Genomic DNA, 72,089 nt, shown 5'->3' on the forward strand with positions numbered 1-72,089 from the left:
GGTCCTCGCGTTTACCTCTGCCCCTTCAGACAAGACAAATATCCAGGAGTGAAGTTTCCGCCTTGTTTGTTGGGCTGAGCTTGCGCTGGCCCTATTGAATTATCATGTGGCGGGTGTGCCGCCCCAGTAAACATTTCTGTTGGCCTCTATTGAGCCGTATACCGTGAACTGGACGCGGCAGCGCTTTTGAGACCTTAGTACGGTCACGTACTCTAATAAAACGCCATACAAGAATTCTTTTCGGAACCCGTCCTCGCGTTTAGCTCTACCCATTCAAAGAAGAAAAATATCCAGGACTGACTTTTCCGCCATATTTGTGGCGCTGAGCTTGCCGTGGCGCTTTCGAGTTATCATGTGCTGGGTGTACCGCCCCTATTCGAAGTCTGCTCCCTCATAGAATATAAAGGAAATTAAATGAATGAAGGGAAAAGCCCGTTCCTACTGATGCAATAACAGGCTTAAATCAATCAAAGATAAATGAAATGGGGTCAATAACCGAAAGCGCAAATTTTACATATAAAAATTACCGACGATTACGTTACTTCCTAATGCGAAATTTGAGCGCAGCAAAATAGCCACCGCACAGGGCGAACGGCAGCGGCAATTTCGGCTCGGGCGGTGCACATATACAGATCCGCCGCCACCGATCTGGCTCTCTGATTGCCACCGCACAGGGGTTGCATTGGAGGAGGAGCGAAGAAAGGAATTAAGTTCGAGCCGGCGCTTTGACAACCGGAGACTCGCAGGAAGAGGGGGGAGGGGGGCGGCGTGTACACCCAGCGGCAAACGATGGGGGCAGAAGCGCGCGCAGCAAGCGGACAACACGATAAAGGGAGGAGGGAAGAGATAGCAGCGACTGACTGATGCCGCTGACGCCGATAGTGAGTCAACCCCAGCTGCGGAGTTGGTTTCAGGGACAACGCCGCCGATGCCGACACAAACAATATGATACCCTCGCTTCCGCAGCGCTAAGAACCAGGTCTAGCCGTGGGAAGGTGGTCACGCATTCGTCGACGTGCCGGGGCCTACGTGAAATAACCGGCGCGTCGGCAACTGAAGAGCACCCTATCCGCCACACAAGAACAGGGGGGGGGGACCCTTTCCTCCTCTTTCTGCATGGCGCGACGGTGTTCTATGCAGTCACGTTATCTTGACTCTCTAGCGGCGTCACCGGCATCCAGCGGTATCAGTCGGTCGCTGCTAGCGCTGGGGGGATGAAAGGGGGGCGGAGCTGGTTACGAGGCCGACGACAACGCCGACGACGACGCGAAACCCAGGAACGGACGCCAAAGAGCTGCGCTCTAAAAATCCAATTGGAAAAAGAAAGTTTGGGCACGGTAACCGCTAATATCCGAAGGCGTGATCAGTGAGGGCACAAGGTCCTCGCGTAGAGCGTTTATTGATTCCTCATGTGAAAAGTGAATGATGAAGATCGGAATCCTGAGTGGCCTTGTAGGTAAGGAGGTAAGATCACGAGGATAGGGAAAATTCCGGCCATGTCCTTTGATTGGCTGGTTCAATTCAAGTAGCCGGTGTGTTAAATATCTGACAATATACTGGAGAGCACTGATTAGAAGTGGTGCCAATGACTGCCCGGTCAACACTAGTCGCCGGGCAGCCATCATCACCAAGACCCAGAAAACATACTACAATGGCCCACTTAAGAGCCTCCATCCGAGTTATGTAGAGGTATTTGAGAGTAGAGAAAAACAAATATTGTAGCGAAGAGTTTTTAGAAGAGACGCTAGTGGGTTCAGCGCTACTGGCTCTAAACGCTAGTGGGTCGAGCGCTCCTGCTCAGCAACGGCTCTCGTGCTTGGAAGCTCTGACTGCCCTGCCCGTCGACGTTGCGCTGCTCCCGAGCTCTGCCAAATAAACACCTTTAGAATTGGTGGAGGTGCGGGGTAACCTCAGACGATCATCCTGGAACTCCGGTCCCGTACCATACCATCTACCATGCCCCAAGACGCCTCCCAGCAAACGCCTCCTCCTGCGCCCACTGCGTGTCCCGGGGTGCCTCGTCATCGCGACCCTCCTATCTACACTGGAGCGGATGACACTGACGTGGACGAATGGCTCACGGCGTACGACAGAGTAGGCGACCATAACAAGTGGGATGAAGCAGCCAAATTGAGCCATGTTCTGTTCTACCTCGCTGGAGTGGCCAGCCTGTGGTATAACAACCACCAAGCAGAGTTCCAGACATGGTCGGAATTTAAGACTTCCCTCGCCGATGTGTTTGGGCGCCCTGCTGTTCGCAAGCTGCGTGCCGAGCAAGGTTTGCGAGAACGAGCTCAAGAGCCAGGCGAAACGTTCACCAGCTATATCGAAGATGTCCTGGATCTATGCAGGAAAGTCGATTCGACCATGGCGGAGTCTGATCGCATCCGAAACATACTCAAGGGCATGGAAGACGACGCCTTTAACATGTTGCTGGCCAAAAGTCCACGCTCTGTGGCTGAAATTGTCACACTGTGCCAGAGCTATGAAGAACTCCGCAGGCAGCGGTCACTGACCCGTCGATCTCTACCACGTGACGAACACCTCGCTGGTTTGTCTGCCATGTCCAACCAGGCAGCGTTGCTCGCAGAAATGAAGGCGTTCGTCCGCGAGGAAGTTGCCCGGCAACTCTCGTTGATGGATTTTGCACAGCCGCATTCGGTACAGACGCCTACGCCAAGTTTTGCGCCTCCGCTTCGCCGCGTCATAGCGCAAGAACTGCACGAGGTTTTGCCTGAGCACCACCAGCGTGTTCCTGCGGCTACGCCTCACAGCTACGCCGAAGTCATGGCCAGGCCCCAACAGATGCCGACGGCTGTGCCACTCAGCTACGCGGAAGTCGTCACCCAGCCTCAACAACTCCATCAACGGTGACCTCTCACGTACGCCGAAGTCCTCGCTATGCCCCGACAACAGCCGGCTATGCAATCACTTCACCAGGCGCCACGTCCAACGCGTCCTTCCACATGGATGGGACCTCCCGCAACGACTCGGTGGCGTACAGCGGACAATTGACCAATATGTTTTGCGTGCGGCTATGCAGGCCACGTCGCACGCTACTGTAGTCGCGTGCAGTCGCGTAGCGCTACACCTTATGGGCCAAGTTCTATGGCGAGTTCTCCGCGCCCTTATTACGATGACGAACCTCGGGCTGCGTCACCACCATTCCGCCGGTCCGCTAACATCCGCCGCTCAACTTCTCCACGCCGACGCTCCCCATCACCGATGCGGCCTCGTCCCGAAGCTCGGGATGAGGAAAACTAATCGTCGCAGTCCATGAGGCAAGGGCTGCGACGCCGTCGAAACGCGGAAGTCCTCAACGTAGCCCGACCAATGTGATAGACGTGTTAGTTGACGGTGTGCGCACATCTGCCCTCGTGGATACCGGAGCCGCTGTATCAGTTATGGACGCAAAGCTTTGTCGCTTCCTTCGAAAGGTTACGACGCCCATTGGTGGATTCGCCCTCCGCACAGCAGGCGCACAGCGTATTCACCCGATTGCGGCGTGCACCGCTCGTGTTCTCATCGAGGACGTTGTATACGCCGTCGAATTTATTGTGATTTCCTCGTGCTCCCACGAAGTTATCCTGGGGTGGGACTTTCTCGCCTGCCACGATGCCGTCATTCATTGCGCACGGGCCGAACTAGAACTGTGGCCGATAGCAGATATGACGCTTGCCGATAATGCTCCTTTTGCGAACAAACTACTCGTCAGGCACGACACAAACGTTCCTGCCAACTCGTCAGTGATTGTGTCAATGCAGTGCAGCAGCCTCTCTGACGCCATCGCACTACTTTCTCCGTCGGGCCGCTTTTACACTCGAAAACGTCTGCTGCTGCCTTTTGCGACTGTGAACGTCAAACAGGGCTCCACAGCTATTTTTGTATGTAACCCCTTCTCATACCCTGTGATGCTGCTTCAAGGCGAATGTCTTGGCCACGTAGAAGTGCTCGACGCCGTACAAATTACGGATGTTCCCGAAGACACGTCCTGCGCCAGTTACAACACGCTCGGTTCTCTGTCGACGTCCGACCCTTTGCCCACAGGTGTGTTCGATTCATCTATTGCCGATGGCCTCACCCCACCTCAGCGTTCGCAGCTTCTGCGCATCTTAGAAGAATTTCGTTCTTCTTTTGATGTCGAGCAACCTTCCTTGGGCCGGGCGTCTGCTGTCACGCACCATATTGACACTGGCTCCCAACCACCATTGCGGCAACGACCATATCGCGTCTCTGCGACGGAACGTCGTGTGATTAATGAGCAAGTGGACGATATGTTTCGCCGCGAAGTGATCCGACCCTCGAACAGTCCATGGGCATCCCCTGTCGTCCTTGTTACGAAAAAAGACGGCTCGATACGGTTCTGTGTAGACTATCGCCGCCTCAACAAGATCACTCGCAAAGATGTATACCCGCTGCCGCGAATTGATGACGCGATCGATAGCCTACAAGGAGCAGAATTCTTTTCATCTCTAGATTTACGCTCCGGCTATTGGCAATTGACGTCGATAGGCCGAAGACAGCCTTTGTCACACCCGACGGCCTATACGAATTTAACGTCATGCCGTTTGGACTTTGTAATGCGCCAGCAACTTTTGAACGCATGATGGACACAGTCCTCCGCGGTTTGAAGTGGCACACGTGCTTGTGTTATCTCGACGACGTTGTTGTTTTTGCCTCTGACTTCACCACGCACCTTCAACGTCTACGGCATGTTTTGACTTGCTTAGCGAACGCTGGCCTTCAACTGAACCTAAAGAAGTGCCGCTTTGCAGCGCGGCAGCTTATGATACTAGGCTATGTCGTCTCGAAGGATGGAATCCTCCCCGATCCAGCCAAACTTCGTGCCGTAGCTGAATTTCCTAAACCGACGTCCGTCAAAGAATTGCGCAGTTTTGTAGGTTTGTGTTCCTACTTCCGGCGCTTCATTCGCAATTTCGCCGCCGTCATATCACCCCTGACGAAGCTCCTTGGCAGCAACGGACCTCTCCATTCGTGGTCGTCCGAGTGCGACGAGGCGTTCACTAAGCTCCGTCGTTTGCTGACGTCTCCTCCCATTTTGCGCCACTACGATCCAACGGCACCTATTGAGGTACACACAGATGCCAGCGGTGTTGGCCTCGGCGCTGTCTTAGCACAGCGCAAAGAAGGGTTTCCTGAATATGTTGTGGCATACGCAAGCCGTATGCTTACTAAAGCCGAGACCAATTACACCGTCACGGAAAAAGAATGCCTGGCGATCATCTGGGCGCTTACCAAGTTCCGGCCCTATTTGTATGGTCGCCAATTTGATGTCGTCACGGACCACCATGCACTATGCTGGCTGTCGTCATTGAAGGATCCCTCAGGCCGTCTCGCCCGCTGGGCGCTTCGCTTACAGGATTACGATATCCGCGTACTGTACCGCAACGGACGCCAGCATGCTGATGCTGACGCCCTCTCACGTTCTCCCTTGCCAGACGACAATGCCTGTTGCGCAATATCCCAGCTTGACGTTTCTTCCGTCGACATTGGGACCATCGCTTCTGAGCAGCGCAAGGACCCCTGGATTGCCTCCATCATAGACTGCCTTGCTGATCCGTCATCGCAGCCAACCACTCGTGCATTGCGCCGTCAAGCTCGCCATTTCGCCATTCGCGACGACCTGCTTCATCGACGCAATTACACCTCTGACGGCCGCCAGTGGTTATTAGTTGTACCTCGAAGCCTGCGTTCTGAAATCTGCGCATCGTTCCACTCTGATCCACAGTGTGCGCATTCGGGACTTTTCAAAACCTACCAGCGCCTCCGACGACGCTACTACTGGCGAGGAATGTACAACTACATTCAAAAGTTTGTTCGTTCATGCCCCGACTGCCAGCGCCGAAAATCTTCACCCCACCTCTCGCCAGCTGGCCTGCAGCCTCTACCCTGCCCTACCCAACCGTTCGGGCGCGTTGGCATCGATTTGTATGGACCACTTCCCCTGACGTCGGCTGGTAACCGCTGGGCCATTGTGGCAGTAGATCACCTGACACGATACGCCGAAACCGCCGCTCTCCCCGCAGCTACAGCGCGCGATGTTGCATCATTCCTGCTTCGCCGATTCATTCTGCGGCATGGTCCACCTCAAGAATTGCTCAGCGATCGCGGACGCGTCTTCCTGTCGGAAGTAGTTGAAGCGATTCTCAAAGAGTGCCACGTTGTTCATCGCACAACTACGGCGTACCACCCTCAAACGAATGGCCTCACAGAACGCTTCAATCGTACGCTCGGCGACATGCTTTCAATGTACGTTGCCTCCGACCACGCGAACTGGGACGCCATTCTGCCATTCGTCACCTACGCGTATAATACCGCTACGCAGAGCACCACTGGATTTTCACCCTATTTCTTGCTGTATGGTCGACACCCTTCGCACACCATCGACACCATTCTTCCGTACCGGCCGGATGCATCCGAGTACGTCCCTATTTCTGACACGGTCCGATATGCAGAAGACTGCCGTGACCTCGCACGGGCCTTTACTTCCGATGTTCAAGAGCGCCAGAGGAGCACTCGCGGTGACGCCACTGCCACGGTCACCTTCGATCCGGGAGCGGTCGTGTGGCTCTCAGTCCCTTTAACTGCCCCTGGCCTCTCATCAAAACTGGTCCCTAAGTATGAAGGCCCTTATCGTGTTCTCGAACGCGCATCTCCTGTAAACTATGTCATCGAACCAGTTGAGCCATCTGAAGACATGCGCCGCCGGGGACGCGACCTTGTCCATGTCGACCGTTTAAAGCCTTACTACGACCCGCTCATCGTGACGAACTGTTAGGTCGCCGGACGGCTCCCTTCTCGCTCCCGGGGGGTGGTTGTAGCGAAGAGTTTTTAGAAGAGACGCTAGTGGGTTCAGCGCTACTGGCTCTAAACGCTAGTGGGTCGAGCGCTCCTGCTCAGCAACGGCTCTCGTGCTTGGAAGCTCTGACTGCCCTGCCCGTCGACGTTGCGCTGCTCCCGAGCTCTGCCAAATAAACACCTTTAGAATATGTATATGTAACACGCTAAACAAGTTTCGATCCGTCGTGCAGATGCCTGCTCCTGTGCCAAAGCACATCCGCTGCAAATATGAGGAATGTGAGAAGCAGGACAAAGAGCAGGATTGTTGTTAATGGAGAGTGCCAAAATGAAAAGAAAAAAACCGGAGATGAGTGATGTAATAAATAAACGGGAGAAGAAAAGAAGTGAAGGAACGAATTATGAAAAATGACGTGAACAGTATGAATGGCAAGATTTGAAATCGCACCCGGCGCGCACGTAGGTCCGTACAGTGCTGGCATGCATACCGCACCCACAACCGCACCGGCGGCACACCAGTAAAGAACGCAACCCTGTGGCTTGGCGTATTGAATGAGCCAGCGGACACGGTCAGACCACCGAGATCACTCGGATGCAGACCGCTGCATTTGGCACTCTTCTTGGCACTCTCTTCTTCGTCTTCGAACCTACTGGGATCGTCTCGTCCGCTGTTCGACGGGGCCGCCGCGGTCGTCAGGGGGGCTTCTCGGCGTCTTTAACGCCGCTCAAAGACGGTTCCGGTTGCCAGGACCTCCCCTGGCGCCTTCGTCCGCCGTCGGTGCACTCCGTCGTCACACCTACTAGGATCGTCGCCGCCGCTGTCCGACGTGGCCGCCGCGGTCATCAGGGGCGCTTCCCGGAGTCTTTAACGCCTCTCAAAGACGGTTCCGGTTGCCAGGACCTCCCCTGGCGCCTTCGTGCGCCGTCGGTGCACTCCGTCGTCGCACCTACTAGGATCGTCGCCGCCGCTGTTCGACGGGGCCACCGCGGTCGTCAGGGGCGCTTCCCGGCGTCTTTAACGCCGCTCAAAGATGGTTCCGGTTGCCAGGACCGCCCCTGGCGCCTTCGTGCGCCGCCGGTGCACTCCGTCGTCGCACCTACTAGGATCGTCACCGCCGCTGTTCGACGGGGCCGCCGCGGGCGTCAGGGGCGCTTCCCGGCGTCTTTAACGCCGCTCAAACACGGTTCCGGTTGCCAGGATCGCCCCTGGCGCCTTCGTGCGCCGTCGGTGCACTCCGTCATCGCACCTACTAGGATCGTCGCCGCCGCTGTTCGACGGGGCCACCGCGGTCGTCAGGGGCGCTTCCCGGCGTCTTTAACGCCGATCAAAGACGTTTCCGGTTGCCAGGACCTCCCCTGGCGCCTTCGTGCGCCGTCGGTGCACTCCGTCGTCGCACCTACTAGGATCGTCGCCGCCGCTGTTCGACGGGGCCGTCGCGGTCGTCAGGGGCGCTTCCCGGCGTCTTTAACGCCGCTCAAAGACGGTTCCGGTTGCCAGGACCACCTCTGGCGCCTTCGTACGCCGTCGGTGCACTCCGTCGTCGCACCTACTAGGAATGTCGCCGCCGCTGTTCGACGGGACCGCCGCGGTCGTCAGGGGCGCTTCCCGGCGTCTTTAACGCCGCTCAAAGACGGTTCCGGTTGCCAGGATCGCCCCTGGCGCCTTCGTGCGCCGTTGGTGCACTTCGTCATCGCACCTACTAGGATCGTCGCCGCCGCTGTTCGACGGGGCCGCCGCGGTCGTCAGGGGCGCTTCCCGGCGTCGTTAACGCCGCTCAAAGACGTTTCCGGTTGCCAGGACCTCCCCTGGCGCCTTCGTGCGCCGTCGGTGCACTCCGTCGTCGCACCTACTAGGATCGTCGCCGCCGCTGTTCGACGGGGCCGCCGCGGTCGTCAGGGGCGCTTCCCGGCGTCTTTAACGCCGCTCAAAGACGGTTCCGGTTGCCAGGACCACCTCTGGCGCCTTCGTACGCCGTCGGTGCACTCCGTCGTCGCACCTACTAGGAATGTCGCCGCCGCTGTTCGACGGGGCCGCCGCGGTCGTCAGGGGCGCTTCCCGGCGTCTTTGACGCCGCTGAAAGACGGTTCCGGTTGCCAGGATCGCCCCTGGCGCCTTCGTGCGCCGTCGGTGCACTCCGTCATCGCACCTACTAGGATCGTCGCCGCCGCTATTCGACGGGGCCGCCGCGGTCGTCAGGGGCGCTTCCCGGCGTCGTTAACGCCGCTCAAAGACGGTTCCGGTTGCCAGGACCTCCCCTGGCGCCTTCGTGCGCCGTCGGTGCACTCCGTCGTCGCACCTACTAGGATCGACGCCACCGCTGTTCGACGGGGCCACCGCGGTCTTCAGGGGCCCTTCCCGGGTGCCTGAGTTTATTAAAGGCCGACTTAAACGCTACCCCGAACATGTTTTTTCTGGAACTTTCCGTACAAAAATTCCTAATTGCTTGCGTCTTGGCTTCTTCTACTAGTCTCCTATAGGTCACTCTTGCTCTCACAAATACCATTCGTAATTCATTTCGAATTCTCGGGTCTCTGACTTTTTGATATCTTCTGCGCATTGCGCCAACGCGGTTGCGTTCAATAGTTAATTGGGGCGACTACCATGCATTCGCCTTATGCGGCCCTCTTTTCGGCACTTGCAGGTTTTTATTGTAATGTTTGTCGTATAATAGATAAAACTTCCTTATGATATGGCCGAGTGCCTGGCCGGTATGCACCGTCACCCGTTGCACCATTTCGAATCAAGGCTCGTTTATGAGCCAACCTGTTAATTGTTGACGGCCCGCGAATGTTAGCTTTTTTCTGAGCATCATGGGCGTTCCCTCGAACGAAAATTCTATGTGGCGATGTTCCGAAAGTGTCTCCTCATCTGGCCCTTGCCACCTGTAACCCCTGTTGGCCGTGTTAGCACTGGCGAATGTGATGTCAATCCAACTTTCCGTATAATGATTTTCATACGTCGCAGCTGACTCGGGATCATTTAGCATATACAAATTGTGTTAACATACCATCTGCTTCACTGCCGCACCCCTGTTATCGCAGCCGCCACGACCCTAGTTAACATGTTTTGCATTAAAATCGCCCGCAATGATGACATTGTCGTCCTGAGTTCGTGCTAGACAATCGGACACGGTATCCAAAAATGGAGCGATGTCCACGTGCGGAGGCGCATACACTCCTTTCAATAGAATTGCTAGAGAGGGCGTTGACAGTCTCACAGCGACGACATTGGTGCTGACGGTGATAGGAAAACAATCAAAACCCGACCCGTCCCCGAATATGACTACGCGGGGACTGCCGGGTGAGGCAAATCTGTGAAATTGCTCCAGAATACCGGGAATCACATTTGCCCTGAGATAGGGATCGCAAGCTATGGCGAATGCAATTCCCTTCTTCTGCATAACACGCACCAGCACCAACGTCCCCGCCTTCGCATGGTCCAAATTGGCCTGAATGAATTTTAAGTTATTGTTTGTGATCATTTAATAGCCACCCCCTTCTCCAATCATATTTTTTGCAATTAAGGTTAGTTAATCTATTGGCCCCCGTCAATTGCCCTCTCCCACGCATCCCACCAGTCTTCAATCTGCGTCTCTTCGCACGCGACCGCGCCTCCTGCGCGCACCCCACCGTTGGACCCGCCTCCTGTGCAGAGGGTCCGCAGCGCCCCGACCCCAAGGGGGAAACGCTGCGGGCCCCGCCCCAATTAAGTGCCATAATCAGTGCGTGCTTTTAGTCTTGCTACTCGCTCCACTCGCGTTGGGCAGCGAATATCTCCCGTCGGGTGTCCCGCAGATTCTCTCCCAACCCCTCTACACTCCGCACAGGCCACCTCCGCATCGCCCATGCGCACGTTACAATTTTGTGCCAAGTGGTTCCCGGCCCTTTTGTGCCAAGTGGTACGGCCCGCTTTTGCCCTTTAACAGGGCAAAAGCGGCACGTACGCCCATACGACGCGCAAAACGTACATAAAGAGACATATAAGTCTTCCACTGCACGCGCTGCGGTCCACCCGAACCAGCCTATCCTTTCTCATTATTTTTTGAAAATCTGCAGGTCGCACTCCAATGACATGAGTCATGTTGCCTCCTCGCTCCTGGAATGATGCTAGTAGTTTGCTATGTGAGGTTTACAACTCTAATCCCGGATTGCGTGCGTTAATCGCTTCGATTAGGTTTGTTGAAAAACCTCAGGGTCCACGCCTGTAAGCTTGACGTGAGGTTTCCTTTTTTCTGGAATTCTCATAGTCATTGCAGTGCGCGTGATCCGGCTCGCATTCACCGCTCTCTGTAAGTGATCAAGGGTTGTTTTTTTCTTTAGCAATTACAGTGACACCTAGACGAGCCTCACGAAGTTAATTCGCCTAAGCCTGTACTACGAGGGTCCACATTTTCTTTGAGAAGTCGCATTATGTCTTCGGCAGGGGAATTAGTGGGCTCACCGGTGTCAAGAAGGCAACGTGTCCCTGCATCCATTGTCGTGTCGTCTCCGGACTGGTGGTCGTCCCAGTGGTATCTGGAATCCCCGAAGCTTGTCTGGGCCTCGGCGCTCGCGCCGACGTCAGCGGGCAGCCGGCACGATCGGACGCCGCCGCGGCATAGGAGCGTCCAGGCCCCGATATACCCGCAACTGCCGCTTGTATCCGGAAGTCCATGGCCTCCTGTCTGGCTTGCGCGAGCTGCCGTCGAAGTTCCTGCATCTCACCTTTTCGCCTCGCCGCCGCCGCTTGAAAATCTGCACAGTTCTTCACGATAGCATTTAACTCGGTGATAATTTGCGCCCGAACCAAATTGGTGATTTTCTTCTTGTCGTCAAAGAGGACTTCTTCTACGGGCCTCTGCCGCGTGGCAATCTCTTCCCACTTCTCCGTTAACTTGGATTCTGAGTAAGTGAGTGAAATACCTTTATTTCGGTGCAGAGAAGACGCAGGGAAGACCCTGCGCCACCCGGCTAGTCCCACGTAGGGACCGTCAAGCCGAGCTTGACGACTCGATTGCGGGCACTCTGGACGGCCAGGGTTTGGTCGTTAAGTTCGGGGCTGCCCAAGAGCGCAGCCCACCTATCCTCGCTGAAGGAGGAGCCGATGGCTTCACACTCCCACAACACATGGTCCAATGTTGCCTTCAGTCCACAGGCAGGGCAGTCCGCACTGGGATATCTTTCAGGGTATATGGCATGAAGAACCGCGAGGTTAGGGTACGAACGCGCTTGTAGAAGTCGAAGGGTAACCACCCGCGCTCTGCATAAGTCGGGGTGTGGGGGGGGGGGGGATACCTGTCTTGACAGATAGAAGTGTGTGGTGATTTCATTAAACGTAAGCAAGGGTTCCCCGCGGGGCTGGGGTACTGCTGAGGCGGCGCGGTCAGTGAGTCCTCGCGCGGCCTCGTGTGCGCCCTCGTTAGGGTTAGAGCGAGAACCCTCAATCGACCCGAAGTGCGCGGGAAACCAAATGAGAGAATGCGGAGAGATACTTTTGGCGCTTTGGAGAATGCGGAGGGCCTGGGGGGGAGACCATACCGGTTTGGTAGGCCTTAATGGCTGCCTTTGAATCACTATATATTGCCTCTCTGCGACCATCGAGCACAGGCAGCGCGATTGCAACCTGTTCGGCTACCACGGGCCTCGAAGTGCGTACCGTAGCGCAGCAAGTGAGCCTTGAAGTGGAGTCTACGATGGAGACGGCGAATGCCTCTTGTTGAACATATGCCGCGGCATCGACGAAGCTTGCTTCAATGTGGTTATTGCGGACATGCTCGAGCAGAGCCGTACCCCTGGCCCGACGTCTGCCGACGTCGTTTGCGGTGTGCATATTGCGGGGAAGGGGCGCGATGTGCAGGTGAGACCTGATGTCGCTGGGAATCCGCACGGCGTCGGGGCGCTGGTCGACAGGATTGAGGCCCATCTCGCCGAGTAACTTGTGGCCCCTCGGGGTGCCGGATAGCCTGAGCAGCTGTGAGTGCTCTTGTGCCTCGATAATTTCTTCGAGCGTGTTGTGGACTCCGAGCTTCAACAGGTTTTCGGTTTGGGTGCTTGCAGGTAACCCGAGGGCGAGCTTAAAGACCTTTCTGATGAGTGAATTGAGCTTGTTCCTCTCTGCAACATACCAATTATGCATGGCGGCCGAGTATGAAAGGTGGCAGAGAACAAAAGCATGTATAATGCGGATGAGGTTGTCTTCCTTGATTCCCCGGTGCCTGTTCGAGATCCTCCGAATGAGGCCGAGAGCACTCTCCGACTTGGCGGTGATCTTTCTGAGTGCGGTTCCATTCGCACCGTTAGACTCGATAAACATCCCCAATATTCGGAGCGAGTCGACTCTGGGCACCGGAGACCCGTCACCAGTGAAAAGCCGTAATTCGCTTTCGGACGCCGGTTTCCAATCACGATGGCCGCCGCCTCTGGGTCTTTTCTTCTAGAGAAGTAGCTCAGATTTCGATGGAGAACATCTGAGCCCAGTGGGGCGGAGGAAGCGCTCGGTCGCATCGATGGCGCTCTGCATGGCGGCTTCAACTTGGCCGTCGCTCCCGCCGACGCACCAGATGGTGATGTCATCTGCGTAGATGGTATGGTTGATTCCTTGAATCTTCGTGAGCTCCTTAGAAAGTCCGATCATTGCGATGTTAAATAATGTTGGCGAGATGACTGAGCCCTGAGGCGTGCCGCGTGAACCGAGGGTGATCTCTTGCGAAAGGCATCCTTCGATCTTGAGCTTGGCAGTTCTCTGGCTAAGGAAGGATTGGACGACGTCGTAGGTACTCCTCCCGAGCCCGAGGCCGGCTATAGACTGGAGAATGAACTCGTGTGAGATATTGTCGAACGCCTCCTGCAGGTGTAATCCAAGAATGGCTCTGGTATCACCCGTGCTCCTGTCGATGATCTGATGCTTTATCAGCTTCATGGCGTCCTGTGTCGAGAGGCCGGCTCTGAAACCAATCATATTGTGGGTATACATGTTAGATTCTGCTTCCAAGTTGATCTGGTTTGCAGTTGAATGATCGGCAATTGGAGCCACGGTAGTGCGTTCCTCTCTTAATTCAATGCCTGCTTTCGCGCCCCTCTGCACTGTAACCCCCTGTCTGACCATATTGATCAATTCATCTCCATCTTGTGAGAATATACCATTCCCTGATCCTGGCGAGCTTCCTACGCTCGGCGGCCTGTTTTCGTGGGGCGATCCCCCGCGTGTCTGTCTCAGCCGCGACATGGGCTCATACCCGCCCAGGGACAGCCATATTGGCTTCCCCGCCTATGGCCTGGAAATGCTAACGTAAAATAAAGACAAATGAACGCTTCCTAGTCCCCTCCCGCGCGTCGAATAGGTTCCCTGGGTGTTCTAAATTAACCCTCAATTAGCGAGTACGTCGTAAAACGAAAATTACTCCCGATATTTCCGAAATAGTTGAGCCCGGTGCAGCCGGCCGGCCAACCACTTGCACGCGCGCTCGTGCAAGTCCGCACGAGCCGCCGCGTCACGTGCCCCGTTCACACCGCGTCACTCGCCCCGTTCACAAGCGTCTGATTTTTCTGAGGACGGGGATGCAGTGATTGAGCGGTTTTGTCAGATGAACGATAAAATGCCAGAGAACTTGGAAACGCAGCCTCCGGCTGGCGGGGAGGAAGAAGCGGCCCTGTCCTCAGTATCTGATACCACCGCAGTAGCCGCGGCGCATCCCGCGGACTGAGGTGTGGAAAGTGCTGCCGCGTCCAGTTCGCCGTATATGGCTAACTAGAGGCAACCAGAAGTAAAGTTTACTGGGGTGGTACTACCGCCACATGATAATTGAATAGCGCCAGTGCAAGCTCAGGCCAACGAACACAGTGGAAACTTCAGTGCTGGATATTAACGCGATAGCGTTAAGGAGCTCGTGTCGCAGAAAAGCCGGTGTCGTCGGCGTCGGGTGTCGGCGTCGGTGTCGGCGTTTTGCGGCGTTGACCGTGAGCGATAAATCACGGCAGGCACTCCGTAAATAAAAAGCAACTTCCAAGATGGGCTGGGTGGGAATCGAACCAGGGTCTCCGGAGTGTGAGACGGAGACGCTACCACTCAGCCACGATTTCGATGCTTCCAGAAGGTACAAACGCGCCTCTAGTGAATGCGGTGTTGCCTTCGAAACGAGCCGTGGAAAGTTATACTGTGGTGTATATCGGTAATTATGAACATGTAACTTACAGAAGTCGCAATTACACGAGTAGCGAAGTGCGTTTCGCTGCATTTCTTCTCAGCTTTCCGCACACGGAGAGCCATCTTGCGGCAAACACAGAAGACCCCCTCCTCTCCATGTACGGCGCTGCCCCGACAGATGGCGCGCCACGCGCGCATTGCAGCTGTCGCGGCTCGGACTCTCTCCCCTGACAACGCTTCGCCTTGCTCCCTCTGTAGAATCAAGCGTCCTTCCTTTCTTTAGATCACTATCTCTCTATCTCTCTGCCCGTGCCGATCACGGCGTTTGGCTGGCGTGCATCATTTCCCCCTCCGGGATACCGAGTTCTTTGGTTCGCTCCGCTTGCTCAGGCGCACGTTTCGTTGCTGCGCCGAACGCCGCGTTGCTCGACCATATGGCTCGACGCTCACCGCGTCTGATGCGGGGCGCCTCGTAAGTTATGGCTGCCCTGTAGCCCATTGTCTTACACCCATTGGCGGGTCGACGGGAACGCTATCGCGTTCCACTCTTGAAGGCGAAGCTTAAGCGTCCTCCAATTTTTTTTTCTTGTTTGGAGTGGCAGAGGTAAACGCGAGGACGGTTTACAAAAAGAATCCTTGTATGGAGTTTTATTGAGTTCGTGACCCGACTAAGGCGTCAAAAGCATCGCCACGTCTAGTTCACCTTATGTGGCTCACTAGATGTCAACAGAAATAAAGTTTACTGGGGCGGTACACGCGCCACATGATAACTCGGCAGCGCTAGGGCAAGCTCAGCCGTGGACAGGGACAGGGAGCCGCGAAGGAGGCCGCGGCGGAGGCGATGCGTCGCATCGAGCGGTGGACGGTCGACTGCAAGCTCGCGCTCAACGGCGATAACACCTTCTGTGTCCTCTTCTCCTTCGGGAAGGGGGGCATGGAAAAGAGCCACCCGACCATCCGGTTGCAGGGCAGTGCGAGGGGGCTGCCGTTTCGCACGTCCGTGAGGCTCCTGGGCGTGGTGGTGGACAGGCGCCTGTCCTTCTTCGAGCACGCCGAGCACCTGCAGCGGAAGGCGGAGACGCTTGCCATCAAGTCTCTGTCCTTCATGCGCATGCATACCGCCGTGGACGCCACCCTGCGGCGCCGCCTGTACCGACAGGTGCTCCTGCCGGCGGTAGCGTATGCGTCCCCCATATGGTGGTCGTCGTCGCCCGACTGCCGGCTCAAGGCCCGCATGACCACGGTGCAGCGCACCATGCTACTAGCGATCACGGGGGCGTATCGCACGACACGGACGGCCGCGCTGCACGTGCTCGCCAACCAGCCGCCCATCGGGCTGGAGCTCGACAGGCTGAACGCGGAATTCGCCCTGTTCCGCATGCGACGCGCGGTCACGTTCGGGGCGCCCTGCCGGGACGCGCGGCACTTTTTCGAGAGCTGCGCGTTGACGGCCGATGCAGTAGCGCTGATACGGGAGTCTGGCGGTGCTCTCGCAACGGGCGATTACCCGCGCCTTCTCAGGAACCGGACGGCATGCTCGTTACTAGCGGAGATGGTCGGGATCGTAAGTGATCGCATGCCCGACCACGGCGGGGTCGGGGTGGCGCCGGACGCCTGGTAGGCCGCGCGACGCGCCGGGGCTCGCGGACGCCTGCGCGTCTTTCGTGACGGATCGCCCTCTCGTCTCTCATATTTCGCCATCTCTCGGGTTGTTTCGCGCGCGTGCGAGCGGCCGTCTGCCGGGGGACCGGTCGTGACACTGTCTTCTGGACGAGCCGGCCCCTGGCCGAGTAGGGCGGGGCTTTTGCCTCTGCCGGCTCTGCCGAGACAACGAGCGGCGGTCCTTGTGCCGGGGAGGGCACTTCGGGCACGGCGGCCCTTTTTGCGAGCCGTCGGGTAGTGCCGGGTGTGTCGCAGCGTGCGCGGGACGGCTGCGTGGCGTCTGTTGTGGCCGGACCCGCTTCGGGATTGGCTGCGCGCCCCTCGGCGTGCCGGGCGTATCTTGGAGCGCTAAAGCCCCTTAAACTTCGTAAAGTAGTGCCACGCTTTGAAGAATGCCGCCTCCTCCTCCAGCGCTCTGGCCGAAGCCGACACCGCGTCGCTATTGGCCTAATGGCATCACGTGGCCCCTTGCGCCGGCTTTGTTTGTTTACAGTCGCGCTTCAGTACCATCTTTGCTCGAGAAGCGGCGCTTGTTGGCGGCATTCTTTCCGTTCATATTCTGTGTTGTTTTGATCTGGTGAGCGCCTTGAAGGATGTTTTGTGGCAACTGCGACGTCGCTTCACGTCATTTTCTGTTACCATGACCTGCTGCGCGTTTGGATGCCAATATAGTTTTAGCAAAGGCAAGAATATGTTCGCGATAACGTCCGGTAAGCGCAACGGGTTAAGAAGAAAGACATGGCTTCACCGAATCGGGAGGGAGAACTTCCGACCAACTTCCTCCGCGCGACTATGTGATGTAAGTTGTGACTCTCTCAGAGTATTGTATGTGCCAGGCTTGCGTATTGTGCTGCGGGCAATAACGTAGTAGATATTGCACAGTTCACTGTGCATGTTGTCATTTGTACGCACGCTTTAACATGATTTTTACGCAACGTCTGCTTTGCTTATATGCGCACTACGTGGTCGTGTTAGTCATATTTGGTGCGCTTGATCGTTTTGAACGCCAACCGGCTTGAGTTCGCGGGCACGCGAGGTTGCGTGCGATAACGTGATTACGAAATTTGTAAGATTCAGCGCAGTCCTTTTGATGAAATTTCAGTCTCGATCATGAAAGCGCCTCAGGAGAGCAACTCTCTGCCTTTTGTGGTTACTTACTAGCCTTCTTTAGACAGACTAGCTTTGTTTGCCACATTTGTTCGTGTTCCTCGTTGGCGGTCGCCCGGTGGATTTGCGATACAGAGGCACCGATGAAAAGCGTGCGTGCTTTCCCGAAACAGTGTTACGCGGTGCGTTCGTCGTCGAGCGACCGCATCATAGGTAATTGAGACGTATGTGCTAATTCGCGTGAGCTTTAAAGTGTGCGAAGCTGAAGATGCGGCGGTGCAGCACTCGCAAAGAAAACGTGCGGTCGCCCGCCCGTTCCCTGGCTGATTTAGTCGTCGTTCGTGCTTAGTTGTTTGCTCGTTCGTTCGCACGCTCGTTTAGTCGTTTGCTCGCTCGTTAGTTCGCGCGCTCATATAGTCGTTCGCTTGCTCGTCTATTCTACTATTAGTTTCTACAGTCACCATGCCTTATTGAGACGCGCTTGCTGTAGGACTCTTAGGCTGGTGCGTTTATTTACGCTATGAGACAATAAATGGTGCACAGGGACTTGTGACTGCAAAGGCAAATCTGTAATGCATCTATGTGAAAATAAACTGTTAACTTGCAACTCGAATGCCGTTTCATATCATTTTAACCTATGGATAAAACCATTTCACTTGCCGCAATTTCGGCGGCGTCATGGCGGGGGGATTCTTTGCGCGATCATGACTTCACTAATAAAGTCATATCTCGCAAATGTTACTTCGAAGGGAGTTCAACCGTCCTCAATGCATGCACCTCAGTGCAACTCGGTTCGCGACAAGTACGTCACTTAGTAAACGGACGAACCAACGCACGATGAAGTGTTATTCGTGATAAGTCATTAACCTCAAAAAATTACTGAAGGCCACAGTAGTCTTGTTTGACCCGCCGTGGTTGCTCAGTGGCTATGGTGTTGGGCTGCTGAGCACGAAGTCGCGGGATCGAATCCCGGCCACGGGGGCCGCATTTCGATGGGGGCGAAATGCGAAAACACCCGTGTGCTTAGATTTAGGTGCACGTTAAAGAACCCCAGGTGGTCAAAATTTCCGGAGTCCTCCACTACGGCGTGCCTCATAATCAGAAAGTGGTTTTGGCACGTAAAACCCCAAATATTATTATTAGTCTTGTTTGAGAATGGGTCAAGCATTGTTATCGCGCTCCCGCTTCGCGCACGAATGCTAAAAACTCATTTTATTTTCTTGTGTACGCACAGTCCCGACTCGATGATCGGCTGCGGTATTTCTGTCGGCGTTGAGACACGAGAAACATAATAGCACCAGCGCCCACCTCTGAGGCTTTGCGCGCGGTTAGATTGGCAAGCACGCACGTTGGCGGCACTGTACTTGTAATACACTTTCGAGCCTCCAGAGCAGTGATCTCCGGCAGCCTTTGTACGTCATAGCTGATACGCGCCGCGAATTCACATGGTATGGGCGGCGCGGATTCTTTAGGCTGAGGGCTTGCTGGAAGCCAAGAGGTTGTCATTCGATGGTAAACGTGTTATTTACAACCATTCGCAACAATATCTTGCGACACGCCCTTGACAAATGTTGCGTACCTAACTGTAGGGCACGCGATACATTCGCAATCGTCAACGCACAGCGTTAACACTCCTTCAGATACTTTTTTTAAGAAATAGTTATCACAAATGAAACAAAAGCTGCCGTTACCGAATTTGTATAAGCATCCGACTAAAGATTCTATGCTGTACACGAAGTTACGCGGAGCTGGAAAGCCAACGTGAACGCCTAAAGAGCACTACCTTGCTATGCGTGCATTCACTCTGCGAAAGGTCGTCTGCTGCGCTCGAGCAAGTAGGCGGTGCCATGGTCGAGGAGGGAGCGTGAAAGAGAGGAGAAACGAGGAGGAGTGAAGGCGGAGGAGGAGAGTGGCACTACTTTACGAAGTTTCAGGGGCTTTATGGAGCGCTGGTGGCTGCGGACCGGCCCGTCGTCCTGACGAATGGGAGCGCGAGGAGGCGTTCCTGGTGACCGGACGGCGTGTTTCTATTTAGGCCCAAGCCCAGCGCTCGACCGCTGCGCCACTATGCGGTGCTCGCACGAACCACCGTTTTAGGTACTTTTTCACCGAAGCGGCGCGGCACGCGCCCTAGATCTCACTAGGTACGTCCCTAGGCACTAGGGAGATGCGGTACGCCTGGGGCGCACACGCCCAGCACTCTGCTCAGCCCAAGCCCGCTTTGCCTGCATTCGCAAAGTTTGGGCGCGTGTAGGTAAGCTTTTTGTTGTTTTTTTTCTGCATCTCACGCGATAGTTTGTTTAATATGCGTAATGTGTGGCGCCTGTGCCTTGCTACTGTTTCGCCTGGAAGAGAGGCAGTGATGTGAAGAAGGACGCTTCATTGCAGCGATTATATGGCTGGTGCGAGAAACGCTCCATATACCACACGATTATCCCAGCTTTTGTAGATCGAAGTGCTTCGCGCACCATATACACCTCGTTATCACGTCCCTTTATCCCCTTATCCATACTGAAAAATTTCGTCGTGTGTTACTCCTAGCGCACGCACGCACGCAACATTTATTTCGGAGTAGCCTAGGCGGCGTGTATTGAAAAACCCATACGCCTTTAGCGACGCGATCACTTGTATCAAGTACAAGTGCTCCACATGTAGAACGTATTGTTTTGTAATAAACTGGTAGACACTCGTGCCGCCCCTTTTCAAGGTTCCAACATAAATGTTATTCTTTTTTTGGAACAGTATCAAACGTGGCTTCATACCAATGGAAGCTATCCCCGATGAACTTTTAGCGACTATACTTTTCTGCGATTTAAAACGCGACAATGTATATTGCATTATTCGTCATTCATTTTTGTCACCCTGTTGCACTCCTGTATTCTCGTTTCACATGGTGAATTCGCGTGTGCAAAATCATATACGCGAGAAACCTATGTGAGCCGCGCAATTTTCCGAAACTCGGTGCGAATCCGCATTTGTGGTAATTGCAAATGCTCAAGCAGCAGCCAAAAATTAAGTAATTAGTATGCTCAATGTATGAGGGGCAGTGCTGCAGTTGAACAAAAACATTGTACTCGTTTTCCACTGCCAATTAAACAGTGAACCGCATTTGTATGAAGAGGCCGTACCATTACTTTTATTTGATGTTTTAATGGAGGCCGTGTAGCTACATTTCTGGAAGTGCAAATTACAAAAAAAAAGAGAAAACGCTGAACCTTTAAAAAAGCACACAACATTGCAAAGGCTCAAATTTTCAACTGAATAGCCTCATATGCCTCTTAACCACACTGATGTGCTCGGTGGCATTTCCAGCCACATAGATGGGAAAGGGTGCAGTACCTGAGCGGAATTTCAAGGTGTTGCTTGCTTGAATGAATTTTTTTTATAAGTCCTCATGGGCCTCCTGAAGCTCCGATCCTACAGTGTACACTGACAATTTGTAGAAAAAAAAAGTTTGTTGTGTTAATCATTGTAGCAGCTCCACTGGACTTTGCTATTGTCTACTGCAAGGTTGTCCCATTTCAAGGCTTTCTTTTTTTGCAGGTCGTCGAAACACTGTCATGAGAATGCATTCAAAGAACAGGATACAGAGCGTGGATGTGACCAAGCACAGAGTTGTTCTGAAGGCGATTTTATTATTGGCAGCCAACTTCCGTTGCTTATCATGTGGTGAAGTGCATATTTCCCACTCAAAGTGCTGTACAGGTGCCATATGGGGGATCAAGTGAAGTGACCCACTGTTTTGAGTTTCTCCCCTGCCAATAATGTACTTGTAGCACACAGAGAAAGACACGCTATCTTTTGTACAAAAAGGTGCCTGCAATAGTGTGGCTCTGGCCTGCTGCTCCACCCATTCCTTTTACTTATTGGCAAAGTGCAACTCATTGCTTTAGTTGTTATAGCTACTGGGAGAGTTCATATTGAAGACAATGAGTAGGGTCGGAGAGTCAGTGGCAGGAGAGGCCCTCATAGCATTTCATATCAAGAAATTGGGAAATGTATGTCAGCAACACATCACTTTCATTGTACAACACGGGAATTGCTCTCCAGCATGCTGTAGTATAAGGAACGTATTAATACCCATGTGCACCTCCACTTTTATATATATAAAAAAAATTCTGATGTTTAAAGCAAAACCACCGTATGATTAAGAGGCATGCCATAGTGGATGGCTTCCAATTACTTTTGAAGATTTAGTTCTTTTTTAACATTCATTACAATGCAGGCAGCAGATGGATGTTTTTGCATTTTGACTCCATCAAAATGCAGCCACTGTGGCTGCAATTTAATCCCGCTGTCTCATGCTAAGCAACAGTTCTGCCTTAGCCACACATGATGGGTGTTATAAAAAAAAATAAAAACCTGTACTGTGAAAAAAATTCAGTTGGTAGTGGCACTTTGTTTGGATAAACTTTATTTTGTGTACGGTTAGGCACGCATGTACATGCACTCTTCTCGCTGTCTATTTTTTACATCTCTTCTTCATACAATGGTAAAGAAGGCAAATAACAGTAAAGATATTCACACATCATTCAACACACAGGCTTCTCAGCCACAAGCACCGCCTGCACGATGTGTTTGTGCACCATACATTACACAGAACATTTCGATTAACTGCAGTCTCAAGTGCCCAATGTTAAAGGTCTAACACGGCTTCAAGTGTGTATTGGGCACTGTTTTGTCAGGCACCCAATATATTTTCTTCTTTGAAGAGAATATTTAGTAACATCTGGGTGCTTGCTATGCGCACCTTTCTGGTAGTTTTAGAATCGCACTCAACAAAACTCCTGCGATATCCATCCAAATTAGTATAACGAAAGGTGCATAGTACTAAATGTACTGTCGGGAACAAATAGAGACTACTTAACAATACCACGTGTTAAAACAATTTTATGTGGATAATAAATGCATATTTTCTCAGATAAGGGGATTCAAGTAATATTAGTCTCAGTAAATTACAGCTGTACATCTTCAAATTCTAAATGAACATGTCAACAAAATTTTATGCAAATTTGTCTTTACTTTGGAATCATGTGATTGCCAAACTGCACCTAGCTCGTGCAGGAAGAATATTTGACAGAAGCTTCATAAGCGGCACCAGTTTAAAGATATTCCAGATGCAGTGACATCCTGCTCTCTATTCTACGCGCCTAACTATGTTTGGTCAGTGTGTGAAAGCTTTGCGTGCAACGTTTAATTCTAGTGCACATTTCTTGAAGGTGCTGCCAATTGACGTACTTACTAAGAAATACTTTCCCGACTGGCTAGCTTTGACTTTCATTACTACATGGCCTCTAAAAGTAATAGGTAAAAATCTAATGAGCAAGCTGTTTGCATGTTCATAAGCAATTTCAATATATGCACCTGATGTCCACCACAGCAAATAATGGATTACTGGAATAAATGCACAAATATATACAACTCTTTTTTTTTACATTTACTTGACTGAAACACATGGTATCTGTATGTGTTACTGCAGTGTTGCAGTATATGTATACTACCTGATGTCCTGAGAGAGCCAGATGGTCTGGCATCCATTTCCAAGTTACAACACAGACGTATCTGTGCACTCCAGTGCAGTTTGCACTCCTTGAGAAGCTTTTGTTTCCACCGGATATAAAACCGCTAAGAGTAAGAGGTTTCTGGCTTGGTAACAAGTGAAATAAGACCTAGGTGCCTCCATAATGCCAAACAGCTTAAGTGCTGACTAGTAAAAGAAGCCTGTGGATTGAAATATATAAATCCCTTGCCGTCACAAAAAGTGCATGTTTTCTTGTTAAGTAATTTATTTAATGTACCTTAGACTCTTCAAGGAAGCATTGTGTAAGGGGGGGTTACATGACCAATAACACAATACTACATAACTTCCGTCACAAGCTTGAGGTGAATTTTTTGCAGTAGCGCTGTATTATGGATTAGTCCGATTAGTCCATAATTTGTTCATTTTGTGATGTGTTGCACTTTCTTCTTCACTTGCAGTCAAATGCTCTTTTAGTGCTTTTTTGCAAACCTGCTATGGTCTCAGTAGAGACTGGCAGTATTGTAAATAAATAAAATAAATAAATAAATATTTTGTTGTGTTGCATATTTTTGTTCACTTGCATTGGAACCTTGTTTTGTATTTTGCAATTTGCTTTGTTGCATTACATTTTGATGTTACTAGTTTGCTTGTACTTTCATTGTAATAACTAAACCCCCCTTACTCAATGCCCTTTGGGCCTGTAAGGTATTTTAAATAAATACATAATCATTCTCGGAAATAAAAGTCTTGAAGCAATCTCATGCCAATAATTAAAAAGTGAGCAGTTCCGATCATTTCAAGTTAATCAAGTGCAACACATAGTGCAAAGAGAGTTAAGGCACCGAAACTGCAATTTCTATCATGAAGAAATCTTTAAATTATTAAATAAAAAATGTCAATGTGTTGTATATGTGTATACAGTAGGTCCAGTATGGGCTACATTTTACAGTGCTGTTGTTAAATATGTGCTTGCTGTAAATGATACTTGATCTCTGAAACACCCCACGCAGCACTTGTATCAAACAGTAATGAGGACAGCCATTCTTTTATGAAAAAGATGCATTTTTATTGCACAACCAGAAATTACATTCAACGATGTATATATGCATCTCAGTATGTCTATTCTTAAACAGTAATTACTCTACTTCTTGGGTGACATGGTAAAAACTGCAATACACAATGCAACCAAAAGAAAAAGGCTTAGTCTTCCACACCAAAAACAAAATTGCTCAACACCAGTGATAAGCTACCACTAATAGTATTATAGTTGAAAGGCTCACACTAGCACGTTGCTCAGAGAGGAGAAAAAAATAGACTAATGTAAGTGCATGTTGAAGATTTCACCTTTTACATTTTTTAAATTTGTCAGACTTGGCTGCAAAATTCGTTCAGGTTCACAGTAGTACCAACTGTAATTACTAATTGAACCAAGGTGATCAGTGATTTGCAAGTCTGTAACCTTATATCTTAATAATTTATAATGCATGTACTGCTGCCTTGCTTGTGCTCTCAACTATGTGCACAGGCAGCATTTTCAGCCAACTACATACCCAGCCACTCGCCGAACAAGCTGACTGGACAGGTGGTCTAGCCTGCAAGATAAAAATGTGACACGTTTCACAGGTCAGCCAAGAAACCAACTAGCCCACCTTGCACCTGAAAATTGATTTGCTTAGGCACTGAAACGAAATGGCTTCATTTTCCCATTTTTCCCCTCGAAGAATTATCTACACAGTCTAAGGGTACTTTTGTCCTCGTCACGGTCATTAGAACGGCTTTCATTGTCTTGACAATTGTCACTGCTCACAACCTCCCCATGCTAAGTGATACACTCCGAGAAAAGTGGCCCTCGTAATTACTAGTTTTATGGTACATGAGTATCCACAAAAAGCTTGAGGGGCCCGGAAACACTTTCTATGAAAACTGAAATATGCATTGCAGCGAGCGCATTGCCCTTCCCAAAGGCTTGCCAGAAATAATTTTTCAGATTGGCCGAATATTTTCGGAGATACGAAAAGGATTCTGCATAGTTGTCACCTTTTTGGTTATTATTATCATCATCATCATCAGCCTGGTTACGCCCACTGCAGGGCAAAGGCCTCTTCCATATTCCTCCAACAACCCCGGTCATGTACTAATCGTGGAAACTGCAAACTTCTTAATCTCATCCGCCCACCTAACTTTCTGCCGCCCCCTGCTACGCTTCCCTTGCCTTGGAATCCAGTCCGTAACCCTTAATGACCATCGGTTATCTTCCCTCCTCATTACATGTCCTGCCCATGCCCATTTCTTTTTCTTGATTTCAACTAGGATGTCATTAACTGGCGTTTGTTCCCTCACCCAATCTGCTCTTTTCTTATCCCTTAACGTTACACCTATCATTCTTCTTTCCATAGCTCATTGCGTCGTCCTCAATTTGAGTAGAACCCTTTTCGTAAGCCTCCAGGTTTCTGCCCCATAGGTGAGTACTGGTAAGACACAGGTAAGACTTTTCTCTTGAGGGATAATGGCAACCTGCTGTTCATGATCTGAGAATGCCTGCCAAACGCACCCCAGCCCATTCTTATTCTTCCGATTATTTCAGTCTCATGATCCGGATCCGCAGTCACTACCTGCCCTAAGTAGATGTATTCCCTTACCACTTCCAGTGCCTCACTACCTATCGTAAACTGCTGTTCTCTTCCGAGACTGTTAAACATTACTTTAGTTTTCTGCAGATTAATTTTTAGACCCACTCTTCTGCTTTGCCTCTCCAGGTCATTGAGCATGCATTGCAATTGGTCCCCTGAGTTACTAAGCAAGGCAATATCATCAGTGAATCGCAAGTTACTAAGGTATTCTCCATTAACTTTTATCCCCAATTCTTCCCAATCCAGGTCTCTGAATACCTCCTGTAAACATGCTGTGAATAGCATTGGAGAGATCGTATCTCCGTCTGACGCCTTTCTTTATTGGGATTTTGTTGCTTTCTTTGTGGAGGACTACGGTGGCTGTGGAGCCGCTATAGATATCTTCCAGTGTTTTTACATACGGCTCATCTACACCCTGGTTCCGTAATGCCTCTATGACTGCTGAGGTTTCGACAGATTCAAACGCTTTCTCGTAATCAATGAAAGCTATATATAAGAGTTGGTTATATTCCGCACATTTCTCTATCACCTGTTTGATAGTGTGAATATGATCTATTGTTGAGTAGCCTTTACGGAATCTTACCTGGTCCTTTGCTTGACAGAAGTCTAAGGTGTGCCTGATTCTATTTGCGATTACCTTAGTAAATAGTTTATAGGCAACGGACAGTAAGCTGATCGGTCTATAATTTTTAAAGTCTTTGGCTTCCCCTTTCTTATGGATTAGGATTATGTTAGCGCTTTTCCAAGATTCCGGTACACTCGACGTCATGAGGCCTTGCGTATACAGGGTGGCCAGTTTCTCTAGAACAATCTGCCCACCATCCTTCAACAAATCTGTTGTTACCTGATCCTCCCCAGCTGCCTTCCCCCTTTGCATATCTCCCAAGGCTTTCTTTACTTCTTCCGGCGTTAACTGTGGGATTTTGAATTCCTCTAGACTATTTTCTCTTCCATTATTGTCGTGGGTGCCACTGGTACTGTATAAATCTCTATAGAACTCCTCAGCCACTTGAACTATCTCATCCATGTTAGTAATGATATTGCCGGCTTTGTCTCTGAACGCATACGTCTGATTCTTGCCAATTCCTAGTTTCTTCTTCACTGTTTTTAGGCTTCCTCTGTTTCTGAGAGCATGTTCAATTCTATCCATATTATACTTCCTTATGTCAGCCGTCTTACACTTGTTGATTAACTTCGAAAGTTCTGCCAGTTCTATTCTAGATGTAGGGTTAGAGGCTTTCATACATTGGCGTTTCTTGATCAGATCTTTCGTCTCCTGCGATAGTTTACTAGTATCCTGCCTAACGGAGTTACCACCAACTTCCATTGCACACTCCTTAATGATGCCCACAAGATTGTCGTTCGTTGCTTCAACACTAAGGTCCTCTTCCCGAGTTAAAGCCGAATACCTGTTCTGTAGCTTGTTCTGGAATTCCTCTATTTTCCCTCTTACCGCTAACTCATTGATCGGCTTCTTATGTACCAGTTTCTTCCGTTCTCTTCTTAGGTCTAGGCTAATTCGAGTTCTTACCATCCTGTGGTCACTGCAGCGCACCTTGCCGAGCACGTCCACATCTTGTATGATGCCAGGGTTAGCGCAGAGTATGAAGTCAATTTCATTTCTAGTCTCGCCATTCGGGCTCCTCCACGTCCACTTTCGGCTATCCCTCTTGCGAAAGAAGGTATTCATTATCCTCGTGTTATTCTGTTCCGCAAACTCTACTAATAACTCTCCCCTGATATTCCTAGTGCCTATGCCATATTCCCCTACTGCCTTGTCTCCAGCCTGCTTCTTGCCTACCTTGGCATTAAAGTCGCCCATTAGTATGGTGTATTTAGTTTTCACTCTACCCATCGCCGATTCCATGTCTTCATAGAAGCTTTCGACTTCCTGGTCATCATGACTGGATGTAGGGGCATAGACCTGTACAATCTTCATTTTGTACCTCTTATTAAGTTTCACAACAAGACCTGCCACCCTCTCGTTAATGCTATAGAATTCCTGTATGTTACCAGCTATATTCTTATTAATTCTCTTCTCCGGTTCTGAATTGCCCTTGAGAGTTTTTTTGGTGTTTCACAATATCTGTCAGTGTTTATTGCTGTCTCAACAGGCAGAAAGTTGACCAACAGTACCCTTTTCTAGTCCCAAAACACAGTTGCCATGACTTTATCGGCAGACTGTGTTAGAATTTTTGTGGCTGGGGCAAAGAGGGATGCCGCAACTTGTGGGACTGTTTTGTCTCAGGTGTAAAGTGGAATGCCATGGTACCCATCTTGGACACACCTTCCGATATTGCAACGTTTCCATTAAAATCCTGTGGATGGTGCTTCGGGAAGCCCCGGGAACCAAAATGCAGAGAGTACCCAGAGTGACCCTCCGATCTTCATGCATGACCTCAATCTTCGCAACTGTCTCTTCGGAAACGGACGCCCTACCGCTCCTTTCTTTGTCGTGAATTTCAGTACAGCCGGTTGTAAACTCTCTACACCACTTGCAAACGTTCTTGACATCCATGCACAAGTGGTCATACACTTCCATCAATTACCTATGAATTTCAACCTGCTTAACGCTTTTTGCATTAAAAAATTTAATAACTGCGCAAACTTCACACTTGGCAGTAGTGTTCAACGGGAGCTTCATTTTCAATGGCTGCCAAACCAAGACTGAGCATCCGAGCAAAGCGCACACGGGCTTATTTGAGAGTGGAGGAAGCGCCACTCACAACAGTGTGGTGAACACCGTATTAACAGTTTCTCTATGTCCCCCAAAAATAGGAGAACTTTCATTTGGAATTTTCCTCGTATGTAGAATAACAAAATAGAAATTACACTCATATTGTATTCCAAGCTCGCTGTTTTTCTGTTAGTAAGGAAAAGCGACTAATATCACACCTTTTTTGCCTCTTTTAAGCCACGAAATGACATGAGCTTGGGTTTTCAGTAGGGGGTGTGCAAATATAAAAATGTTTGAATATGATTACTTACAATCAAACATCAAATGATATGCACATGCATTTATTAGCAAGTTGGTTTAACATGTTGGAACACTGCAATTACATTGTCATTGGTACAAAAATAAACTAGTAAGGTATACTAAAAGATTGTTATCTCTTGAAAATTGAATAATTTCCGCTGGTTGTCTGTTCTCACCAACCTGTGCCCTGTTATACTGCATGAATGTCCTGGAAACTCAGGGGCATTTGACCCTGTACCAGCCGAAACTCATCGAATTTGCTGACAAGCAATAAGCTCAGGATTGCAACCTGCAAAAGAGTGCACCCTCGCTGTTTACAAATCTGTGTCCTTTGCCAGAGAGAGGTTAGCTTCGCTGCACAGCTTAGAAGTCCAGCGGCTAAGCATGTTTTACAAATGAAATTTTGCCAGCTGCACAAAATCGCGAAATTCAGCACAAAATCACGCACTTGCTTACCTTGGTTAAAACCAAACATTATAAAGCGTATTTACTCCTGCACCGAAAGAAATATATTCAATTTATTTCAAATATTCCTATCCAATAGAATATTCAAAAATTATAGAGTACCTATTGTCGAGTCGAGTATGATTAAAAATATTCAATATTTTTGAATATTCGCACACCCCTAGTTTTCAGGGCTCCTGTATCAATATTTCACCTACCATATGTTAAGGTAGCAAGCACACAAGAGAGCGCAAAGCAAGCTGGTGAAGGCTGGTCTGGGAAACTACTACTGGCACTGCTCTGTAAAATGCTTCGTTTATATGACCGGTGCACCAGCCAGTGGGAAATCGCAACGACACCGCTGTTGTAGAGGAGTCGTGTGTGTGATCAGTTAATGACAGTTACAAAAGAGGTCCAGAATATTTTTTTTGTTAACATATTTGTATTATACAGAAAAACCTATCCACACATTGTAACCGAGACTACTTTCCCCACATACGTCTTTGTTTCACACAGAAAAAATCTTGAATAAGATGAAGTGCAAAAATGTCACATCCATGTTTCAGAATGTTCTAACTTAAAAAGCGAGTGGTATAGAGAATACAGTTTTGTACACATTGAAAAGTCATCTATACAACCTCTCTCACAGAATTAAGGTAAGTTGAGTTTAATCATAGCACGGCATGAACAAAAATGCTAACTTTCCACTTTCACATACACGAAAAAATTGGTGGCTTATTTGGCATTTTGAAATGGTGGGTTAAACTTCAAAGAATTCATGCAGGAACTCCACAGGTGTAGTCCAAGTATGCATAATCATTGTGCCACTTGCTCATCTCCATGCAACCCAGTACCACCATCAATCTTATCAAACCTGATCCGGCCAGTCATTATAAATGCTTATCAACCCTTATAAGTCATTATAAATCTTATCGCAATCGATTGGCTCCTTATTAACATTTATCTGTCCTTATGGGACACAATCCAACTGCTATCAACTACTATCAACCTCACTAGTATTGCTCTGATCATTATAAGCCCTTTTTAGCACTTCATCCACCCACATTGAACCAGTAGCAACCGTGGCAAGACCAATGCTACCCATCATCACTCCTTATATCAATTCATTGACTCCTTGTGTATCTGTGCTGCGAGATGCGAAGCACACGAGCCCTTGGAGATCAGTGGCATTTCGGTCGGTGAAGGAACCCTCAATGCAAGGCGCATCACGTGACCACTGAAATGCATTGTGGATGTGGCATGTTTGGCATTACATTTTCCCAAAGTCTGAGTTTTCATGATATGCACAACGCTCCAAGATGGCTCTACGTGTGGTTCTATAGATGGCTTTTATTCCACCATCATCAAATCTTTCAAAAGCCTTCACAGAAACTGTTCTTGACATTTGTTTTGTACTGCCGGTACAACATTCATATGGTTCAGCTATATTCAGCAAGCGTGGGTATATAGCCCAGTGCATAAGAAACTCAGTATTAGAGTGCGGGGAGCCCGGACCTCAAACTGCAATTCAAGGCCGTCCAGAGGGCCCAAGAACTTGCGGAGCGTCACCACGTTCCCGTCCCGATTTGGGCGTCGCCTACGGTTTCGGCCCAAAGAGCTCGCCGCGTGCGATCTCCAACGGCTTAGACCCCTCAGGACCTCAATAAAGTTCTTGACTGACTGGAGTGTGGGGTGTTAGGTTCAAAATTCAATATTGCCAACATTTTTCTTTTCGAATTTATTTTGTTTTACACATTAATTTCTTTATAGCGATTCATCTTACATGACGGATGGATGGGTTTCCTGGTTGGGTATGCCTAGAACTGCTTACATATGGAAAATCTTTTGCTCTATTTGTAATGTGCTACATAACTTACAAAAGAGTGTATTTACCATTTTCTTTAACGCTAGGAACTGGATGGTAAATGTAAAAAAAAATCATAAGTCAGAATATCAACTATTTTTGTCTTCAAAAAATACAAATAATTTCCGATTTCTGTAAAATTACTTGAGGTTCATCTCTTGTGATCAGTTTCCTGCAAAATTATGTTGCTATGTTTTGTTATTGATAAAAATATGCAACATATATACTAAGGTACTCACTTCACTGTTCAACGATGGGGGTAGTTATCAAGGTCAACAGCATACTTATTCCAATTTTGTTTCCAAGAAAACAAATTTCACAGTAGCTGGAGTTGGTGGAAATCATGCACAGGCAGCCAGAATCATTATTGTGATAAAGGGCCGTTTTGAAGCTATGACGAGGCTATAGAGATCGACTAATTTATCATTCAAAAAATAAATTATGGGTTTTTTCTGCTTATGAGGCACGCCGTAGTGGAGGACTCCAGAAATTTTGACCACCTGGGGTTCTTTAACGTGCACCTAAATGGCCGTTTTCGCATTTCACCCCCATCGTAATGCGGCCACCGTGGCCGGGATTAAATCCTGCGACCTCATGCTCAGCAGCCCAACACCATAGCCACTGAGCAACCACGGCGGGTTTATCATTCAAAGCTTGGGTTGAGAGGTCTGTGTCTGATGAAGTTATATGAAAGTGGAAGAACCGTAGCTTTAGGTTTAAGACTTCGGAATGTAATTATTTGTGTTATTTGTGCCCAGTAAGTAACCATTCAGAGAAGTAAGTACTAATGCAAACCGAACATTCTTTTTTCAATCTGTGCATGCACACTGCACAACATATAAGGAATTTCATTGGTCAGGTCGCACAACGTAATGTTATTTCACATACTGAATTCACCTTAGTTCAATAGATCTATAGCGAAATGTTTAATGTGTAGAAAACTACTCTCTATACCATGCGCTCTTCCAGTTGCAAAATTTTGCGGCCTGATAATGCGATTTTAGCACTTTTTTACAGTTGAGATTTTTTCTGTGACAAAGTAGTCTCTGTCCTATTCTGTGGGATGGTTTTCGTGCCTAAAATAAATATTTGGAACTGCTTCTACAATCTGTCCTTGTCTAAACACACCCAGCCGACTCCTCCACTGCAGTTGCGTCACTTCCCACTAGGCATATTGTCACGTGGTGGTGACGTTAAGAACACAGTAGCGATACTGTGAACAAGAAAACTAACTTTTATTGGGCGAACCTGTGCCCACAAAACAGGCTACACTTATAGCACAACGATAGCAGCGAACACGGTCGGCGATCGTCGAAAATCTGATCAGCGGGTCAAGCGCGTCGGCTTTTATACAGCAATCATCGAATGTTCCAGATTAAACGTTGGGACCCGCATGCCTTCTAAAATGTTCTACACCATTCGTGTCAAGCGATGAAATCAGATAACACAACGTTCAGCGACGACAGACAGCGGATAGAAGCATCGATAACTTTCCAGAAACTTCGGATACATGCAGGCGCGTCCCGCGCTGTACGATAACATTTGTTAGGCGACAAAACTTGTCGCCCGATAAAGACAAGTACACGTGTCAATACCCCCCTCTTAAAAAGCATCGACCCGATGCTGCAAACAATCTAAAATTATAAGTAAGCACTCATAGCAAAGAAAAAAAAATAAGGAAAGTTCGTTAGCGTCCGTAAAATGGTTTAAGACGCACCACGTGGACCACTTCAGGTCGTGCGCGACGTCGCTGTGAATGCGAAATGCCGTCTGGCACGACCTCATAGTCCAGTGCGCCAATACGTCGGATGACCTTGTAGGGTCCGAAATAGCGTCGGAGTAGTTTCTCACTGAGTCCTCTTCGGCGTATCGGTGTCCAAACCCAAACACGGTCGCCGGTCTGGTACTCAACAAAGCGTCGTCGGAGGTTGTAGTGTCGGCTGTCGGTCCTCTGTTGGTTCTTGATCCGTAGGCGGGCGAGCTGTCGGGCTTCTTCGGCGCGCTGGAGATAGCTAGCGACGTCAACATTCTCTTCGTCAGTGACGTGGGGCAGCATGGCGTCGAGCGTCGTCGTCGGGTTCCTGCCGTAAACCAGCTTAAACGGCGTGATCTGTGTTGTTTCTTGCACCGCCGTGTTGTAAGCGAATGTTACGTACGGCAGGACGGCATCCCAGGTCTTGTGTTCGACGTCGACGTACATCGCTAGCATGTCGGCGAGGGTCTTATTCAGCCGCTCCGTAAGACCATTCGTCTGTGGGTGGTAGGCCGTGGTCCTCCTGTGCCTTGTCTGACTGTATTTCAGAATGGCTTGAGTGAGCTCTGCTGTAAAGGCCGTTCCTCTGTCGGTGATGAGGACTTCTGGGGCGCCATGTCGAAGCAGGATGTTTTCGACAAAGAATTTCGCCACTTCGGCTGCGCTACCTTTCGGCAGTGCTTTAGTTTCAGCGAAGCGGGTGAGGTAGTCTGTCGCCACGACGATCCACTTATTTCCGGTTGTTGATGTCGGAAAGGGTCCCAGCAAGTCCATCCCGATCTGCTGGAATGGTCGGCAAGGAGGCTCGATTGGCTGTAGTAATCCGGCTGGCCTTGTCGACGGTGTCTTGCGTCGCTGACAGTCTCGGCATGTTCTGACATAACGGGCGACGTCGGTGGTCAGGCGCGGCCAATAATACTTTTCTTGTATCCTCGATAGTGTCCGGGAAAAACCGAGGTGTCCAGCGGTCGGATCGTCATGCAGGGCGTGCAATACTTCTGGACGAAGTCCTGACGGGACAACAAGAAGGTAGTTGGCGCGGACTGGTGAAAAGTTCTTCTTCACGAGGAGATTGTGTTGAAGCGTGAAGGAAGATAATCCGCGCTTAAATGCCCTGGGGACAACGTCGGTGTGCCCTTCCAAATATTCCACCAGGCCTTCTAGCTCCGGGTCTGCCCGTTGCTGTTCAGCGAAGTCTTCCGCGCTTATCATGCCAAGGAAGGCGTCGTCATCTTCGTCATCTTGCGGCGGCGGGTCAATGGGGGCGCGTGATAGGCAATCGGCATCGGAGTGTTTTCGTCCGGACTTGTAGGTGACAGTGATGTCGTATTCTTGTAGTCTGAGGCTCCACCGCGCCAGTCGTCCTGAAGGATCCTTTATACTCGCTAGCCAACACAACGCGTGATGGTCACTGACGACTTTGAATGGCCTGCCATAAAGATAAGGGCGAAATTTAGCTGTAGCCCAAACGATGGCGAGGCATTCCTTTTCGGTCGTAGAATAGTTGCCTTCCGCTTTTGACAGTGACCGGCTAACGTAAGATATCACCTGTTCAACTCCGTTTTTCCTCTGGACTAGAACGGCACCGAGGCCTAGGCTACTGGCGTCAGTATGGATTTCTGTATCGGCGTACTCGTCGAAGTGCGCAAGCACCGGCGGCGACTGCATGCATCGTTTGAGTTCTTCAAATGCGTCGGCCTGCGGCGTTTCCCACTTGAACTCAACATCACATTTAGTTAGACGTGTCAACGGCTCGGCGATGCGTGAAAAGTCCTTGACAAAGCGCCTGTAGTAGGCACACATGCCAAGGAATCTACGCACTGCCTTCTTGTCGGTGGGCTGCGGGAACTTTGCGATGGCGGCTGTTTTCTGGGGGTCGGGGCGTACTCCGGATTTACTGATGACGTGGCCTAGGAACAGAAGCTCGTCGTAAGCGAAGCGGCATTTTTCTGTCTTCAGAGTGAGCCCTGATGACTTGATGGCCTCTAGTACTGTTGTAAGCCGCCTAAGGTGATCGTCGAAATTTTCGGCGAAGACGACGACGTCATCCAAGTAAACAAGGCAGGTCTGCCACTTCAATCCTGCTAACACCGTGTCCATGACGCGCTGGAAAGTTGCAGGCGCCGAGCAGAGTCCGAATGGCATGACCTTGAACTCGTAGAGGCCGTCTGGCGTGATGAAGGCGGTCTTTTCGCGATCTCTCTCGTCGACTTCTATTTGCCAGTAGCCAGACTTGAGATCCATCGACGAGAAGTACTTAGCGTTGCAGAGCCGATCCAATGCGTCGTCTATTCGTGGAAGGGGGTATACGTCCTTCTTCGTGATCTTGTTCAGACGACGATAATCGACGCAGAAACGTAGGGTTCCGTCCTTTTTCTTCACCAGGACAACAGGGGATGCCCACGGGCTTTTCGACGGCTTGATGATGTCGTCGCGCAGCATTTCGTCGACTTGTTCTCTTATAGCTTCGCGTTCTCGCGGCGAAACTCGGTAAGGGCTTTGGCGGAGTGGTCGAGCGTACTCCTCGGTGATTATGCGATGCTTGGCGACTGGTGTTTGTCGAATCCTCGATGTCGTCTAAAAGCAGCCTTTGTATTGTCGGAGCAGACTTCTGAGCTGCTGTTGCTCAATCACTGGGAGACTTGTATTAATGTCGTAGTCTGGTTCGGGAACCATGGTCGTCGGGGTAGATGCGGCGGAATCCGAGAGGACAAACGCATTACTGGTTTCCACAATTTCCTCGATGTACGCGATCGTCGTGCCCTTGTTGATGTGCTTGAACTCGTGGCTGAAGTTTGTCAGCAACACTTCAGTTTTCCCTTCATGCAGTCGAGCGATCCCTCTTGCGACGCAAATTTCACGGTCTAGCAGGAGACGTTGATCGCCTTCGATGACACCTTCTACGTCAGCGGGTATTTCGGTGCCGACCGAAATAACAATGCTGGAGCGGGGCGGGATGCTCACTTGGTCTTCGAGCACACTCAAGGCGTGGTAACTACGAGGGCTCTCCGGCGGTATCGCTTTATCTTCCGACAGCGTTATTGACTTCGACTTCAGGTCGATGACTGCGCCGTGTTGGTTCAGGAAGTCCATACCGAGAATGACGTCTCGTGAACACCGTTGGAGGATAACGAAGGTGGCAGGGTAAGTCCGGTCATGAACGGTTATTCTTGCCGTGCAGATTCCAGTCGGCGTAATGAGGTGTCCTCCAGCGGTCCGAATTTGGGGGCCCTCCCATGCAGTCTTAACCTTCTTCAACTGGGCGGCGATGTGTCCACTCATTACGGAGTAATCGGCCCCTGTGTCGACTAAGGCAGTGACTGCGTGGCCGTCTAGAAGTACATCGAGGTCGGTGGTTCTTTGTCTGGCGTTGCAGTTTGGTCTTGGCGTCGGATCACGGCTGCGTCGTGTTGAACTGAAGCTGGAACGTCGCGTCGTCAAGTCGTCGTTCGTCGGTGTAGTCTTGCCTTCCTGACTTCGTCGGGACGGCGGCGTGTCGTTGTTATGTCGTCGAGATCGTTTCGTCGTCGTCTTCGGCGGCGGCGGAGGATCTTCGTCAGTTCGACGAACAGGAACCGCACCTCCATCGGTTGCTGCTTTTAGTTTTCCGGATATGGGCTCGCTGACCGGCCCCGGGCTGGGCCAGTGTATGGTCGGCGCTGCGGCGACAGGTAGCGGCCTGGTGATGGCGAACGGGACGGCCGTCGAGGGCTCCACTGAGTAGCGGCGAGGTAATCGGCGATGTCACGTGGGCGCTCGCCAAGCTGTGGACGCGGCGCGTTGACGGCGAAACCTCGCAGTCCCATCTCCCGGTACGGACATCGTCGGTAGACGTGACCCGCTTCTCCGCAGTGGTAGCAGAGCGGGCGGTGGTCAGGAGCACGCCAGATGTCCGTCTTCCTCGCGTAGGTGCGCTGGGCGACGGGTGGTCGTGCTGGCGGCGGCGGCGGCGGACGACGAAACTGTGGCGTGACAGGGCCCTGGCGTGGTCGCGGAGGGGGTCCTTGACGGCGTGCGACGGCGGCGTAGGTCATCGCTTGCGGCTCACGCTGCGGCGATTCAGGGGCTACTCCAAGTTGTTGTTGGAGTTCCTCACGCACGGCGTCGGCAATCGAAGCCACTTGAGGCTGTGATGATGGGAACAGCTTTTGTAGCTCCTCCCGCACGACAGCTCGGATAGTCTCGCGTAGGTCATCGGCGGCCAGTGACTGAACTCCGACGTAGTTTGTCGAGGTCGTGCGGCGGTCGAATTGCCGGTTTCGCATCTCGAGTGTCTTCTCGATGCTGGTGGCCTCGTGAAGAAACTCGTCGACGGTCTTCGGTGGGCTTCGTACCATTCCGGCAAAAAGTTCCTCCTTCACACCACGCATCAGCAGGCGGACTTTCTTCTCCTCGGGCATTTCAGGGTCGGCGTGGCGGAAGAGACGGCTCATTTCTTCCGTGTAGATCGCGGTCGTCTCATTAGGTAGCTGCACCCGGGTTTCTAGTAGCGCTTGGGCTCGTTCTCGGCGTACGACGCTTGCGAATGTCTTCAGGAAGCCGCTTCGGAAAAGTTCCCAGGTTGTTAAGGTGGCTTCTCGGTTTTCGAACCACGTCCTGGCCGCGTCTTCCAAAGCGAAGAACACATATCGCAGTTTGTCGTCGCTGTTCCAGTTGTTAAAGGTAGCGACTCTTTCGTACGTCTCAAGCCAGCTTTCCGGGTCCTCGAAAGTTGAACCGCGGAACGTCGGAGGCTCCCTGGGCTGCTGCAGCACGACGGGTGACGCTGGTGCTGCCATTGGGGTGGACTTGGTGGCCATCCTTCTAGTCGTCTCGGGCAAAAGTCCGTGTTCCGGGGGCAGTCCTTGCAGCCTGCGGCTACCTCGCTGGTTCTTGTCGACGTTGGTGTCTTCCGAGTGAGGGCTTGGGTCACGGCTTTGTGGGGGCGTCCGGTGCATGAACGCAAAGCACCTCCACCAGATGTCACGTGGTGGTGACGTTAAGAACACAGTAGCGATACTGTGAACAAGAAAACTAACTTTTATTGGGCGAACCTGTGCCCACAAAACAGGCTACACTTGTAGCACAACGATAGCAGCGAACACGGTCGGCGATCGTCGAAAATCTGATCAGCGGGTCAAGCGCGTCGGCTTTTATACAGCAATCATCGAATGTTCCAGATTAAACGTTGGGACCCGCATGCCTTCTAAAATGTTCTACACCATTCGTGTCAAGCGATGAAATCAGATAACACAACGTTCAGCGACGACAGACAGCGGATAGAAGCATCGATAACTTTCCAGAAACTTCGGATACATGCAGGCGCGTCCCGCGCTGTACGATAACATTTGTTAGGCGACAAAACTTGTCGCCCGATAAAGACAAGTACACGTGTCAATATACACTGGTCATGTAAATGGGATGAATTTCAGATATCAAGCTTAATTAGAGAGCAGTGGCAGTAGTACTTTACCCAGACTAGCCTTATGCTTGTGTCATACAGGCACCCACAAACTTCTTTACGATAAAAGAGTTCGACCTCAAGGAAGTAGTGATTGTGTACGGCCTATAAAAGAAACCGTGAGAGGTGCATTCAGTACAACAATGTAACTTACTGCTAATTATGCTTGTAGCTATTACAGTGAACACTCCTTCCACAAAAATATTCAATATATTTGATGCATGAAAGATACACCTCGTTAAAAAACAAAATGCGCTCGCTAAACAGCAGTGCTGACAGCCACACTAGCCACCCTGTGCTTATCGACATTTTCCTTTGCGGTCTAGTGAGTAGGCGCTGCGTTCTGCAACCTAAACTGCTGCAAACTATACTAAAACGCAACATTTCATGCAATGGTCACCTTGTGAGCTTTCTTATTTGGTCTACCCCTGCATGACTAGCACGACAAAGGCTGCACTTACATTTACCCAACGCAAGTGGGCAGTAAAAAATTGGGCTGACTGAGCCCCACGTGACCGCGCTTACATGAACTCGCTTCTGACAAGTCCAGACAACGATGGCACATGGTGTCGAGCTGAGACACCAACGCGTCCTAACAGCTTCTGGTTCGTTTCTGTCTGCAGCAGCTCTATTCCATGGGTCTTATTGCTACGATGAGGTTGGGCTGCACAGTGCTTGTTTTGGCCTCATCTTGATGCTATTCCCGCTGCTGGCACCTAAATCGCGACATCACAGTGTTCCTGCACAAGTCTTGGCATTGGCGGGCCCGACCCTTCTACGTGTGCATACACGCTGCAAACAAGTTGGGCAGCCCAACTCAACACTTGTTCAGTCCAACCAGCTAATGTTTACATGAACTTGACAGGTACCGTATTTACTCAAATCTAGGCTCAGTCCCTAAAGTCCAAAGCCAACAAAAAAAAAATACTATATATTACCTCGAATGTAGGCCGAACAAGAAAAGTCAGGTCAGCGTTCACAAAATGCAAACAGCACTTATTGAATCTGAACGTGCAGAGCTCATTCAACGTCATCATCGCTGCTAGACTCGTCGCTATGTTCCTTGTCACTGTCACCTTCAAACAGTGCACTATCTTCGGTACCGTCAAGCACATTAGATAGGCTGCACTTTCTAAAATGCAGCACACGATCAAAGTACCTGGGATGTCGTCCCACGCTGCAGCTACCCAGCCCGCAAGCTGCGATTGTGATGCACGTTTGATGCTGCCCGTTGCCGTTAGCATGTGGTCTTCATCAGTCAACCAGTCCGTGTAATATTTCCGCAGACGATCCTTGAAAGGTTTGTTGATGCAGACATCAAGTGGCTGCAACTGGCCCGTCATGCCGCCCGGTATGACAGCGAGCATGACATTTCTTGGGAAAGTTTCTCGAGCAGGCAGTGTCTTCCTTTTAAATATCATATAAGGAGGGAGTTTATGTCCATCAGCTCTGCAGCACGGCATCACAGTTGCGTGCTGCTTCCCGTAGCCTGCAGAGTGCACCTTCACCTCCTTGGCACCCTTTTCATTCACGGTGTACGCCACTGGCATAACAAAATACACAGCCGTCTGGTCGGTGCTGTCGATTTGCCCAAGGTTATAGCCTGCTGCTTCTCTCTTTCGCAGCACGTAGCGCTGAAAAGCTATCAGCTTTTCTTCGAAATTGCTTGGCAGCTTCTGGGTGATTGAAGTGCGACATCGGAGGCTGAAGCCGAAGCACTTCATGAATTTCTGAAGCCAGCCCCGGCTGGCTTTGAAATCATTTCGCGTTAGGCCTCGCTCCCTTGAAAGTTCCCTAGCTTTCGCTTGGAGCACTTCTGTTGTCACTGGAAGGGCGGCTGCTCTCTGCGTCCGAACAAAGTCAGCCAAAACTGTCTTCACTTCGTGGCGATGGCCTTTCTTTGGTCCGCTAAATACCATCCTTGTTGCGGCACATGCAAAAAGCTGCTGTTGTCCCTTTCCCTTTCAATGACAGACGTTTTTCTTGTCGACGCCAAAGTGCTGCCCGGCTTTAAGGTTCGACGATGCCTCTGCGGCTATCACAACTTTTTCGCTTTAAAGCGGCACTGTAGTGGCATCTCCTGCTTGGTGCCATCGTGATAACACCACGGCCGACACGACACAGGTCAAAATGGCGACCTCGCTTGTGTACGGTTGGCTACTGGCACGGCTAGTAGCGGCTGCGATACTGACTTTTCTAGATGGTGCTAGCTATGCACCATATTTAGCAGTTTCAATGAAAAACTGGCACGTTTTTTTAAAATCCTCGAATCTAAGCCGACCCTAGGTTTGGAATATGATTATTTGAAAACTATCGGCCTAGATTCGAATAAATATGGTATATTCCAGCCCGACAAGCCGGCTCAACCTGATTCTGTCGGGTTCATGTAAACACCCTGAAAGACGAAAAAAACACTGTGCCAAGCAGCCTAGGTCAAGGGTATTGTGCAGCAGCAAGTACAACTGCTGCTGAACTGTGCTTGAGCTTTTATTTAATTCAATACAAACATTCTAAACACACACAACAATAAAGTTTAATGCAAACAATCTCAATTTTACAACAACCAGTATGGGCACGAGAGTGCTCCATTTAGCCGTCGAGGGGTGTCGCCAATCTCCTTTGACCAAAAGCTCCATTAAGTTCCCTTAGCAGAAGGGTGACTGTGAGCCACCAAGTGCATCTCCCTCGAGATAAAGACGGCAATGTTAAAAGGAGTTTGTGGGTGCCCATGTCACAGGGGTATCAAACAGCTCGCTGTGCCCGCTCTCCCATGCTTGCTACCTTAACGTACCGTAAGTAAAATGTGGTTACCAGAGCCCCGAAAACCCAAGTCTGTCATTTCGTGAGTCGGAAGAGGCAACTGCAGAATCTGGGTCACTATTCTTTAGTAACAGAAAAACAGCGAGTTCGGAATGCAATGTAAATGTAACTTTGATATTATTACAACTACACACATCATAGGGCTCTAAAAAATAGGACCAATCTTTCTGCCTAAAATAATGCTGAATGTTCTTGCAGCACTAGATTTATGACTCCTGTGAGGGTGTACTGTAAAATTTTGGTGACTTCGCCATTTTCTTACAAAATAAATACGCAGTGTAGCTGCAAATTTTTTACGTTAATTTGCAAAAAACTTCTTCGAAGATTTGTCTGGAAATTTTTCGCTTCGCTGCCCTGTCTAAAATAGCCCCACATGGCCGCTGATCTCAGGGTCAATGAGAGGCGCTTGCTGAACAAGAAAAGTACAGCAACTTAAATAAAAAAAAAGATTGTGGGTGGCATAAATTTAAGTTTTTTTTGGGCCAGTAGTTCCAATAGTTTATTATTACAAAAAATATGTTTGGCAGTGTACAAAGTTTTATTTTTGAAGTGATTGGTCTTCAAGTTTGCAAAATCTGAAAGTCGAAAGAATGCTCTTCTCCACGATTAGACTTTCTCCAAATTCGCGCTGAATTTCTTAACACAAAGGTTGATCGATTCTTTTCTATAGAGGGACTAGAGCACATGCCCACGTCATATAAAAACATTTCGCTGAGAAGGAATAGTCGGCACCCCCCCCCCAAGTGTGTCCTCATCTGAACACGCCTACGCCGTTATTTCTCACTTCCTAGTGGAATTCTTCATTTTTTTCTTTTTTTTTAACTGATGCTTACAGCTTGCCTGTCTTTTCGATTTTGCCTTACATCAAAGTCAAGAGCCGCAGCAGGCGAAAAGACACTCTTTCTTCCCTGCGCTCGGGGATAACACGTAACCTTTTTCGTCGTGTTCCTCTTCGTACATTGCTCTCAACACCATGTTACGTACTGACAACAAGAAAAGCAAATGAGAGCGATCAAGTAAGTTCCTAGCATTAGCCTATGATTCAACTCTGAAACAAGGGCGCTCGTACGAGAGACGCTTAGTCAAATGTGATGCACGCCAACAGAAACATCACAGCACTCCTAAATGATACTGCAATATAAGCAGTCATCGCAAAAAAACTTCATTTACCTTTCCTGGAACAAAAACCACGGTGAATTGTCATGCGAGTCGCGCAGTGTGCTGATGCTACTGGGGGACGCCATGTTTGAAACACTTCACAGAGAGGCCCCTGGTGACAGGAATCGAAAGTAACGGGAAGTGAAAACCCTATTAAAGTTTGTAAACCGTGTGCTCTACCAACAATTTCAGATTAGATCTATAAATGTTCGTGCTGTACTAAGCTACTGCAAAAGCCTTGCTTATGGCATTCACGTAACTAACGTAGCGGCCACATCATGTTAAACATCCGAACGTCGTAACGGCAACATGTGCGTGGAGAGGGCAAGTGGCATTTGGCGTTTTTTGCGCCGAAACCGAAACCGTAAAGTTCTCGCGCTCCAATTACCTGTAATGCCGTTTATTGTTTTATTTTTCGCGTTCCGCGCTTTTTAAAAGACTAAACTGCTTCTGCGCAGACATGGTGGGAGCCTACCTTAATCTTTCCAAAACGATAACTGCTCATCGCGTTGCGCCCAGCTTTTTTCCTGCGGTGGCGATAGCAAATGGCTATCACATCCAGCGTGCGGGTAGCAGTGGTGTGTGGTACAAATGTTTACCACCGTTTAGCAAAACTGAGCCGGAATCTGGCTCAAATCAGCACAGAACAGCATAGGGAAAGCAGAAAGACGTCAGCTCATGGCAGCTTTCCAGAAGGTAGAGCAATGTTTCAGATAATTAATACTTTTGTTGCGTATACTTAGATACTAATTAGTAAAAAACCCTGAAATGATTTTGACGATTTTGTACAAACGTACTGAGTTGTTAGGGTAGATCTTTCTGATCGTTAATTGACATATCTAAGTGCTCCGCGTAAAGCCTGTAATTTATTATAAGGTTTTAAAAACGTACATTGCTACCAATCGCACCATGTCACTCGGCTGAATTTTCAGCCACCCCTAACTATTTGACGCAAGTTTTCCTAATGATGGCAGTATGGTGAGTTATCCCATAGGCTACCTTGAGCACATCATCTATAATTTTTCTAACTTTATGGTGAACAAATGTTCGTAATAATTGGAATGTTATTAATCTTTTCTATAAAAAGAAAGTAACACAACGAGAATGCACCAGGACAATTTCTCACTACACTTAAGCACTTGTGGCACAAAGCAAGTGTTTGCTTTTGTTACGTGTTTCATGTAAACAAGAGCCCCACAGTCAGTGTTGATCTCGATCTTTACTTTCACAAGCACCATGGTTCACCCTTGTCACGTTGTGGGCCGCAAACCTAGCAACTGGCAATATGTCAAGCTGCAACCTTGTGTCCCTATGCAAGGAAGCAGACAAGCGGAGTGGCTACAGCGCATAGACTGTTGCTATCTGATCGATGCCATTTTGCGCGTTTGTGGCCGTCACTTTACGCCTTAGAATTATTACCACAATAGTGTTTCGCATGTCCATTATTTGGGTAAATGCAAGCGCAAGCAGACTAGACCAGGCCATGTGACTGTGCCGTTTTACAGGATGAGCAGAAGTGCAAATGTGAATAGTCTGCACGGTGAAGCCACCTGGTTGCAAAAGCTCAACCAAGGACAGTAGCTGTAGCGAAGTCTATTATACTTTGATGCTGGTGTAAATTTTTCTCAGAAGCATAATCGTGGACACATAGTTTTTGTAAATCTTTAAAACGTTTTACACTTGGTTAAAGCAATATTAGCTCTTCGGGTGGTTAAGCTCTGTACCACCAGGTGGCTGGACCATGCAGACCAATCAGGCCACTCACATCTATGCCAAAGCTTTTTCATTAGCTTGAGTTTATGCCTCCACCCATCCTTTGAAACGCTCAGCTCGCTTGCGGTTACCGAAATATCAGACATGTTCAGCGCTGCGACAGAATGCTCGCAGCGCACGCTGCTTCGATAGCTCTCGCTCACACCGTGGGATCGACTGCCAAGCAGCTGGCGGAGAGGTTGGAGAGGCTTTGAGCGCTCGCTCCTAGACAAATGGAAGTAGATGACATGACCTGTCATCATGACGCAGAGCCAGTGAAGGCGGAGCTTAGCCCCGATCACTCGGTGAACAAGTTGAGGAGAAAATGCATCACTATGGAGGAGGGTAACTTGTACTCGTCCCTAGCTATCTTAACATGCGGCGCTTCCTACGAATTGTGATGTGAATAATCTACTGTAGCTGAACCCTATGCGTCTACAATATTTCTCCAAACTGTTTCAGGGGCCCTTTCAGTAGCAAGAAATTTAAGATATTTAAGAAGACTTGATGCAGTGTCATCAAAACCTCTGGCATGAAACTATGAACTACTGAAGTTATGTATCTATGAAGTCAAAGTGTTTTGGTCAGCTTAAATATTTTTTGTGCTCTAATTTTATCTTAGACTGGTAGGTGTACATTGGCTCGGAATGCTTGGATGTCAGGAGGCCTTAGTTTGCTCATTGAACATGGTTTATTAAATATGGCACACTGAACATTATGCAGCTACAGCAAACAATGAGACAATTATCGGAACTTCTGAGAACTGTTCACATTACCAAAATTTTGGGGACAGAACTTTTATCCAACAGCTGCCCTACGATGCCTATGTAACATGGATTCCTGCTTCAAGTGATATGCACCTTGAAATGTGTGTAGTACGTTGCACATTGTGAAGTGCTATAGATAGATAGAACAGATAGAATAGCTTTATTTCCATCTACTTGATGGAGGAGGCTGCAAGTAAAAGCTGCTCCAGTAGGCAGCTTGACGAGGCCCGCAGCCCCCTCTACAGAATATTCGGCAACAGCATACATGCAAGCACATATGCATCATACATACATATATACACATACATTGTATACATACATATATATACACATACTCGTAAGTACTCTCATGAACCCACATACTCGCATTTACACATGCACACCCATATCTATACAGAGCCACTGGTGACTAAACCAACAATACTTAGGATAGCTTGTGTGGTTCTCGTGGTGATACAAATGAGGCAAGAATACGCCGCTGAACATTATATACACACATATATATACATACACATGCATTCATATACCCGTATATGCATACACACTCGTATGCATACCTACACACACACACATATACAGAAGCATATATACACACTTTATATACATGCTAGCCGAGAGGATGTACACTCAACCAGTAATTTAAAAATCATGCATATACAAGTCTCTCAGTTGTTGGGCCGTTATTTGGGTGATATCAACGCCTAGATTATTATATTTATTTAGAAGCATTGGCATTGTGTGTGACAGCTTCTCCCTTAGATAATTTGTTCTGGGTGTGACCACCCACCATATCTCTTTATGACGGGTAACATAAAATTTGTCATTAAGTTCAAGGTTAGAAAGTTCTCGTAGAAAGGAGCAGTTCAGTTTTACTTCCCGCCTAAATGCAGTTGTTAACTTGTACTGGTATAACTTTAACACAGAAGTTATGTTGGCTTCCTGAAATAAGTTTATAGTATGGGAGTTGTAGGGGACATTAAAGAGCAGCCGAACAAACTTCTTTTGCAAGACAAGTAGTTTATGCAAATTAACAAAGGTAGTTGTACCCCATACCAATAAGCAATAATAGAGGTACGAATAAAAAAGCGAGTTATAAATGAGAAGTTTAACTTTAAACGGCAATAGTGATTTACATTCCACGTCACGCCGATGACCGTAGATAACTGGATTGTGACTGCGTCAATGTGTTCGTCCCAGAGCATATTACTCGAAAACGTTACGCCGAGAGTTCTCATACTAGTAACTATTTCTATCGTTTTTTCCCCGTACATAATGTTAATATTTGAATTCACTGGCTTATTTTTGGGCCTAAAGAGCACAGCTTTGGTTTTGTTTGTATTTATTTCTAATTGGTTCATTATTGACCAGTCCCTCAGCTTAGAGAGCATGAGGTTCGTTTCATACTCTATATCTGTACAGTTTGTTCCTGAAACAAATATACTGGCGTCATCAGCATACAGGACATATTTCGCGTTTAGGTAAATATTAGTTACATCATTGATATAGGCGTTAAAAAGAAGGGGCCCCAAGACACTTCCCTGCGGAACTCCTTTTGAAATAGGCTTCATACTTGAACAATGCATATCTATCTGAACAAATTGCTGTCTGCTTGCTAGGTAAGATTTAATTAGTGCTAAAGAGTGACCTCGAATGCCATAGCTATAAAGTTTTTCAATCAATGTTAAATGGTGAATATTATCAAATGCTTTGCTAAAATCCACATAGACGCCAAGCACAAGTCTTCTTTCTTCGAACTGGGATAAGATGAATTCCTTTTGTTCCAACAGTGCATATTCGGTGGACTTAAGCTTTCTGAAGCCGAATTGGGCAGGTGATATTATATTGTTCTCGAAAAAATTATTAAATTGGCGATGTAAGATTTTTTCCAGGCCCTTAGAAAAGATGGGCAATATGGATATAGGCCTATAATTTTGGATATCATTTCTATCTCCCTTTTTAAATAAAACACTCACTTTAGCGATTTGCATTCTTTTCGGAAAAGTTGCACTGGACAAACATAAATTAATAATATATGTAAGGTACGGTGTGACAATATCTAACACTTACTTTATCGGTCTAATTTGCATGCCTTCAAAATCACACGAGGAACTATTTCGCAGTGACGTGAAAGCAGAGAAAACTTCATGTTCAGAGACAGGCTCAAGAAATAATGAGAAGGAGCTAGCAACAGGCTTCAACTTAAGCAATGTCCTAGATGAACTGTTTTGATTGTTGCTAACAAAGTGATCATTAAACATAGTGGCGAGAGGGATGCCAGATATCTCATTGCCATTTATGTTCAGTTTTTCTATACGAGAATGCGATTTATTACGATTAAGGACAGTATTTAACCTTTTTCATAAGAAGTCAGGTTTTGGTGCAGAGCACTCAAATTCAGACTGAATGTGTCGCACTCTACTTAGTTTTATTTCTTTATTCAGTTTATTTCAATAAGGACCCAGATACACTGAAACAATTCAATGTTTCAGTGTATCTGGATCCTTATTTTGAATAAATTTATGATACAATTCGTTTTCGCGATGTATTTTTGCAAGCAGTTCAGGCGTTATCCACGGTTTACGAATTTTTTTGCCTAAGGTAATTCTTTTTTCAGGAAAGTGGTACTTGTATATACCAGAAATTATATCTATGAACTTTGTATATGCCTCTTCAGCGTTCGCGATTTGACCGATAACTTCCAGGTCACAGGTTAACATCGTTAATGCCGTGTAGCATTAGACAAAGGAATGATGCACAGAAATGCACCATGGGCCAATGGAACACCAAGTCTTATTAGGGTCACGCGACTAGGCAGTAGTATTAAACAATGTGTATGCACAGTGTGTTTGCAAACTGCAACAAGATTTGGTAAGTCTTTCTTTTCCACTGCGAATCCTCTAGCATGTTCAAAGATGTGAAAACACACATACACAGACAAAAATAAGAACAAATGGAGCTTGGCAACAAAAGTGAAATTAAGAAAGAAGAACCGCTGCGCACTCATTACCGAAGACACATTATATGCACTGTCACATTAGTGATGGAGTGTAAACCCCGTGAACAGCGCAAACTTCGTTTTACTCCTTAAGCCACCCAACTTGCAAGAATACAAACAGATAAGTGACATCTCCCACTCAAACTGACATACTGCGAGCACACATAGCAAAAGCACCAAATATTCACGTTTGCAGTTGTGGAAGGATGCACATGCAGAAATATTAGTGTCGATAACAAGTGTGCACCGCTATAAGGTGCAGAAGCCTATTTTGCCATGTGGTTTCATGCCATGCAGTATTTTGTGGCTGGGGGTCAATCTATTAGCGCTTCTTTATTGCAGTTGTTTGCAACTAAACTTGTCAAAAGTAACACGCCGTTCATGTACCTCACAATCCAACTTGCCTGTGAAAGAAAAAAGGAAGAATAGGTTACATCCCTTTCTTACTGCAGGAATAAGTGAGCTGACTTAATTGCGTGCATCATCTCAGAGGCAATGTGCACTACCTTGTTCACTCTCTCACTCCAATTACAATGTAGAGGCATAGCATAATATCAAAACAGAATCAGCACAGCATTATGGCGAAGCTGTGCAGATGACGGGACATGTGAAAACGGGACAGGACAAGACATGTCCTGTTGGCATTGTTTCACCATAATGTACAGTCAACCAAAAACAGACTACGGGAGGACCCTCATGCCACCCAGCATGCTAATCCAAATTTGTCATACTTGTACTGCTCTGTCACGTCTCTCACATTCACATAATTTCCTCATTCATGGGAGCTCTGTCTGAGGTAAGAATGTAAATTATTTCAAAAACAAATATCCCAATTCCAGCGAAGGCCTCTTGTGTCACTCTAAACTCAACAGCCTTATTAGTGTGTTCATACCCTTTTATATATTTTAATTTTTTCTTGTTTGCTGCATACTTTATACAAATTAAATACCAAAACAATGCAGCAATCCTGTCTCTCCACACCAAGTAATTTATTCATAATTAGAGCAGAAAAGTTGCAAAAATTATTTTCATGCTTCCGCACATGCAGTGCTATGTCTAAGCTCTTTCAACTGAACAGCTTTCAATTGAGATTAATAAGAGCAACCAGGAAATTTTGGCCATGACTTTTCTTTGGCTAGCATGAACCAGAACGCATAGTACAGAAAAGAATGTCATACACATGCACTCACAAACACACATCACTAGAAAAACTACTATTTATTAGAAATGTGATTCCCATTAAAAGGCAAAAAAAGAGCACGCTCGGAGGGACTAAGCAGTGAGCCCACATGACCCATGCTGATAGGCACAGAACCTACACTAAGAATTGGATATTGAATTTCCACTATCTTGTAATAATTTATTTTTCAAGTGACATTATCACCATTTAAATATATTTTTTGATAAGTTATAACCAATAAAACACAGCACCTTTTACTGCCTTTTCCCAAAGGCCTGTGCATGTAGTGTCGAATTAGCATGAAATTTGGCAATCTTTTTTAACAGTAACAGAAGAAAAGGAACACAGCATACAAGTTATTGTAAAGTAAAAAAAAATATGTAGCTGAAGAGAAGTCATAGGGAAAGCAAAGTTACTGCTATCACTGACACGTGCAATGAAATGAAAAAAAAAGGAATATATCATGATACTGTACACTTTCCATGTGGAAATCTTTTCTGGAAAAGTTATACTTTTCAATGGCTGCAAAACTCTGCTTTAACAGAGAAATGGAAATAGCAGATAACGAGATATGCTGAAAACAAAATGCTAATAAAAAAATGCATGCTTGAACTGGTGTTTCAGATTCTCTATGCAAAGGAGGAGCACAAACTGGAGACAGCCATTGCAGAGCTTCAGTCCTTGCCTCATATGCCCTATGTTCAGAGAGTGAACACGTTTCTTTTGCGCCAATGTGAGTGGGTGCTCTTGTATCGTACTGGTGTGCTAACAAGAGGCCAAAACACAACTATTCGGAGGCTTCTGTCCGTATTCTAAAGGACATCATCCTAAACAGAACAAAAGCCTACAATGCAGTAGCTTAAATTGAATTTGTGATTAGTAATTGGGAGAAATATTTCGAAACATGGCTGCTGCGCCACGCACACAATCGGGAACCTACCCACCGAATTGGCTATGAGCACCTTCTGCAAGAAATGCCGGAATCCCCCCCAAAATCAATTCTAAAAGTAGAACAAAATTGCTACCATGTTCCGAATTCTTCTGGAACTGGGACATATGAGGTATGGGCGGATATTGGGCTATGCAGCTGCAGGGCAGGGAACCAGGGTGCTTTCTGTAAGCACCAGGCTGCTGTGCAACAAGCCTTTGGTGGTGCTTTCCCGAACAGCCCGGAGCTGACAGTTGGAGACCGCACAGAGCTTGGCCAGCTTGCCCTCGGAAAGCGTTGTCCAGCAGCAGGCTTTTTCATGCCTTTGACTGCACATGCCCTCACCTTGGCACCCTCATCTGTGTGCGAAGCAGGACCATCGACTTCGCACAAAGACGTAGGGCAGGAGACGCAGACAATCTCCACAGCGCCAGAGGTGCAAGGAGAGATGGCTGACTTGGGCCAAATACATCTGGTACGAGGTTTTGATAGCATTTTCCTTTATAAAATGTGACGAGCTCAATTCTGAACAGGTTTGATTCAACACTATCAACATAGAAAAGATGCGTCCATCACACAATTACACCAGCATTTATAGTACTATGCATTACACGACTTGCCTATATCCACTAATTCTTCTTAGTATTGATTTGAAAGTTAGGTACTTTGATTTCACTAGCTGTTCTCTCTGCTTTCTACAGCAGTGGGAAGAGTAAATTTTTTTTCCTATACACTACAGTTGTTCCTTTTGTCAACCAATGCATGACCCTTACCTCCTTTTCAAACTTCATTGCCACCAAAAAGCTTCTGCCTAAATGCTTAGGTCTAGCATTATACAGCTCTTATAGTGTGCTAAGTATATCTTGAAATGTGAATAACTTTTTAAGATATCCAATTAGGGCTACATACAACTCTTCCACCTTTTAGCTTACTTAACCTAGCCAGTGCCACTCGGCTTCCATTACCAGTTGGTGCCCAAACATCAATAATGGGTAACGCGTCCAAAGGAAGGCATTCACTTTAAATGATTAGGAGGGGGAACAGTGATAAGCTCATGTGGCTTTCTTTCTTAACAAAAAACGTTACCATAATTTTGGCATGCAGTAAAATACCTACAACTTTTGAAGAATATCACTAAGCTGTCATTCAGGAGCAGACACTGAATTATATCTCCATTTCTTCAAATCAAAGGCAGAAGATTAGAATTTATGGGTTATGAAGAAATTTAGCACAAATTTGATGGTGCCTGTGAGTTATCAATTTTCTAATCTACATGCCTATAGATGCCAATTGGAATTTTAGCATCTCAATTTCTGTGCAAGCAAGTGGCACTTGATGCATTGTAAGAAGTGTAGCCCTTATATCTCCATTACCTGCTCATTGCATCAGGAACTGTATGAAATGACAGGTTTGCTGCAACATTCTATTAGTCCATGTGGTAGCCTGTCACAAATCCAACCAAGTGTATAGACTATGAAGGGTTGCACAATACTGTTCCTCCCCTAGGTGAAGGCTTTTGTACTTTAAGGTAGATATGAGACATAACTTTACTAGTAGTTTTGAATATTGTGCAATTCTATATTCACAACAAAAATAGTTTTTCAAAGTGTAATAGTAATAATCGGTCTTTTTGATTCCGCTTCGTCGCAATACTAGTGTGTCATGCAGTGAAGCATATATACCATGCATACACGTAAGCATTCGCTTACGTGTATGCACGCGCTCGCTACAGTGTCAGTATGAGCACCAAGATGTCTATTAAGTGTAATTGAGATGTCTAATTAAGGTGAAAGCACCGTTATGGCACCATCCCCTTTACACTTCTTGTCATAGCTGTAGTCTAATTGTTAATGCGTGCACTGTTTTACTTTTGTTTCTTCTCATTAACTTACGGCATTCACAAAGGCAGTTGCACCATGCTTTACTATCAATTAACCTCTTTATAGTTTTTGACATTTATTTAACAAGTCCTACAGTACCAAAGTTTGATCTCATTCTTCCACAGAACAATTAGTACAATATTCAGTAGTTACATTCCATAAGCCCCTGTTTCACCCTGATAAATTAAAAAAAGTTCACTCATTCATTCATTCAAGTTTGCAGTGAATTCTCTACACAACAGCTATTCAATATTCGATTGAGAAAATGTTCATCCAAAATCAATATTTGCTAGCCCAAAATCTACTATTCGCACATGCAAAAAAAAATTACTGTGTGCAAACAGCTTGTGCATATTATGGCCTCTACAGCACCTAAAATACACCTTTAGGTGCATTTTTTGGGTGCTTAATATAGCCTTTTTTTTAATGGCTAATATACAATCTCTATCTATAGCTTGTAGATTTCTAGAAAATGTACTCTGTTAAGATGTCCACAAACTAGAACATGACTTGAACAACTTATCAAAGGAGTATTTTTGATGGCTTCATCCGTCTGCGTCCCTGTTCTCTTCTTTGGCTTTTTCTTTTAACACATATGTAAGTGCGTTGGCTTTAGCAAACATCACTTCAAAGCAAAAAACATTTGTTGGCTTAAAGGACTTTCAAGGTTTAAACATGTTCATTTACGTGACTTTTTGCAGGACCACAAAAAAGAGTGTGCTGCATTCAATGAAGCATACCAGCGCGCCCATGGACTTGGTGAATGCATTCCTCAGTATGCTGCTGTTATCAAGTCCATAACAGAAGACCTGTTAAAGTTGAACACCAGCAGCGCTGTGTTTGCATACATGTTGAGGCAAAAGGCCATGGGAAGGGCTTTCAGGCATGGTAAAAAAATGAAGGTACAACCAACAAGCTTGGCAAGGCGCCGACCTGGCCTACCGAGAGGTTCGGGACGCATTCCTGCCGGCCGACCAAGAACAGCTGGAAAAAGGAAAACAAAACGTGGACATGTGCTCAGCCAAAGTGTGCGGGATGATGTACCTGGGGCCAAATGCCATTAAGAACTCAAACTTTATGGAGACCTCACAGTGGACCCACTAAATATGTCTCAGCATGCTTAAGGACAGTGAATACGTTGAACACACATCATCTGTCATCGAAAATGCCCATTTTCGGCCTGCACTAGGATGATTTTTAAGCAGTAATTGTAGGTCACAAAGTCTGATTGCAGTGGTTACTAATGCTAACGTGCCCCTTTCCTTTTGCAGTTTGTTATTTTTATGAAATTGCATAGCCAGCTGCTCCTGAACCCTATATGAATTGTCTGTCCCTTCTTGAGGTGGTTTAAATACTTCATGCAGCATCCGCACATTACCAAGAGTCCACCTCTAGTTCTGTTGCCTTCATAGTGCCATTGCTTCAAGCGACTTTTCAAGGATGATATTGCTATTTGTATTGAAATCTAGCACTAATATTGTAAGACTGAGACTAACCAAGCTGTCAAGCGCTTTTTATTCCAAAAAGGAAATGCCCCAGCTCATGCGTGAAGAAGTAGAACAGGGGAGATGATGATGGCTATGTACAAATTAAAACGACGAAGTATGTTAATAGTGCTTACAATATCTAGGTTTGCAAGTAAAAAGATGTTTACTGAACATGGGCCATGAATGCAGAAAGGTCCGTAGCGATGAGCACTGGTTCAGGTCGAGCACTGTCTCGTGCTCTGCATTGGCGATCCTGCTTGCACTTCAGCTGTCCTCCACTCCTTCATTTTGTGTGTAAAAACCACCAGTGCTGTGGTTATAGTGAGCTGTAGGGCTAGCTTTTGTTTATCAGGCAGGGCTTCTTGATTGGTAGCAGTAAGGTACAGCCCAAAGCATTGTATGAATAGCATCCGTTCAGCTTGCAAGTTGCCAGCCTTGCTCATAAGTTGTGCTTCAAACATTGATGCCACATGGTGGCCCTCGGTTGCTCACACCTCAGTAAATTGTGACTGGCAGTGTTACACTGGCGCTCTTCATAAATTTTGTTACTTTGGTCACAGGAACATTTCTAGCTCTGTTTGTGTCGTTCTCAACCTAGTGTGAATAGAGTGTGAATTTTTTTAATATTTAATTCTGGGTTTTAAATGCCAAAACCATGATTTCATCATGAAGCACGCCATTTTAATTTTTTTTGTAGCGTTAGTCCTGTGTTTATTAGATATGCGACCAGCACCAATACACGCCATGATGCAACATCAAGACATGCCTTGATGCCACAGAAATGCATAATAGAGGTAGACGGTGCACTGCATGAAAAAGGTAACCATGGAAGAGACGTAAGATGAGCTGAACAAAATGCTATCTTCGTTCTGTACCATATCCTTTTGGCATTGTACAGCTCTTTATTTTCTTTGCCACCTCTCCTCTGTGACTTCACTTTTCACCTTTTGTTGTTTGTTGTACTGTCTGTTACGTTTTTGCCGCGCAAATGTGCCAAGTTGTTTTGCAACTGCTGTTGACACGTTTAAAGATTAAATTGTTTTCATTGGCAGCCTACTATTCTTTCTTGTTTCTCTTTCACAACAATCTGCGTCCTTCGATATTGACACGCAACATTTGCTCTAATCATTTAGTGAAGTTCTTATAACTGAGTACTGACAATGGACATCACATTCCAGCTTGAACAAGCAAATGAGACTAATGATCATGAACCACCTCTTAGTAAACATACCATGAATTATACTCAAAACATTTCACATGAAATATGTAAGCCAACTAAGCGGCCATCCATCAAACTTCTATTTTTGCCAAACTTACCAATCACTATCTCAAAGATCTGTTGCCCTTTCTAAAACACGAATCTGAGCATTTTTTTCCATGTCAGTGTGGATTCATCTAGAGTTACTGATGCGCTTGGCTGAAGTTACAGTGCCTGCGCTTATGATCCTCACTACTTTTATTGTTAATATACTTACTTGAAAACATAAAATAAAAGGTGACAATGAATACACATGGCTAAAAGGTGAGAATATTAATGTTCTTAGATCTGGCAATTGTTCCTTCTGCAAACTGTAAGTATGGAGCTAAACTGGAGTAATATTACCATTTAGGTAAGACATTCAGTAGGATAGTCTTACCTAAATCTAAGGTGGGGTTAGTTTTCTTTATTTAGATTTGTAAGGAAGTGAGTATCGGCATATGTGCACGTCTTAGTTCTGTGTACATGCAGTCCAGCTAATATGATTGCATTAATGTTTACAGCTTACAGGCACTCACAGATTAGACAAGTGGGCGCGAGGCCAGCAAGTTAGTTTTTTGATAGCTACATGAAATAAGTGCAGGACATATGCAAGTTATCTATTTTTCGAACTTTGATTTGTTTACACCAAGACAAGTCAATAGCGTGCAGGAGACCAACATATTCAGGCATGCCTTGTAGCAAGGAATTTTTTAAGGTACTGTCACGCACTGGCTGGAGCGCTCCAGATGGCAGAAAAAGAAAGCAACAAATGAAAATAAAGCTTTATTTTGGCAAGCTTGTGCCCAACAGGAAAGCCAAGAATAATTCATTAGCAGTGATGACAGAAAATGTATTCTGTAATCATAATATGAAATCCCACAGGCGTCAGCTGTCGTTATTTATCTCAATATCATCACACTTTCATAAGTAATGGCAGCAATGGGGTAAACTGCAGAACAAACACAATCAACTTCAAACTTGCACATAAGATGATATGACGAACCCACTTTCCTTGAAAGAACGGGAGTACTCAAGACACGTGCACAATCCGACTTCACTAGTGCATCATCATGCGACAGTACAACAGAAGCTAGAGCTCATTTGCCCAGTGTCAGATACATGGAGAGTATGTGAACTCAATGTTAAAAGTAATCTGACCAATGGAGCCTCAAGGTACGGCATGCAGCCAACTATGTTAGGACATATTTTGATAGCAATGTGATGTGGCAATTCATTATTAAGGAGTTGAAGAACAAGGCTGAGGGCAGTGCCCTGCAGCACACGGGATGAGACACATGCAAAAGGCGAGTTATTTCAGTTACAGGACTTGTTAAAGGGACACTAAAGCAATTATTAAGTCAAGCAAAAGTGATAGATCAGTGCTTGAGAATCTCTAAGGCGTCAAAAACTGCACCTAGAGTCAACCAGGTATTAATTATATGAAAGAGTTAAATTCAAGGTAAATAAAAATATGTTTACACATTGTATTTTTTAGCAGTTGAAGAGAGTAAACCCATACTTCAACTAAATCGCTTGTAATTTTTTCAAAAGACCCAAACCGTGACCACAGTGGTTGAATGTAGTACTTCAAACAGGAAAATAGAAGCCAAGTAAATCATCAATTTTGGCACAGCATGGTACAAAATGATCACAAAAAAAGTAATAGAGCCATTAATCACATGAGTGAAATAGGGAAATCTAGCGTAGAAAACGTTTCTACATGAAACAGGAAGGGTATAAAACTAAGACCACATTATGATAAAAATTGAAATTCGTTGAACGCGGTGCGTATACCACGCAACGTGGGTTACAAAAACGGCTAAGTTCTGACTTGGTGTTGCAGAACTTGGCGGCTGGACACATATTTCGCGACGAAAAACGTGGCTCGCGACTTACAACACCAGTCAGAAGCGCGTTAGCAATTAAAAAGCATGTTTCGTGGGCTGATCTGTTTCAAATGCCACAATTTTCACAGTGTATTTGCGACTTCTTCAGTGAAGCTGAGACACCAGCATCAAAAGACGGAAGCGTACGCTTAATCTCCGGTGAGAAACGCGGGTTACTGCACCAGTATAGCGTTCAGTATATAACGTTTGCCTTCTCCCAGCCCACACAACAGCCAAGACGCAGCCGCCACACAGCGATGCCAAAGTATCACACCAAGTTCAGAAACAAAAACAAGGAAATGCTTACCTCTACACTCTGCGTAGACCCGCAGTGTATGCGCACAAAAACAACGGAGTTCTTGCCGAAGACCCAAACGCGTAGAACGGCGGGGCGTCGCCGAAGGCCGCAGAGTGCTGGGCGTGTGCGCCCCAGGCGTACCGCATCTCCCTAGTGCCTAGGGACGTACCTAGTGAGATCTAGGGCGCGTGCCGCGCCGCTTTGGTGAAAAAGTACCTAAAACGGTGGTTCGTGCGAGCACCGCGTAGTGGCGCAGCGGTCGAGCGCTGGGCTTGGGCCTAAATAGAAACACGCGACCGGACGTCATGCGACGGGCGTGCTGCCTTCGGTGAGCGGGGCGGGCGTTTCCGACCGCGGCCGCCACTTCAGCCGGGCCGGTCCGACGCCGCTCGCCCCCGCCGCGGGCGACGCCCTCAGCGCCGCGGCATAGCTGACGGCGCCCGCCGCCGCGGCCGGAACACCAGGGCCCGAGCCGGCAGCCGCCGCGGACGCGCCGAGATGGCGTCCCGCACCACGCGGACCGGGCGCCATTACGATGGTGCCGTCGAGGCGGCCCTCGGCGACGATGACCCGCCGCTGCAGCGCCGCCACCTCCCGGCGCGCCTCGACTAATTCGCCGCGCAGGGCGACGGCCGCGCCTTCCGCCGAGACGTCCGACCGCAGGTCCGAGTACATTCGGACGATCTCGTACAGCCGGCCCGCGATGAAGGCGCGCGCCGTGACGGGTACCTTGTTTGCGGCGTTCCCTAAGTAGGTCGTGATCTCTTCCTCGATCTCCTGAAGGCGAGCCTTCCCCCGCTCGCCGCGGTCACCCTTCGAGCGCGGGAGACGCCACCGCGGTCGTTTGGGACACCGAGGACAGACGGTCTTCTTCGTCACCCGCCGCAGGCGGCGCGGTCCGGTCCGTGGGCTCCTCCTGGAACGCGATGGCCGCGAGGATGTCGTCGCCGGCATCGGAAAAAACCGATTTCGGCGACGCACCCACGCTGGCCGTTGCGGGCGGGGACGGCGAGACCTTATGGTCTCGGGCGGCAGTAGACATGGCCAGGCTCAGGCTCAAGGGGTATGAGCCTTGGCCATCTTGTGCCCGATGGCCGGCCGAGCAAGGAATCACTCCAAATTCAAAAATAAAACCCTTCCCCGCCCGGTTTTCGCAACGAATGGAGTCCCTATACCTTTAAAAACAACCCCTGCTAAAATTTAGATGTGCCGAATGCAAAATACCTTGGTTTTGGAGCAAAAAGCAGCAGCCCGATTCCGCCGGCCAGCCAGACACTTGCACGAGCGCTCGTGTTTACGGATAACGATCAGTCATTAGCCAACCTCGAACAGGCTATAGCCGCCGACCCAGCCACGCGCGCGTCTATCCTCATGCGCGTCGCGCCGCCTCGCAACCCCTGCGTCAAGTTCACAGGTGTCGACCCCGACATCGGCCCGGATGATTTCCTGCGCACGCTGAACGAGCGTAATGAGGGTCTAGATCTCGACCTCGACAGGTGCAAGGTCCGCGTGACGTTCGGGGAAAGGGCGGGCGCGCGGTCGTACGTGGCGGAACTCGACCCGGACGGGTTTAGGAGGGTCATGTCGCGGCCGCGGTTGACGGTGGGGTGGACGTCGGTGCGCGCGCGCGATGACGTCCCTGCGTGCGCGCGAAGCTCCTTCACTTTTTAACTGCTCGCGCCGGGAGGCGCCCCCGAGGACTGCCGCGCCCTCGACGTGTCGCAGCTGCTGGGTGTGCTGCTGGCCGTAGTGCGACCGTGTGCACCGAAGCCGGGGGCGTCCCTGACGCCCGCCACCTCTTCCTGCGAGCTCGGACGACGAGGGGACGTGCCTGGATGCTGGGGCGACCACCCCGAGTCGTGTGTGCCGCCGGGCAACGCCCCCGAAGTTCGCGGCGGCCCCGCCGACCACCGGCACGGCTATACTTATAGGTGCGGCATCCCGACGCTCCGACGACGGACCACGACGCCGGGGGTGTTCCTGGCACTCGGCATCGGAGGCGCCGCGCCGCCGGGAGACGCGCGCCCTCTTGGGCGCCTCGACGGCGTGTCCGGCGGCGTCTGGTCCTGTCGCTGTTCTCGTCGCTCGGAGACCAGGCCCCTCTTTCCAGGCACCTGTCCCCTTCCCTTCCTGTCCTTTTATCTTTCCTTTTTCTATACTGTTCGCGCCGGGAGGCGCCCCCGATGTGAGACGTGACGCGGCCGGACGGGCCGAGGCTAGTAGGTGCGCCATGGCTGCTCCTGTCCCGTGACCTTCGAAGCCGGGGGCGTCCCTGACGCCCGACGCCAGGATTCTTACGAGTGCGGCCCCAGGATGCGTCCCCTGGGATCTGTGGCGCCTCTGCCGCGCGGCGGACCCGATTCGTCGGGTCCGGGTGGCGAAGGCGTCGTCCAAATGGCCCCGGTCTGCGTGGGGACGTACCTGGCGGCTGGAGTCACCACCTCGAGTTGGGAGTGACGCCGGGAAACACCCCCGATGTCTGCCGCGGCCCTCATCGACCGACGGACTGGCTCCACCTCTGGCTGCGGTGTACCGCCGCACGGACGCGAGAGACTGACGCCGGGGGTGTTCCTGGCACTCGGCATCGCCTGTGCAGAGTCGCCGCGTGTTGCGCGCCCTCTCAGGGGCGCGCTGGTTACCCGACCACGGCCGGAGATGATCGACCGGCCTCGACGAACCCTTGTACAGAGACAGTCGTCACTTTCACCTGTTCACTCTATTTTCTTTTTCTTTCTTTTACATTTCCTTCATTTATGGCATGCCCATGCCACCTCGTCTCAGCCTCATTATTCACGATCATTAAATGCCCGGCGCGGGGGCTTCTGCCCTCGCTGAGACACCTCAGGACACCAAACGCGTTACCGTTAGCCCACAATTTTATTTTTCCAATTGGCTTTTCTCCACAAAAACATGCGCTTTGGGTATTAATTCAAAACCCCTTTTCATTTATTTTTAATTGGCTTTAAACCTGGTATGCATTTTTGCAGGGACAGGTTCTCCCCACCCTTTATTTTTGCCTTTGATTTCAGGAATGACGGGGAAGTAGTCGGCCGGGGCGGTACACGCGCCACATGATAACTCGATAGCGCTAGGGCAAGCTCAGCCGAGCAAACAAGGCGGAAACTTCACTCCTGGATATTTTTCTTGTTTGAAGGGGCAGAGGTAAACGCGAGGACGGGTTCCAAAATGGATTTCTGTATGGCGTTTCATTAGAGTGCATGCGTGACCGTACTAAGGCGTCAAAAGCGCAGCCACGCCCATTTCACCGTATATGGCTCACTAGCGGTGTGAAATGGCGTATGCACTAGTGCAATAGCCAGCGCAATTGCAGTCGGCGCAATTGTCGCTCGACACGCTTATCAACAAAGATAGCGATGACAATGACACACCTTGTCACAGCGAGATCCGCAAACGTGTGCAGCAGCCCTATCGTGCCATTAAGGCAGATTGCGGCTTCACAAGGGACGAAATAGAAGCTGTACTGCGCAAAATGCCGGCAAATACCGCGCCCGGACCTGATGGCCTCACGACCGACATCGTCGGTTCTATCTGTCGCGCCCACCCTAGGTTCATCATCAAGCTTTTCAACGCCGCACTCGCGCGGAGCTACTTCCCGCAAACCTGGCGGCAGAGCACGGTTATCTTTATACACAAATCAGGTCGGCCACTCGACCTCCCCACGGCATATCGTCCGATATGCATGTCCTCTATTATGGGGAAGGTTTTAGAGCGACTACTCCACGGCCGCCTCTACCATTTTTTGGTCACGCGGGAACACATTCATCTATTTCAGTATGGTTTTACGCACGGTAAAAGCGCAGTGATGGCATTGCAAGATCTCAGCCATTTTATTCGGATGCACCGCTCTTAGCACATGCCTGTGACGCTCATCTCCCTCGACTTTCAGGGAGCATTCGATAGCGTGGGGCATCCGCTGGTTTTAAATAATTTTCGGGAGCGCGGATGCCCGACCAACTTGGTCCGACTATTGCAAGCGTTTTTGAGCCACCGCACCGTAACGTTTTGGTCGCACTCGGGAGCGGTGACGGCGGAGGCGTCGCTGGGAAGTCCTCAGGGATCTCCGATGTCGCCCATGCTCTGGAACGCGGTTGTGGACGGGCTGTTGAGATTGCCGATGCCGGAGGCGATACGCGTGCAGGCTTACGCGCATGATACTATAGTCCTTGTGCCGGCCAAAAACCGGCAAGCCATGATTGAAAAAGCAACGGAAGCCTTAGATCGCGTCAAGGAATGGTCGCAAACTGCAAAATTAAAATTAAACCATGACAAATCCATTTAATAATGATAATAATAATGCCTTTTATTTTCCATCCCAAGGATGTGGGAGGGGGAGAGAAAAAGCTACATATCCAGCCGCTCAATCTACGAGATCGCGCCGTTTGTACATTGAACGCAAAACAATTCGTGGTATACAACTGTCGGTAGCAGTTCACAAACTTGAGCAAATTGCAGCAGAAAGTGCGACTTCTCCGTCACAGCGACGATTACTAATCGAAACAGACGACGAAATGTATCACGCTGCCTCCTCGTTGCGTCGTCTGCAGCCGTCGCTGCCGCTTCCCTGGCAATCCTATTGCAAGTGTCCGGTACCCAGTGTCCAATACAACGCCGGATTATGGGCCCGTGTCGCGCGCTGCATGCTGGGGCGCTAGTCAGACACGGCGTACTGGTGCGAAAAAGAGCTCTAGCGCGTTAAATACGCGGTTCCCGGAAACGTATATATATTTTTATATTACAGAAAGCAATAAAAAACGTACTAGTGGAAAAAAAAAAGGTCACACTAGGATTCGAGCCATCGACCTTCACATCCCAAGCGCGGTGCTTTACCACTACGCCATGGCTGCAAGTGGTAGCTCATGAATAATTTACTATGTTTTACTTGGGCAGAGGGAGGTCACGTACAGATAGTAAATAGTAATCACGCCAAATAGTAAACTCACGCCTGTACCAGAGAAATAAAGTTGCTGTTCTTATTGAGTAGTATGCTTGGAAGTGTCACACCATCGATTTTCACTTGCGATAGGTACTTTAACTACGAAAAAAGTCCTAAATTAACCGCCGACCCGGGAAGCTGTATGGGCTGTTACCACTGATTTTGATAGCTGTTTCTTGTTCTTCAGGCATGGGATATGCAACGTTTTCTAAGTTCAGTGATGCGATTCAATTGACACGTCCGTTTAGTCATATATCTTCGTTAGAGAAGCGCAGGCTAGTGCTGGCAGCCTTTGGCGACAGCACGTATGCTTGTGTTTATGAGGCGTCACATAGGCGCGCATCGCTTCTTGTACTGGCACCGGAGACACGAAAGAAAAAAAAACAGTTTATTTAAGAACACCGATGCGAAAGTTGAAATATGGAGTGATTTATCCTTGTTTAGACTTGTTGATTCGTGAGCCCAGACGCGCCGATAGCGTGCAGACCGACTCGGCGGATACGCCTGAGCTTCGGTGGGGACGGATCTCGGCGCGGGTAGCTGGCGAAAGCTAAAATGCGTGTATTTGAGCCCCAGAACCTTCTCTTAGTACAATAGGGAAAGTGGAAGCGCGCGAATCGCCTCAACTTCGTTGTCGGTGCGATAATATCAATCAGCGGTAGGCTTCGAACTCGGGGTCCGTTCGAGCGCGTCTGAACAACTTCTGGATTTCATGTCCACTCCACAACACTGCGACAAAGGCGACAAATCCCAGTCATATGTTACGCGCAAATTACTAAAAAACGCGGCGTCCTCTACGTCTGCGTGATTTCGTTCAAGAATTTAGCTATCCGCCCAGTCAAAAGGGAAAATGCAAAAAACGAGAGTGATCTTCCGTGCGAAATGTGCATGTATAAACAGGGCAGCTTACGCACCTTTGCACCAAGCTGCGACACGAAATAGAGTGTTATGACCCCAAGATATAACGTTATTTAGGACAAGAGACTAGTATCAAGCGATGAAATTGTATAAAGTATTTAATATTCAGCAGCGATCGCCCTCGCGAACTGGAACCAGCGCGGCACAAACACACCCAGCGCAGTTTCCAGTGCGAACCAGCGAACTGCAGCGAGAACCAGCGCCTGTACAGCACAAACCAGTGCGCCCGAGAGTCATGGCAGTGGAACCAGCGTCTCGTACAGTGGGACCCAGCGTTCCCACTGGTGTCCCAGTCAGCCCCAGCGAGCGCCAGAGTCCCCATGTGCGATCCAGCGTCAAAAAACGTGCTGGCTTCACACTGGAAGGCACTGGAAGCAACAGACTTGAGCGGCAGCGCTCTCCCTCGCGTTCGGGAAACACCTGCTTTGCGCGCGATCCGCCTTGCAACGCGTCGGAGTGGTTTCCGCGGCGATTCGTGTGGTATATAGGAACAAGCCCCTGCAAACACGACCAGAATACTTCGCAGCCAAGAAGCTGCAAACAAACGTCTATGCTCAGCACTCCTTCGTTTTACACAAAACGATCTTACTAAACGCGAGTGTCAATGTTATGTCGACGCGATGTTATCAACGCGAGTGTCGCCGCAGCGGAGTGCCGTCTATTTAGGCTCCCCTTGCAGCCGCTGATATCGCTGGGAGCCCCTAGGCTTAGAACGTCTACAATTTTGTTGACATGGTTGGCAGCGATGAGCAAACACATACGCAAGCCACGCAAACCACCGCGACTCACGATCGCTGTGCTGCCTTCCTATATACGAGTCAACTTGTATCGCGGATCTTGAGTTGTGACTAAATTAATTAATGTCGTGCCTCAGGGACGGGCTGGCCACTTTTAAAACGCCGGGCCCTTTGGAGCTGGCTACTTATATAGGTCGAGGTGGTCTTTAAGCACAGTTGCAGAACCAATGAACCAAGAAAAATTGCTGTCAGCCGACATTGTCTGGCCATGACATAAATAAACTGCCAACATATTTAAGCAGAACACGCATAATCACGTTACTGTAACCAGAGATGATGAATAGTGTAACCTAGTGCCTCATGTTACCAAAGTTATATGTGCTATGCTGAATGAAATCTCTATAAGCTTAGGCCAAGACATCTTAGTTGAAATCAAGAAAAAGAAATGGGCATGGGCAGGACATGTAATGAGGAGGGAAGATAACCGATGGTCATTAAGGGTTACGGACTGGATTCCAAGGGAAGGGAAGCGTAGCAGGGGGCGGCAGAAAGTTAGGTGGGCGGATGAGATTAAGAAGTTTGCAAGGACGGCGTGGCCACAATTAGTACATGACCGGGGTCGTTGGAGAAATATGGGAGAGGCCTTTGCCCTGCAGTGGGCGTAACCAGGCTGATGATGATGATGATGAAGACAAACTGCCCTAATCTAACTAAACATATAAAATTAAGGCTAAGCTTTAATAACATCAGCTTTACACATGTGACAGGTGGGTCAGTACATATCGATTCACCCTAGCTTATGGAACATGCTAACCTACCGAAACTCCTTCAAAGTGTAAGCTGCTATACCATATCTAATACCTGTCACACTGGACATTTTAATGTCATTGGATGCAAATTACTTCAGTGCAATAAATGCCATTCGACCTGTGGCGGTGGTACACAACAAAAATTGATGTCATTCAGTCATGATATCAATAGCAATCATTGCGAAAAAAGTTGGTGAAAGAACAAGAGCAAGGTATATGTAGAATGTCTATGTAGAAAGTCAATTTATTTTAACATAAATATGGCGTGTCACTTCACCAGAATAACACGCATATAAAACTTCCAATTCCAGAATTTCTAGCCTCTACAAGCAAAAACAAGGCTTGACCAGCTTAGTAGCCATAGCCAATAAATTGAAGACAAACAATACGACTGGCATGGCAGTGCTGGACGACGCTCGGTTGCAGTAGCCGAAGCAGTTAGTTGATGTGTGCTTTGCATTGTGAACAAAGCAATCAGAGGAAGAGGCGAGACTGTCAAATAGATCCATACAGGCGCCCGACTGCTTGCAGTATGACCGACTAGTAAAGCGACAGCTGCCAGACGCCACTGAGGTGGAGAGTAAAAAACATTTTGTGAAAGCCTGCCGTACAGCTTTTTTTTAGTAAAAATAGCAGATGCCTTAAATAACACAAAATTAACTACCTCTTTACATCACTGCTTCTGAAATTATGAATGCTCAATGTCATTTTAGTCATTCACCACGAGTGCAAAGCCGACTGATTTTTTTCAGATTCATTTGATTGCAGAAGTAATTCGATTCTAATGGCAATAAATATTGCTGCGTGACAACCGAATAATTTCATCCAATGCTAATGCCATTTGATTCGAATGACAATAAAATTTCCAGTGTGACAGGAGTATAACACAACCACTTGTGAGCCACTGGCCATGTTACCACTATCCATTCATCTTTAGAATGCTGATTAATTATGTTTCAGAATGATTTCATTAAATATGCTAGTCCTATTGCCAAGCCTGTGTGAATCAGTCAGTTGTGAAGAAACTTTCCATTTTTCTGTGAAGTATGGGTTAGGTTGCTGCATCAGCTCAGATAGGGTACCAGAAATTGTTTCTACCCGTCAAATGACGAAACACAAGTCTACAGTTACCTTCAGTGCCTTTACATTGCGCTTATTGTGCAAAGTATAAATGGTATTGCAGCTTTCGAAAAACTGATTCAAAATCAGCTATTTATTTTGCATCTGTATTTTGCTCATGGTGCACATCTTTCTACAGAAATTGCTATATCAATGTCAGCAGTAGAAGCAAAACTAAGGTAGATCATTCTTGTCGCAGAATTTTAGAAAACATTTGAATATGAAGTATTTTGCAAGCAATAAGTGCAGGCTGAAATTGTTTATTTGCTTCATGACTTGCAAACAACAGGCGATGGAGGAATCAGATTTTGTGTATTCATTTAAATACTTTATACGTACAAAGTAACTAAGCACGGCACAACATATAATACTCCTGAATTCATGTCGAAAGATTGTAACGCATACTGTTGAGTAATATCTCATGGTGTCTTTTGAACTCTAGAAGTGAACAATGCACCAATCAAATTTTTGTAGTTGGAACAAATGATATAAAGAAATCATATATACTACTTCGGATGAGTAGACAATTACATTTGCCTGGACCATAGTGCACAGCCCTCAGCACTGAGAACATGCTAGAGATATTGACACATCATAGCAAGATTCACATACTGTAACAAGTTTAGATATTTTGCTTTACAGCTCGATGTCCAGAGCTGGATTGCTATTATCTTGTAAAATTACCACTCACGCCAATTTTCAAGGAATAAAAAGCCGGATTATTTCAGCCCCATTACAGATATTTCTTTTTTTTTATTATCAAGCAAGAACGTCTATAAAAGGCCACTCATTGAAGAAAGCAAACAAAAACACAAAATTCCACAATCACAATGCAAGGTCATGCAAACGCCTCGTGGGTACTATCGCAGATGCAGGTAAATCACAAAGATAACCAGGAAACAGTACGTAATCGCGTTTATTCGCTGGAACGCATTGCAGCCACTTGGCTGCAAAAACATCGTACACCACCGCACATTTCTAGCACACACTACGTAGGACACATGTACGCTGCAGAGATGTGTGTTTTTTTCTGAGGAATGTTCGTGAGTCGCACGATAAACACAGAAGGCACGGGCGAAAGGCGCGCACCCCGCGCACATTTAACACACCGGCACGAAAGCAAATGCGGACGACACCGGTGTAACCTGCGCTACACGGATGATGAACCCTGGTAGATTTGATGCTTTCCGACTGAAACAGAACACACACGGAAACATCGCACGCTGCACAAGCGTACATCTGATACCGTGTCAACAATTCCTGAGGCTACAGTTGATGTTGACGACAGCAGAAAGTTATTTAAAACGAAGTGACAACGCACGTAGCACGGGCAGGAACTCATAACGTCATGAAAAAACTTCAATACAGCTGATTTACAATGCGGATCTCGGAGGCCATACTTTTGCTGGCTGCATACGGCAGAAGTTGTTCAAAATCGAAAATACGCCATAAAATTTTTTTTCTACAGTGAATGAAGTATAGCGTGCAATATAGACGCTTCAATGTTTTTTTTTGTCTCGCAACTATACGTAGTTGGGCGCAATACGGCACAGAATGAGTGCGTACTGGTTAATATTAAGGCATCACGGGGGCCACACGACCGCACAGGTCTACAAATGACGCTCGCCCCATGCGATCGGTTGGTGGCGCAACCCACCACCCTGTTTCAAAGGAGACGCTCATAGCATTCATTCGTCTACACTGCTCTCTATTTTGCAACTGCCGGTCGCCGGTCGGTTGCAACTTGCGCGGGCTGTTGTTTGTGTTTGGTGTAACGAAATGTGACTTAGTTCGCGAACACAGAAGTGCCAGAAGATAGCTTGTGTCTCTCTGAAGACTCGCCATATGCATGGCGTGCCAGGCAAATGGGGACCAACGATTTTCCTGCCCTGGAGTGCGTTCTCTTTTGTGTCTGGTTGTGGGAAGTTCGCTGGACGTCGCAAAGAAATGATGTGTATTATTAGCGTGCCTAAGCTCGTCCACTACGTAACGGCGTGTAGGCTGGGTGTCGACGCAGCACCGGCAACTTGGAGAGTGCTTTTCGACCGCGTCGTACCATTCAAAAGGTAAGTAATCGTGCTTGCTAACTACACGTGTATTGTGCGTGCTTCTCGTGTGTGCAGAGTGCACGAGCGTAAAATAGAACCAATAGAACTGCCACGGCAACCGTGGAACCCGTGCTGATGCTTGCTGAGCGCTGGTTGTCAGTATTTAGCTAGGCAAGTTTATTGTCTTAATGCGAAATTAAAAATAATTATAAGCGTTTTCTTCCGTTGAGAAATATTACGTTCGGAAATAATCGTGTTCATCATGTGCGCCTTGTGCGTGAGCTCCCGCTTTTCTGCTTAAGTTGCATAACAACGCTCATCTGCATCTTAACAGATTCTAACTGCAATGACGTTTCCTCGCGTATAAATGCTTCTACGTTGTAAATAATCTCTGCTTACGCGGTTGTGAATTTATGAGCAGTTTAAAAAAAAACGTAAGCAGTCAAAGCTTGCAACTGGTACAGCTTACTAAAATTTTTTAAGACAAGATGCGTTGACATAACTTATGCGTAATTAAACATGACACGAGACAGTTGCTTAAACTAAGTCATGAAAAAATTGAATTGGTATGTAAACAAAGATTTCTTTAATGTTTTGCTGCTGTGTGCGTTAAAAATTTTACGGCGATGAAGGGGTCCCTCTGTTGCCAGCCTTCATTATTGCAAACATTATTTTCGTGACTAATTTTAGATGCTCCTTGCATGTGTTCACACTGTGACAGCGTTAATGTGCCACTGCTATAAATTAACTGCGAACTTTCCGAACTTATTTTGTAGTGGCGAGGCCGTAACCCACACCAGTGTCCACATAATGGATAAGCCAGCAGAAATGCAGGGAAACCTTGGATGACTGTCATAGCGCAGTGTGTAATCTGATTGCTTGGTTCAGGTATGTATGATGTGTATGTGTTCCAAAGAGTAGGACCTCGGTATCATTCGTGAATAAGTTTATCAACATATTACTCAACACAGCTTACTAAGTAGGCTAAGTATTTTTGCAACTTGCTGTTTATTTGTTTTCATAGCTGTTATGCACATAATGTTTTCTACATCAAACTAGATCTAACATGTCCTGATGTTAAGTATTCTTTCTTGCATCAATTGCTTGGATGCAATTCAAATTTTATTTTTGTTTGACAGAATAGTTTGTGCAGAAACCCGCAAGTTGGAGAGAGGTAATTAACAAAGGGAAAATCAGACATCCACCCATTCGTTGCAATTGCTACAAAAAAAAAACCTGTACGGGTTCCTCGAAAGAAAAGCCTCGAAGTTCAAGAAAAATTCGTCATGGTCCGGGACTTGAACCTGGGACCACTGCCTTTCCGGGGCAGCCGCTCCACCATCTAAGCTAACCAGGCGGCTAGCAAATGGTAGGGCGAAGTCAAATTTGTCAACAGCTGACAAATTCTGTCCGATTTCCCCTTTATTATTTTTGAAAGAGCGTAGGTTTGGGCATGTTGGTATTCCAAAACTTTTAGGTTTTTGGCGCACAAAAAGGGGTGAGGGACAGAGGTACGACGCGGACACAGCGCTAACTTCCAGCAGTTGTTTTATTCTACGAAGCAGTACACATCTATATAGGTAACAGACAACAGCGTACGCATGCGCATATGTACTGGTTTCTAATCAAATGAGACAGCAACGAGACATGTGTAATGGAAAGTTAAGATGATATCGAAGATGAAAAAGCGACCATGCATAGCCAAAAAATTTTTTGTAATTGCAAGATTAAAATGCCATCTCCGTCAAGCCACCCTCTGTGACGTTTGAAAAATCTAATTCTTTTTTTGAAAGATCAATTTAAGGGGCGTGCTAACACAGATTATTGAAGTGGCGAAGATCGCTAGTTTGGGGAATGCTCGTGTTAGCGCACCTTCATTCGATCTTTCAAAAAAAGAATTAGATTTTTTGAACGTGTCACAGAGGGTGGCTTGATGGAGATGGCATTTTAATCTTGCAATTACAGAATTTTTTTGGCTATGCATGGTCGCTTTTTCATCTTCGATATCATCTTAACTTTCCATTACACATGTCTTGTTGCTGTCTCATTTGATTAGAAACCAGTGCATATGCGCATGCTTATACCGTTGTCTGTTACCCATAAATATGTGTACCACTTTGTAGAATAAAACAATTGCTGAAAGTTAGCGCTGTGTCCGTGTCGTACCTCTGTCTCTCCTCTGTCTCTCGTCCCTTTTTGTGCGCTAAAAGCCTAAAAGTTATTTTTGCTTAGTACACGGTGTATTTCTCACTTTTTATTTTGGCTTTATTGTTTTGAAACTGTTTCTTATGCTGCAGCTTTTATTTCTATCTTCTTTTCTGTTTATTCTACACGCTTGTGCAGTTTCTGTGCACATAAGAATTCAAAGTGTAGTGGGCCAACTATGTTGCATGTCTAAGCACATGGCGTGCTTACCATTGTTTAACATTCATATTTGCAATTATTTATCTCTTGTTCCCAGAATAACTGCCACTGGCAAATACACATTTGATGAGCGTGATCTTTTTGAAATGATACATGAAGGTCATTATTCAGTGTGCTGCAGTTACTGCTCTAACATATGGGTAACAGCACAAACATGATCACAAAAAGGGGGACACATACACACAGTGCTGGCAAACAACTGGTTTTATTGGCAAGGATAGCAACCTTATATATGCCAGTGAAGCAAAGGAAATGTAGGGGAAAACATGTCTAGGGTGATAGCGTGCTAACCACGCAAGCAGAATACAGGCAAGCAAGCGCGACAATATGCAAACAATTATTTTTCTTTGCCGTCTGAAGCCCCGGTAGCCACATGCAGAAGATCAAATTCAGCATCAAAGAGAGCAAGAGAAGGGGTGCTAAAGCACCTGCTACCAAATTTTCTAATGTGGTAGGCTTCTAAACTGATGCGTGCGGTCTTGTCATTGCCCTTTCCTAGAATCGTCTCTTTCAACCAGGCCACCCAATCCGTATACTTGCTGACATTCGCAACTAAATGTGCATATTTATCATCTAGTTGTTTCTTTTTTTCACTTTTTGAGCGTGTTCCCCTAAACGGTCATTGACACAGCGACCAGTTTCGCCGACGTAAACCATCCCACATGACATGCGGATGCAATACACCACTCCAGTGGAACATTTTACTAACGGCGTTTGGTGGTTCTTCTGGTATCCACGTTTTCTGCCGTTACAGATATGTGGCCACAACTTTCCCAGCTTAATTGGGGCAGAGAAACAAATTGGCACACCGTGCCTACTTGCCACCTTCTTAAGATTGTGGGAAAATTTATGGATGTAAGGGACCACCTCTGTCTTACGTGCCTTCCATTGATCCTCAGCCATTGCACTTCCTGATCCTCACTTGAATTTTGGAAGTAGGATTTCAGAAACGGCAGTCAAGACTAAGACGGGGAACCTGCAGCCAAAGGCGGCTTGCCTGATTATTAAACGTGGTCTTAATCTCATGTGGGCACAATTTTTGGAGAGCTGATGCCATACACAACACCGCTATACCTCTCTTAATTGTCTTGGAGTGTGCCGAGCCAAAGGGCAGCAACTCCTTCTTAGCTCGTCGGTAGTAGCCCCAGCAAACATGTCTATCACAGAACCTGATTTCTAGGTCTAAAAACTGTAAACTTGAAAGTTACGGGAGTTCATGGGTGAAACGCAACCAATGTCCATGTTTGCTAAAAATAGAAAATATTTTGCCTAATGTAGAGGGGTAGGGGAATGTAGGCTGCTTTTTTAAAAGCACTAAAACATTCTCAATATACCTAAAAAATTTTAACACCGGCATCCATTAAACATCTGTTACAGTGCATTTTCCATCTTGACCAGAAAAATGTCAGAAAGAATAGGGCTACGCACGAGCCTATGCAGATGCCATCACGCTGCAGAAATGACTACTCGTCAAATACAATAAATGTAGTTAATTTAGGGAAAATGAGGTATCCACCAAATCGTAGCAATTGCTACAAAGGAAACCCATGCGGATTCCTTAAAGAAAAGCCTCATAGTTGAAGAAAAATTCGTCCTAGTCCAGGACGCGAACCCAGGACCACTGCCTTTCCAGGGCAGCCACTCTACCAGATGAGCTAACCCGGTGGCTAGCAGGTAGTGGGGTAGCAGATGTCAATCGTAGCAATTAATTGCTACGATTGACATCTGCTATCCTACTGATTGGGTGGATGTCTAATTTCTAATTTTCCCATTATTAATTACTTATCTCCACCTTGCGGGTTTCTGCAGAACTATTACCACAACAGAAGTAGAGTTCAAATGAAACTGCAATAATGATAGAAAGTTATGAACAGACAAACCGACAGTGTTCTGGAAGGATACGTCGCCATTTTCAATGCAGTCTTTGACACACGCTAGCAGTTGATCCTGCGGAACAGAATGAAACAAGTCCTGCACGTCTGCTGAAAAACCGAAACCAACATGATCATTTCCCTCTAAAATCTACTACTGCGACTGATTGCTTTAGAAGAAATGGGTCGTTCAAAGCTAGCGTCTTGAGCTTCTTAGCAAAAACTGGCAAACACACTTCTGCCACGATCCCACTTCACTAACAATAGTGCTAAACGGAACTTCGGGCTTATGTTTCTTGGCTGTGAAAAACCCCCTCAAACTATTCCCTCTGCTGTTAGATATGTCCTTGGCAAACTTTTTGAGGTCTAATTGCTTACAAAACTCAACGAACTTGGTTTTTACTTGCACTTCACTTTTCTCTCCGGGGTCAAAGTTCTTATTAGCCGCTACCAAACCTTTTTCATTGTAAGTTCCCTTG

The 72,089-nt window shown here is 47.8% G+C and overlaps 2 long non-coding RNA genes across 2 annotated transcripts in view; both read left to right on the top strand.

Moving 5' to 3' along the window:
- The first annotated feature begins 24,876 nt into the window (after positions 1-24,876).
- LOC135904284 (uncharacterized) lies at positions 24,877-54,357 on the top strand. The gene is made up of 3 exons (XR_011509592.1): positions 24,877-25,692; positions 49,636-50,414; positions 52,521-54,357. It is a non-coding gene; the product is annotated as an uncharacterized lncRNA (long non-coding RNA).
- Positions 54,358-67,032: 12,675 nt separating this feature from the next.
- LOC139051857 (uncharacterized) overlaps positions 67,033-72,089 on the top strand; it is a 14,072-nt gene continuing 9,015 nt past the window's right edge. The window contains exons 1-2 of the long non-coding RNA XR_011509585.1: positions 67,033-67,333; positions 68,092-68,203. This is a non-coding gene — a long non-coding RNA (uncharacterized lncRNA). The remainder of the gene's footprint in view (positions 67,334-68,091; positions 68,204-72,089) is intronic.

The sequence above is a fragment of the Dermacentor albipictus genome, unplaced genomic scaffold (assembly GCF_038994185.2).
Source record: "Dermacentor albipictus isolate Rhodes 1998 colony unplaced genomic scaffold, USDA_Dalb.pri_finalv2 scaffold_15, whole genome shotgun sequence".
NCBI lineage: Eukaryota > Metazoa > Arthropoda > Arachnida > Ixodida > Ixodidae > Dermacentor > Dermacentor albipictus.